Source organism: Euprymna scolopes, chromosome 6, assembly GCF_053919585.1.
Source record: "Euprymna scolopes isolate OS-2025 chromosome 6, ASM5391958v1, whole genome shotgun sequence".
Lineage (NCBI taxonomy): Eukaryota > Metazoa > Mollusca > Cephalopoda > Sepiida > Sepiolidae > Euprymna > Euprymna scolopes.
Window position 1 is genome coordinate 151,686,222 of NC_136487.1, and position 72,089 is coordinate 151,758,310.

General features: G+C 34.0%; 3 protein-coding genes across 3 annotated transcripts; 2 read left to right on the forward strand and 1 right to left on the reverse strand.

The window, feature by feature from the left end:
* The first annotated feature begins 12,401 nt into the window (after window positions 1-12,401).
* LOC145278047 (uncharacterized) lies at window positions 12,402-21,546 on the forward strand. Its single transcript, XM_080130275.1, has 2 exons — window positions 12,402-12,534; window positions 20,568-21,546. The coding sequence occupies exons 1-2, from the start codon at window positions 12,498-12,500 to the stop codon at window positions 21,431-21,433; spliced, it is 903 nt and encodes a 300-aa protein (XP_079986401.1). The 5' UTR covers window positions 12,402-12,497; the 3' UTR covers window positions 21,434-21,546.
* Window positions 21,547-44,326: 22,780 nt separating this feature from the next.
* On the forward strand, window positions 44,327-45,127 carry LOC145278278 (uncharacterized). Its single transcript, XM_080130571.1, has one exon. The coding sequence runs from the start codon at window positions 44,327-44,329 to the stop codon at window positions 45,125-45,127; it is 801 nt and encodes a 266-aa protein (XP_079986697.1).
* A 4,686-nt stretch (window positions 45,128-49,813) lies between these two features.
* Window positions 49,814-58,196, reverse strand: LOC145278048 (caspase-2-like). The gene is made up of 2 exons (XM_080130276.1): window positions 55,849-58,196; window positions 49,814-50,122 (listed from the first exon to the last, which is right to left on the reverse strand). Exon 1 carries the CDS (start codon window positions 57,922-57,924, stop codon window positions 56,527-56,529), a length of 1,398 nt encoding a protein of 465 aa, XP_079986402.1. The 5' UTR covers window positions 57,925-58,196; the 3' UTR covers window positions 49,814-50,122; window positions 55,849-56,526.
* Between the last annotated feature and the right edge of the window lie 13,893 nt (window positions 58,197-72,089).

The window sequence follows — 72,089 nt, forward strand, 5'->3', positions numbered from 1 at the left end:
GAGTACTGTTGTCACATTTGGGCTGGTGCATCTGCTGCTTGTCTCTCACTCCTGGACAGGATTCAAAAGAGAGTCGCCAACCTGATAGGTCCTGAACTGTCATCTAGGCTTCAGCTAGTGTCCCATTGACGAAATGTTGCATCCCTCTGCCTGTTCTACAAATACTTTAATGGTGAATGCTCTGATGAACTGCAAGTACTTGTACTTCCTCAACGTGACTACCCCCGACAAACCTGACAAGCAACTAAGTTCCACCCCTTTACAGTAGAGATCCCTAGGTGTAAGAAAGCCTTTTACTCCAATAGTTTCTTCCCCAGAACTGCAAGTCTTTGGAACTCCCTTCCGGGATTCTGCTTTCCCAACTGTACTGATATGCAGAAGTTCAAGTGTGATGTGAACAAACATCTTTCTACTCATCTCCCTTCGGTTCTGGATATGACTTAAAACTATATCCGATGACGAGGCCCCACCTTACGGGCCTTGGGGAGTGTGGAGCCATCCTTTAATTGCCATTGCTCCCAGGTCCACTCTGACCCGGAGTGGTAGTACCTGTTAGGGTCCCAACTATGGGTTAAATAGAATCTATTGCGGCAATGGGACAGGGGTTGGAGCTTAGTTGACAAAGTGGGAGCAATTAGGTTGGCAACTCTTTTGAACCTTATCCAAAAAGGAGAGACTAGTGGTAGATACACCAGCCCAGATGTGACAACAATACTCCATGCATAGGCGAATGGTGGCCTTGTAGAGGTACAAAATAGGTTTGAGTAGTCTTCTAGCTGTATAGAGGGAACCCACCATCTTTGCAGCACAATGTTCTCACTGTATTTGTTCCAGTTCATATTGAAGCTGTGCAGTGTTATAATCTACGGAAGTGAAACATCACCGCGACTGGGGACCACCTGTGAATTTAATATTCCCTTAACACTTCCTCCTTTGGAGGAAGCCAATTCAACCTGCCTAGGGTAAATGCTGTATAACAAACAAACAACTCTGATGAAAAGCACTTTTTCTGTTTCAGGCAGAATTATCTCCGCTTTTTCCCTTGTTATGTGAGTTCTTATATGAAGATGTGAGAACAGGATAAGGCTGGCAGATGTGAACAGATGGATGATTTGGAATCTGGGTAAATGCAGATGGAGATATATTGCTCACGTACATGATAACTGTGATACGTAATACCGGACTAAGACTGATAGATGTAATTTTTATCATTCTGTGTGTTGCCTCCTTGTAAATAAAATGTCTATATCAATTCAACTGTGAGTATTCACTATTTTCCATAATTTATGACTACACACATCTGCATATATATAAAACGGTTAGTGTTGGGACGATTAATAGGAATCAGAATTGGGAATCAGAAAAATTGGAGCTTTTTGGGGTATCGGAATCTGGAAAATTTAAGCCCATTTTCCGATGCCAAAAACGGATTCCTTTAATTATCCATTTTATTTTATTTTGTTTCACATCTGCCAGCATATGCCTTATCCTGTTCTCACGTCTTCATATAAGAACTCACATAACAAGGGAAAAGCGGAGATAATTCTGCCTGAAACAGAAAAAGTGTTTGATCGTAGTTCTATCATTCTAACACCAATAAAATACTATTTGGTATCTAATACCCCAAAATTGAGGTTAAGAACAGATATTAACGGTTGGACTTATGTTCGACAGTGTTCATTATTTATTTTTTTTTTTTTTCCGCACTTTTTAATGTTCCCTGTGTTTAATAAGTTGCTGCTGTTTATTCGTTTATGGAGGACTTATGTCAATGGATACTTAAATCTAAGGGAGATAACTAGCATAGACATAGCAAAAATAAGCATATTTTGCAAGATATAATTTGGGATGCTGAAATAATCTGTAGAACAATGAAAGAATGTTAAATGAAAAAAAACAAATGATTACACGATTACTGTAGCCGAGTTCCGGAAATTGCCGAAGCAGTTTACGAAAAGGAAACAAGTTAGCGATCAAACTATACCTAGATGAGGTTAGTCCCAGAAATGCATTTTTGTTTATTTAAGCACACAGAACAATACAAATTACATCTATTAGTCTTGGTCCAATATTACTTGAGTTTCTCTTTAACAACTATCAGGGACAGTAGTAATATTTCTCCATCTTTATTTACATGGGTTCAAGGTCATCCTTTTATTAATGCTTGCCAGCATCTGTTTCGTCCCATTCTCATGTCTCCACAAGAGAACTCATATAACAGAATTAAAAGGGAGGAGATAACAGTGCTTGAAACAGAAAAGGAGTTATCTCCCCCTGACTGACTTGGCAGGTTCACTTCGACCTATGCAGCAATTATTGCGCATAGGCAGCAAGCATTTAACCGATTCAACCAACATATATTAACTACAAATCGACAAAAAATTATAGCATCAAGAAATCATTGTAAGAGTGTAATAACAGCAGATATGTGTAGGTATACAAGATGATCAAGAAAATGTATTGTTGCAGAAACTAAGAACTCATAATTTCTGGAAATAGTGTGGCGAATAATGAATAATCACCAATTTCCTGCTAATGATAAGGCTAAACTGCTTGCCCAGTGGTATGCCTTTAGCTCCACCTGTTTTGATTCAGCTCTTTCTGGCTTTTTGTATATTTCGGCGTTGATAAAAGTTGGAATTGTCTTGGTTCAAAAGGTGTACCAGTATCAAAATTTAATTTTTAAAGGAAGCAATTTTATTGCATACAAAATTGCTCCAGTCTAGAAGGATTTCTCCTTTACTGAGTGAGGACAGGAAAGATCCGCGTCCTAAATTCTCACTTTGGTTTTAAAAGTAGGTGTAATCCTGTACCCTCCAAAAGGTTTTGCATCGTATATTAAACAGTAATATTTATTCCTCTCACCAGAAAATAATATAACTATTAAAATGTATAAAATAATTATCCCTCGTTTGTTCATTAAAAAGTTTTGTTAAGTTTTGTAGATTAAAAAAAAAAAAAAAAAAAACACACACACACGCATCCTACATTAAAAAATAAATCTTGCTGTTTACAGTATGCCATGTGCTAAGGTGAGGATCAACTAATGTCGACCGAAAGTTCCTCCTCCAGTTATTCTTTGTCTAGGTCTCCTTTGCGATATACTCTGCTATAACCTGTTGGGCCACAAGTGTCTACATTAGAACACGTGTGCAAACGTTACAGTAAAAAATTCCTCAAACGTTTTCAAATATTTTTCTAATCGAGTATATTTTTTTTAACAAATTGCCTAATCAGTTTTAAATATTAATTGTAAAAATAAACTGGATTGATACAGAAATTAAAAAAAAAAAGAAGAAAAATTCACAATAACATTTTTGAAGTTTATCAGATGAAATGTTCAGGAGAATTAGATTTCTATCTATCTATCTATCTATTATATAAAAGGAACTGTGTGTGTGTGTGTGTGTGTGTGTGTGTGTGTGTGTGTGTGTGTGTGTGTGTGTGAGAGAGAGAGTTCCCTATGGACTCGGAAATGGCTGGTCCGATTTTTTTTTTTAATTTCACATGAAGGTAGGTGATGCACCAGGGAATGGTTTTACATAGGTTTTCTATCAGAATGCGTCTGATAAGTATCGAAACCCGATAATAATATAAATCTGATTAAAGAAGGAAGTCCGATTTTGACTAAACTTAACGCTTTTATACAACCTAATACCACAAGTGCATTTTAGAAGTTTTATCGCCGCACAAGCAGAAAGGCCCAGCCTATAAAATCAACAGTTCGTTCTTTGAAAAGACAGGAGCATGTTCAAAATGAATGCTTCTGTTTAGTGTACAATTGAACCATGATACTTGACTTTTGTATGTTTAAGTGAAGCCATTATTTACAGATAATTTTATAATATTCAACGGTAGATTCTCTACAGTGCAATATAGACTAAATCAGTGCGGGAGACACATGAAGCTTCCTCCCGGTATACTGCATGGGGGGGGGCCGGGGGCACCCCTATGTAGAGCAGGTAATCAATCGATTTGATTAAAAAAATTGGTGATTTCACTGATTTCAATGACAATAAAAGTATGGGTAGGTGGAACATTTGTTGATCATTCAATACCGGACAACGTCGGGTTTCGGCGAGATAGTTCTTTATTTCTTTGTAATTAATTAATTTATTGATTTGAGTTGGCACAAAATTATTGATTAAAAACAAGAAACGCTCAACAAATCCTAAGTAAAAAGGATTTAGCTGTATTTAAAGGGAGGCAACTTTGGTTTACTTACCGTGGATCATAAAAATAACATCGGATTTATTCGCTATTAAAATTTTGTCAACACTTTTCATGTGTCTGTGTTTCTTATGACTAAACATTATTTTTGGTAAATGTTTACTTTAACTACAACAGAACACCGACCAATAAAATTTGTTGTGGGTTTGTATTACTGTACACATAGATTCGAAAAAGTTGTCAAAAAACAAATATATAACAAATAAATGTTATCAAAGGCAAGATAAGTTACTTTTCTACCAAACTGGATATATTTTTCGTGTTTTTATTCAATGTAACATGTTTATTCAGCTCGAAAACCATACAGTGTTTACCGATGTATTGGAACATTCAAGATGGCGTCTTATTCTCTCTTTAACACGATAAAAAATACATGCATATAAAAAAATAAAAAATACATGCATACATAAAAAAATAAAAATACATGCATAAAAAATAAAAAAAAACATTCATATAAAGAAAGAAAAAATACATGCATATAAAAAAATAAAAAAATACATGCATATAAAAAAATTAAAAAATACATGCATATAAAAAAATAAATATACATTCGTATAAAAAATAAAAAATACATTCATAAAAAAAAATACATGCATGTAAAATAATGAATGTATTTTTATTTTTTTATATGCATGTATTTTTTTATTTTTTATATGAATGTATTTTTATTTTTTATATGCATGTATTTTTTATTTTTTATATGAATGTATTTTTATTTTTTATATGCATGTATTTTTATTTTTATATGCATGTATTTTTTATTTTTATATGAATGTATTTTTATTTTTTATATGAATGTATTTTTATTTTTTTATATGAATGTATTTTTTATTTTTTATATGAATGTATTTTTATTTTTTTATATGCATGTATTTTTTATTTTTTTATATGAATGTATTTTATTTTTTTATATGAATGTATTTTTATTTTTTTATATGAATGTATTTTATTTTTTTATATGAATGTATTTGTATTTTTTATATGAATGTATTTTATTTTTTATATGCATGTATTTTTTATTTTTTTATATGCATGTATTTTTTATTTTTTAATATGAATGTATTTTTATTTTTTTATATGCATGTATTTTTATTTTTTTATATGCATGTATTTTTAATTTTTGGTATGCATGTATTTTTTACTTTTTATATGCATGTATTTTTTCTTTTTTTATATGAATGTATTTTTATTTTTATATGCATGTATTTTTATTTTTTTATATGCATGTATTTTTATTTTTTTATATGCATGTATTTTTATTTTTTTATATGCATGTATTTTTTATATGCATGTATTTTTATTTTTTATATGAATGTATTTTTATTTTTTATATGCATGTATTTTTAATTTTTTATATGCATGTATTTTTTAATTTTTTATATGCATGTATTTTTATTTTTTAAATGCATGTATTTTTCATTTTTTATATGAATGTATTTTTATATTTTTATATGCATGTATTTTTAATTTTTTATATGCATGTATTTTTAATTTTTTATATGCATGTATTTTTATTTTTATATGCATGTATTTTTTATTTTTTATATGCATGTATTTTTATTTTTTAAATGCATGTATTTTTTATTTTTTTATATGCATGTATTTTTTATTTTTTATATGCATGTATTTTTTATTTTTTTATATGCATGTATTGTTTATTTTTTTATATGAATGTATATTTATTTTTTTATACGCATGTATTTTTTATTTTTTTATATGCATGTATTTTTATTTTTTATATGTATGTATTTTTATTTTTTATATGCATGTATTTTTATTTTTTTATATGCATGTATTTTTAATTTTTTTATATGCATGTATTTTTAATTTTTTTATATGTAGGTATTTTTATTTTTTATGAATGTATTTTTATTTTTTATATGCATGTATTTTTTATTTTTTATATGAATGTATTTTTATTTTTTATGTGCATGTATTTTTTATTTTTTATATGCATGTATTTTTATTTTTTATATGCATGTATTTTTTATTTTTATATGCATGCATTTTTATTTTTTATATGCATGTATTTTTTATATTTTTATATGCATGTATTTTTATTTTTTATATGCATGTATTTATATTTTTTATATGCATATATTTTTATTTTTTATATGCATGTATTTTTTATTTTTTATATGCATGTATTTTTATTTTTTTATATGAATGTATTTTATTTTTTTATATGCATGTATTTTTATTTTTTTATATGAATGTATTTTATTTTTTATATGAATGTATTTTTATTTTTTTATATGCATGTATTTTTATTTTTTTATATGCACGTATTTTTATTTTTCTATATGAATGTATTTTTATTTTCTTATATGAATGTATTTTTTATTTTTTATATGAATGTATTTTTATTTTTTATGTGCATGTATTTTTTATTTTTTATATGCATGTATTTTCTATTTTTTATATGCATGTATTTTTTATTTTTATATGCATGCATTTTTATTTTTTATATGCATGTATTTTTTATATTTTTATATGCATGTATTTTTATTTTTTATATGCATGTATTTATATTTTTTATATGCATATATTTTTATTTTTTATATGCATATATTTTTAATTTTTTATATGCATGTATTTGTATTTTTTTATATGCATGTATTTTTTATTTTTTTTATGCATGTATTTTTTATTTTTTATATGCATGTATTTTTATTTTTTTATATGAATGTATTTTTAATTTTTTATATGAATGTATTTTTATTTTTTTATATGAATGTATTTTTATTTTTTTATATGAATGTATTTTATTTTTTTATATGCATGTATTTTTATTTTTTTATATGCATGTATTTTTTTATTTTTTTATATGCATGTATTTTTTATTTTTTATATGAATGTATTTTTATTTTTTTATATGCATGTATTTTTATTTTTATATGCATGTATTTTTTATTTTTATATGAATGTATTTTTATTTTTTATATGAATGTATTTTTATTTTTTTATATGAATGTATTTTATTTTTTTATATGCATGTATTTTTATTTTTTTATATGCATGTATTTTTTATTTTTTATATGCATGTATTTTTTATTTTTTATATGAATGTATTTTTATTTGTTTATATGCATGTATTTTTTATTTTTTTATATGAATGTATTTTTATTTTTTTATATGAATGTATTTTTATTTTTTTATATGAATGTATTTTATTTTTTTATATGAATGTATTTGTATTTTTTATATGAATGTATTTTATTTTTTATATGCATGTATTTTTTATTTTTTTATATGCATGTATTTTTTATTTTTTAATATGAATGTATTTTTATTTTTTTATATGCATGTATTTTTATTTTTTTATATGCATGTATTTTTAATTTTTGGTATGCATGTATTTTTTACTTTTTATATGCATGTATTTTTTCTTTTTTTATATGAATGTATTTTTATTTTTATATGCATGTATTTTTATTTTTTTATATGCATGTATTTTTATTTTTTTATATGCATGTATTTTTATTTTTTTATATGCATGTATTTTTTATATGCATGTATTTTTTATATGCATGTAATTTTATTTTTTTATATGCATGTAATTTTATTTTTTATGCATGTATTTGTATTTTTATATATGCATGTATTTTTATTTTTTATATGCATGTATTTTTATTTTTATATGCATGTATTTTGTATTTTTTATATGAATGTATTTTTATTTTGTTATATGCATGTATTTTTTTTATATGCATGTATTTTTAATTTTTTTATATGCATGTATTTTTATTTTTTATATGCATGTATTTTTATTTTTTTATATGCATGTAATTTTATTTTTTATGCATATATTTTTATTTTTATATAGGCATGTATTTTTATTTTTTATATGCATGTATTTTTATTTTTATAAGCATGTATTTTTTATTTTTTATATGAATACATTTTTATTTTTTTATATGCATGTATTTTTTATATGCATGTATTTTTTAATTTTTTTATATGCATGTATTTTTATTTTTTTATATGCATATATTTTTTTTATATGAATATATTTTTTAATTTTAATATGCATGTATTTTTATTTTTTTATATGCATGTATTTTTTTTTATATGCATGTATTTTTTATATGCATGTATTTTTTATATGCATGCATTTTTATTTTTTTATATGCATGTAATTTTATTTTTTATGCATGTATTTTTATTTTTATATATGCATGTATTTTTATTTTTTATATGCATGTATTTTTATTTTTATATGCATGTATTTTTATTTTTTATATGCATGTATTTTTTATTTTTTATATGAATGCATTTTTATTTTCTTATATGCATGTATTTTTTTTATATGCATGTATTTTTAATTTTTTATATGCATGTATTTTTATTTTTATATGCATGTATTTTTATTTTTTTATATGCATGTATGTTTTATTTTTTATGCATGTATTTTTATTTTTATATATGCATGTATTTTTATTTTTTATATGCATGTATTTTTATTTTTATATGCATGTATTTTTATTTTTTATATGCATGTATTTTTATTTTTTATATGCATATATTTTTTTTATATGAATATATTTTTTAATTTTTATATGCATGTATTTTTATTTTTTTATATGCATGTATTTTTATTTTTTTATATGCATGCATTTTTTATATGCATGTATTTTTTATATGCATGCATTTTTATTTTTTATATGCATGTATTTTTTATTTTTTATATGAATTTATTTTTATTTTTTTATATGCATGTATTTTTTTTATATGCATGTATTTTTAATTTTTTATATGCATGTATTTTTTATTTTTTATATGCATGTATTTTTTATTTTTTATATGAATTTATTTTTATTTTTTTATATGCATGTATTTTTTTTATATGCATGTATTTTTAATTTTTTTATATGCATGTATTTTTATTTTTATATGCATGTATTTTTTTTTTATATGCATGTAATTTTATTTTTTATGCATGTATTTTTATTTTTATATATGCATGTATTTTTATTTTTTATATGCATGTATTTTTATTTTTATATGCATGTATTTTTTGTTTTTTCTATGAATATATTTTTATTTTTTTATATGCATGTATTTTTTTATATGCATGTATTTTTTAATTTTTTTATATGCATGTATTTTTATTTTTTTATATGCATATATTTTTTTTTTATATGAATATATTTTTTTATTTTTATATGCATGTATTTTTGTATTTTTTTTATATATGCATGAATTTTTTAATTTTTTTAACACACATTAATTTTCCACATGAAAAGAAAACATTGCCAGCGAGTTCAACTTCCCCTGTACTTAAATTTAAAACATTGTCAATGTGACTATTGTTGCTTTTGCTGTCGTTTGTAGTAGTACTGCTACTAATTTCTTGATAACTGAGTTTTTGTATTATTTACTCACTAGGAGTAGTCACACAAGCCATCATGGTGTTCTCAGGAGTCTTCCCAGATTTCCAGTACTCTCCACCTTTTTCAATAATCTTTGCAGATTAATTTGTATTATTGCAATAGCCGTTTACCATTGATTTTTCGTTGAGAGCGATCATTGGTCTTCACTGGAATTTAGGTGGCAATAAGTCTCTCCAAAGTTCCAGTCCTTTTTGTACTCATCCAGCAGAGGTCTGGCTAGTGCTTAATCTCTCCATTTTTTTACCCTCCTCACTTATTTGGTGTCGCACCAGTTTATGGTAACATACACAAAGGAAAAGGGGTGGGGGCTGAAGGCAGGAGTGCAGGGAGATTAACTAACAATTATACATATTATTATGATTTTTCGAAAGGTATACGGGGCAGCCGTATTCGTTGGTGCGTTGAGTGTGCTGAAAAATCAATAAGGAGCAATATGCTTTTGCTATATGGAAATATTACCTTCTCCCTTGGACCTATTTTCTGCCCACCTGGATTTATAACCCCGAAGGACATTGTACTCCTTCCGATAATGGACTGCCCGGGTTGTATCAACTTCTCTTTTCGTATAATTTTTTCCATATAATTATCCACAACCACTCAAAAAACTATTTCCAATAATTGTGCTGAAAAGCAAAATAAGCGTCCAGTCACAGCTGAACATTTTGCTAATCGTATTTCATTTCCTCTGATGATGTGAGCCATTATTGAAAATCCATGGATTAAGGAAATTAACATAACCCCTTCTATATATTCCTTTTGTCAAACAATAAATTCTTAATTCGGATATACATGTCTATATGTTGTTTTTTCAGAATTTAAAATTTAACCACCAAACCTATATATATAAAATAATAAATAAAAAAAAAGTCTGACTACCTAATTCGTAATAAGCCACCACATGACCGTCATAAAAATATGTATATATATATAATTGAAAACATAATTTTTACAACACAATATGCCTGAGGATGATGGAAGTATTTCTGTCAAAAGCGCTTGCTATAGATCCAACCTAAACAATTTCGAAAAAAACACAAAAAAACTATTCGGAGATTGGAAAAAATAAAAAAGAACATAGTAAAACAGAAGAATTCTGTGCTTTTCAATAACACTTGTCTGAATGATATATATCTATATATATATATATATATATATATATATATATATATATATATATATATATATAATACATTGTTTTTGTTCCTTAAAAAAAGTAAATACAGTGATTTTATGAACTTTAGGGAATGCATGTTTGCAGCCCCGTAAAATAATCAATAGTCAAAGATGTAACATGGAATAAACAAGGAAACCTCTTTTTAAAACAAGAAAAATGTTTATTTCGGCGGTCAAAAGTTATGTAACGTTGTACATGGGACCTACATGTTGTATGGAGTTTACGTTACAAAGAACATATGACAAGTAATAATGCAACTTCTTTTTTTTTTAACAACGACATTTATTTCCTTATTCTCCCACAATGCGTGATTTCTTATTATGGCTGTGACGTCACCCACGTCTCTAACTTGATCTCAAACATACTCTTGAATGTGCTGAATGTGAATGCCTGTCTTTTTGTGCTGAAAGAAAAAAGAATTCTTTAAATTCCGTTTGTACTCTCTGAAAGTGAGTAACTTCCCTTGAGTTTTCTTTCCTTGACCCTAACCCTAACCCTGTACCTCTACAAGGCCACCATTCACCCATGCATGGAGTGTTGTTACCACAACTGGGCTGGTGCATCTACCACTAGCCTAGCCTCTCCCTCTTGAATACGGTACAAAAAAAGAGTTTCCAATCTAATCGGTCCCACTTTGTCAACTAAGCTCCAACCCCTGTCCCATCACCACAATGTTGCATCTCTGTACCTGTTTTACAAATATTTTAATGGAATGTGCTCTGATGAACTCGTTGCACTTGTGCCCCCCCTCGAAGTTCATATTTTCGACAAACCCGCTTAATAACAAAATCTCACCCCTTCACAGTCGAGGTCTCTAAATGCCAGAAGGCTTCCTACTCTAATAGTTTCTTCCTTCAAACAGCTAGACTTTGTAATTCCCTTCCTGCTATCTGCCTCCCTAACTGTACTGATATGCAGAAGTTTAAATGTAATGTAAACAAACATCTGGTTAATTTTTCCTAGGCATGGCCCTAAATAGTAGCCCCTTACGTCCAAGTGGCGATATGCCTTGTTAGGGGTAGGGGTGAACGTTAGTAAAAAAAAAAAAAAAAAAAAAAAAAAGATGGCTCGGCATTTGCAAACGCACGTCCGCACTCTGCTATAGTTAGACTTTGTCTAAGTGAAGAAAAGGATGAGTAGAAAATTCTTTGGATGTCGCAGGTCAGACAACAGCTATATTCAGCAAAGATCGTCGCTATTGGAGCATCCAGTTTGTGTGTGTGTGAGTGTGTGTGTGTGTGTGTGTGTGTGAGAGAGAGAGAGAGAGGGGGGTTGTATTTGATGCTTGCCGGGTCTTTTTCTTTGCTAACCGACCGTGATTCCCAAAAAGGCTAAAATGATTCCTTAAGGGAAAGATAGAATCAATGCGTCCTATCAGTTAATTAGGCAGTGTGTGGGTGTGGCTGTGGCTGGCCGACACTTGACATAAACATTGATCCATGACAAAAAAATAGATCTTAATTTATGTATAACTGCTATAAAACTCCATTTTTGTTGAGGGGGTGGAGAGAGAGGTCTCTAAATTTAACATTAACTTTATAGTTCAGTAGTTTATACTTTTAGAGAATTGAGAATAACGCGGTATACCTTAATTAAATTAAAACAAAAATGACCATTTAAAAACTTGGGGAACATATTTTAAGGGGGACAAAATAACGAATTCTCCGTTTTCCGGAAGTGACGTCATTTGGTAAAAAAAAATGTCTTCTTTCGTCGATAATCCTGATGAAGAATTTTGTACGTAAAATTTTATGGCATATTCCTACTTATATTACACATGAAACATTTATGTTTTTACTCTAATTGAACGTTGTTCAGTTTTGTATATACATTAAATTGTAGAGAAGGCAAATTCGTTGTACAAAAATGATCGCTTTTAAGTTGCTTGTTTTGTTTCGTTTTTTCTTTCAAACCTCGTTCGTTTTCTCTTTAAATGAATAAGAAATGTTTTTGACGAGTGGGGGGGAAAATAGTTGTAAAACTATCGGTGATTTTTGTATGAAAATTTATTTTGACCTTTGTTTGGTTAATAATTTGGCACTCTTGCAGAATTTGACCCGGATCCTCGGGATTTTCCGTCAATTATTGTTACGGCTCGAATCATAGCCAGAAATTGACGGTTTTTTAAATACTTCCAAATCTCCTTCAAAAAGTTTTAATCCTGACTGATTACCTAAAATAAAGAAAAACAAATTTCGGTACTTGTACAGTTTAATCAAGACTTAAAAAATAAAAATTTCGAAAAAAGTTTATCCATTTTGGAATGAAGTTCTCCTAAAAAAAATTTCACTTAATTTCATCAAGTAGTTTTTTGTTGTGTGTGTGTGTTTTTTTTTTTTTTTTTTTTTTTTTTTTTTTTTTTTTTACAGCGAAAAAGGAAGAAAAACTAGTATTAAAAATGGGGAGGGTATGTCGGCGCTTTAAATTGAGTTATCTCCCCTTGGCGTGTTAAAAAATTCAAAGATGGCTGACTTCAATATGCTCTCATAAAAACGTGTTTTTCCGCTCAAAAAAACAAAACAAAACTCAATCAAATTAAGTGAATTTTTTTTTTTTTTTTTTTTTTCGGATATCTTGAATCCGAAACGGATACATACAATATAATCTTTTTTCGATATTTTCATTTTTTAAGTTACTTGATTAAACTGTACAAGTACCCAAATTTCTTATTTTTTAATTTTTTATTTTCGTTTTAAAAAAAATTAAAATGACGGTTTAAATACTTCCAAATCTCCTTCAAAAAAGTTTCGTTATTTTCGTTATTTAACAAGTTTATTTAATTTTTATTTTTGATTAATTACCATCGTTTTAAACAAGTTTATTTAATTTTTTTGTTGTTAACATCGTTATATCGTAACAGTTTACTTTTGTTTTGTGTAATACGTTAATTAATAAGTTTATTTTTTTACTTAACATTGTTATATTTTAAGTTTGTTGATTAACTTCGCTAACTTGTTTCCTTTTCGTAAACTGCTTCAGCAATTTCCGGAACTCGGCTGCAGTAATCGTGTAATCATTTTTTTTTTTTCATTTAACATTCTTTCATTGTTCTACTGTCAAATCACGAATTATCAAAGTTTTAAAACATAAAATAAAAAATATTTAATTAATATTTAATAAAAAATATTAAAAAAATTATTTAAATATTTTTATTTTCTTTTATTACGCACATGAAAATGCGAGACCAAAATCGTGTTTACATTAGCGACGCCTTAAAGCAACGTTTCTATGTAGTGATCATTTTGAAGGCGTAAACACACTTGTGCTTAAAAAAATCTCGTAAAAAATCAACTTAGTGAGATATTCATGAAATTTTTCGATATGTATTTAATTTAAAATTATATTTAAATGTATTATTCTCATTTTATTAATTTTATATATTACTAGCGGGGGGGGGGGTACGCGGCATTGCTCGGGTGTGTGGTAGTAGCAGGGGGGGGGTCAAAACAAAAGCAGGCAACACGGGTGGAAAGAGGTGTTAAAAAAAAAGGTGGTAGCTGGCAGGCAGGCTCGAATCCGTAATGCGAAGGAGGAAAAGAAGGTGAAAAAAAAAACTTAATGTCTTAGCTGATGCATCCATCATGAAACCGGAAGTCACAAGCATTTGAATTAAGGGTAGTCAATCGAGAGGAGACGATGATTTGTAAAAATGTTGTCAAAACGACCCTTCTTGTAGAAAACTGGCCGGCTGAGGGTGAAGGAATTAATATTTTGGGCCAATTTTCAATATTTGTCGTCCAAGAAGAGACTGAGCTTATAAACGATACTGATTTTGTTACGTTCTGACGTGTCTGTCAAAAGTTTTTGTGAGACACACACACCCACACATTTTGCTTTTTATATAATAGACTAGCGAGGGGTACCCGGCGTTGCCCGGGTGTTTGGGGGGTGTTAAAAAAAAAAAAAGTAAGTATGAGGATCGAACTCGAACCGTTGAGGCAAAGTTGTGAAAAAAAAAAGTGCAACGTTAACCATTGCCCCACCGCGACATGCTTACGGAAACACGTTTGGATTTATTTAATTACTTGGATTTAGCAGGTGCTCGTTTTAATGAGTTCAGTTTGACTGCGGGATTTCATTTACTGCTGAACGCTTTTTTCCTCGCCCCCCAAGATGTTATAGGAAAAAGACTAACCCACATGCGGCGAGCGACAAATGTTGAATATTTATCTTCCCGAAATCGAGCAAATTAAATAGACAGGCGAGCTTCGTTGTTAACTGTGAGATATTACGATTTATATATGATATAAAAAGTTTTAAAAAGTTGTGAAGCGACCGACCGCTTCTCTGAAAAAAGCCTTTTGTAGACATACAGAAAAAGCGAACACACATACATACATACATACATACATACATTTTCGCTTTTATATTTATAGAAGATCAGCGTTGCCTGGGTGTGTCGAGATGGTGTAGTAAGGAACCCAGAAAAAAAAAAAAATGGTATTAGCGGAGGGGGGGGGGGTTAACAAAACAACAGTAGGTAGCCCGGATGGAGAGAGGTGTAAAAAAAAAAAAAAAAAAAAAAAAAAATGTTAGTAGGCGGGCAGGCTCGAACCCGTAATGCAAAGGAGGAAAAGAAGGTGTAAAAAGAAACATAACGTCTTACCCGATGTGTCCATGGCAAAACCGGAAGTTGTGAGCGTTAAAATTAAGGCTAATCGGTCCAACGGAGATGATGACTTGCAAAAATGGTGCCGAGAAAAACGACCTCCGTCTTGTAAAAAACTGCCCAGTTGAGAGTGAAGGAATTAATGTTTTTGGACAATTTTTTGATATTTGTCGTCAGACGCTGAGCTTCAAAATGATACCGATCTCATCAGGATTTGGCGTTGTTTTTTTTACATTAACAGCAACTCAACATTCACCCTTAAATTGACGACTTTTAGAGGTTTTTCGGGTATGCTGAAAACGAATATCACATTTAAATTTGGAGCAATTTCTCTGGATATTAAGACTTTTATTATCCAATGTAATCTATTATGTTTTCACTGACAGCCATGTTTTTGCCCAACTGAACAGGTAATAATGCACATGCGTGTTACAAAACACCCCCTCCTCCCTATGTTAAGATAGGATTCATGAAGTAATACATTCGGAAAAAAAAAGTTTTACTATCCAGAAAACTACTTGTCTGCCCCAAATTTGAATGTGGTATTCGTTTTCAATAGATCTGAAAAATCTGTGAAAGTCGTCATTTTAAAGGTGAGTGTTTAGTTGCCGTTAAAGTAAAAAATTGCCATAAAAATACATTAACAAAAATGTCTCACAAGGCCAAAATGCATGGTGAAAAGGTTGGTTATCACTAACAATTTCTAACTATTCTAACTTAGTTTTACTCACCACCATCATTCATCAAAATAGTACAATTGACCTTTTTCATCGATCACCAAAAAAATTTAATGCCATGAAAAATAAGTGTATAATATGCAACACGCAATAAAATGTTTATCTATAAAATAAAAATATTAAGATAATTACACAGATTATGTACTATTTTTAGATAAGATTTTCAAGTTAAATTCTATTTTTACAGTATCTTTTGTTTATTAAATTGTCAGGTGAAATAACCCTCTCCCCTTATAAGAACAAACATCTAAATAATAGCATTATTATTTCAGTACGGTCCGTATTCTGCATAAGTACCAATATGCAAATATTTACAATGAAAAAAAAGTTAATACCCCCCCTCCCCCCCCCCCCAAATCACACATTTAGATTTTTAGATTTTACCATGTTATGTCTTTAGATCAATTAGTATTTAGGGAAACATGCCAGGTGAAATAAACCCCTTCCCCTCCTCATGTTAAGAATGGGTATCTAAATAATGTTATTATTTCACCAAGGTCTGTATTCTGCATAAATGTGCATATTTAAACAACGAAAAAAGTTAGTAAAATCCCCCCCTCCTTCTCCATAATACATTTCGATTTTACCATTTTATTTCTTTAGATCAATTGGTATTTAGAGAAACGTGCCACACAATAAAGAAAATGCAAGATGCTGATTGGATAACCTGACAAATCACCATGGCAACCGAACATTATTTTTTGTTTACTTTATTTGCTGTTAATGTCTCTTCACCAGTTTTAGGATATTACTTTAGGTGTTTTGTAATGAGATGAGCCAAATTCAGAGAAATACTTTCAGTGAAAAATATTTTTGTGTGTTTAGATGTGAGAAAAACAAGAGACATGTTATACGGCAAACAAAATAAAATAATGAGTTTAAAAGGCATTTATTCACAAGAGATATCTTATATATGTTTAAACTGGAAATTTATAGCAATAGTAAAAACATAGAATGTTTGTGAATATCATGCAAAAACAAGGGGGAAATTCATTAGTGGAGCTATATCAAAGAAGTCTGAATTAACCCACCAAGAACAGTGCGTCACAGGGGTCAGGAAACGGCAACCAAAACCTTTCCGCTCGTCCATACAAACTGCATCCCACCAAAACTTATTGATAAGAGTCGATGTTCATTTGATGGTTAAGTCCAAAAATTTAGTACACAAAGTTAAGACGCCGGAAGTGGACTCTGTTTACCTAAATATGGAATGGAAGTCACTAAACATGAAACAAAATACGAAACCACATGGAAATAATTTATTTCAAAAACATATTTTAGTTTTAACACTTCTTGTGGAATTCGAGTGAGTGCCATTGTTATGGGGCGATAACTACAATTTCTTCTTGGCCAAAGAAATAACAAACAAGATTTCTGTTTCCAAACACAAAAACATTTGAAAATCAAAACATTTATTGTATAAAAATGTATCAAAATATAATTGTAAAAACATTTATTGGAGAGTCTGCATAAGGAAATATAATTTTAATAAAACAATTTTTTAATTAAAGCGACATTGGATTTTTATAAAAAAAAAAATAATTTTCGAACCAATGTATCATTTAAATGAAATCGAAAAACGCCATCTGGCGACAGTTTACTGAAACACACCAAAAAGCATGGCGCTCGCACGAATACTGCAGAAGTGCCTATAAAACAATAATAAAAAAAAAAATATACTTCAGTTTCGTAATTCAATTGAAGGTAGCCATCTTGTTTTATGATACAATATTTGACAAAATTATGTGATAAAATTTGTGAAATCCATTTTATATAAGAATTAAAAAAATATATATTAAAAAAAACTTTATTTATAGAAACGTAAAACATTTTTTTAATTATCACCGTATGAATATATTTTAAACATTAAAAAAAAATATTTATAGAAATGTAAAAAATAAAGTTTTATTATCTTTTTATTGTTTTATGATAAAACAAGAAGTTTTCTATCTGGTTTTGTATTTCGTTTCATGTTTACTGACTTCCATTCCATATTTAGCTAAACCAAGTCTACTTCCGGCATCTTAACTTTATGTACTGAATTTTTGGATTTATCCCATTTGATTTTGTATTAGGAGGGCAGTTCAGTGAGGAAGTTTAGAGTATTTCATCAAATAAGTTTGGTTTTGATTAAACAGGCGAGAATAGAACAACTCAAACAGTCAATATATGTGTGTTGTGCTTTGTAACAGAGAGTCGCTGAGAGTGCCGGTTGGTAGATTTTTGCTCAACTGGTTTATTAAAGAAAAATCTGGGTTTTTAAGGGCTCGAAGTGACTCCCTGAAAGACCATCTATAAATATAAAAGCAAAAATGTATGTATGTATGTGTGTTCGCTTTTTCTGTGTGTCTACAAAAAGCTTCTTTCAGAGAAGCGGTCGGTCGGTTCACAACCTTTTAAAACTTTTTATATCACATATAAATCGTAATATCTCACAGTTAACAACGAAGCTCGCCTGTCTATTTAATTTGCTCGATTTCGGGAAGATAAATATTCAATATTTGTCGCTCGCCGCATGTGGGTTAGTCTTTTTCCTATAACATCTTAGGGGCGAGGAAAAAAGCGTTCAGCAGTAAATGAAATCCCGCAGTCAAACTTGACCTCATTAACTCATTAAAACGAGTACCTGCTAAATCCAAGTAATTAAATAAATTCAAGCGTATTTCCGTAAGCATGTCACGGTGGGGCAATGGTTAACGTTGCACTTTTTTTTTTTTTCACAACTTTGCCTCAACTGTTTGGGTTCAATCCTCGTACTTACTTTTTTTTTTTAACCCCCCCCCCCCACACACACCTCCAAACCCCCGAGCAACGCCGGGTAGCCCTCGCTAGTATTGAATAAATCCAGAAAGTTTCCAAAGTATAATTATTTGTTTTTATTCAGGATAGTATATGCGCAGATGATGTGTATACAGACGAGTTTCCTCATGATTTTGAACGCGGAGGTGTAAACAGAAACTGTTACATCCGTATCTTCTTTTTGTTACGCATTTATGTATCTTTATTTTTGAATAAAGTATTAAAGAATTAAGATAAAGATCATCTGGTATAACTGCCATTAAAACAATGAGTTGGATTTGGAATAGAAACCGTCTCTTTTTTTTCTTTGACAAGCAGCAAAATCGCGCCCCTTCATTGTTGAGATTCCCAGATGATGAAAAGCCTTCTACTCCAATAGTTTCTTCCCTTGAACTTCTACGCTTTGGAATTTCTTCCTTGTTCTTTGACTGCACTAACTTGCAGAGTTTGTAATGTAATCTGAATAGACATCTCGCTGCTCAACTCCCCACTGTCCCCTGTTAGACATGATCCCAAATAGTTGCTCCTTATGTTCCAAGTGGCAATATATCTGGTTTGGGATTGAGGCAGTAAAAAAATATATATAGAAATAAATCACTTCTGCACAAGTTTTTTTCACTCCTATGTGCTAAAAAGTTTTTTTTTCACACACACGATTGCTTAAATGATTGAAATATTTCTAACAAAGCATTGTACTATGAAAAATATGAACACGATTTTTTTACGCATAGTGAGTGTTGGTGTGATGTAGAGGGGACGCATGTATGCAAATGCATGCAAAATGACGTCACCGTAAAGATAAAGAAAAAGACTATAAAAAAAGAATGTGTGCAACAGACAGAAGAGAACTTTGAGAGTACACGCATCAGAGAAGCCAATCACATTAGAGACGTGAGTGATGTCACACCCGTAATGAGAATGAGGAAATAAATGTTGTTGTTACAAAAAAAAAAAAAAAGGATTTGTTATTACTTGTCCTATATTTCTTATAACGTACTCTGCTACAACGTGTTGGGTGTACGTGTGTAAACATGTAATGTTACAATGGCTGTAGTTTACAGAACTTCGTCCAGGCTGTTTTAACTCGTGATTTTAATGGCCCATTCACAGCGTCCAGAATCTGATAGCTTGTAAAACTTGTAACAGCATTCAATCAGATTAGGTTGGTTTCAAATAAGTTCACCATGTCCCACATCAAGGCGGTTCACTACATCAATCAACAACTGAGTTTTCAGCATACATCAGTCATTCTGGTTCCACTCTCACATGCCAAAAACATGGGGTCAGGGATTTGGGGTAAATGTTCATTCAGACGATCAAGGTTAAATTATTTAAACCAAATTTAAATAAGTTTTAAGTATTTCTTGATTTAATTAAAGCATTATAATGTTTAACCTTTAATTTTTTTTTTTTTTTTTTTACAGTTGAGCTTTGGTGGAAGTATGCACTGTATGGGGTGCTATTCAAGTGAATTGTATTAAAATATGAATTTAAATTTATTGAGTGTTCCTCATGATTCCCCCCCCCCAAACTTCAGATATTAAATGTCTCAAATGCTTGGATATCTTTTCCGTTTTTTTTTCTTTTTTAATTGAATTGTTTTTTTTGTTTGTTTCTCTTTTTAGATGTGCTAGATTCATACTCGGTGGACGATATGGATGAGAATGATTCAATTATCCGCATCCAATGGAAGGAAGGTGGCATAAAATGTCCCATTTCACAGTGTAACATTTTCTGCACGAGCAGGCAATCGTTTACTTCCCATTGGGAAGAAATCCATCGCCAATGGTACAACTACCAAATGTGTCCGAAATGTGGCCATCAGTTGCGACGGTTTATTGAATTACAAGAACACATGCGCAGACGGCATGGCTTTTTGGAAAAGGATTTTTCTGCTGTCCTCTCTTCGGTAAAAATCATCCGTAAAATGAACCTTAAGTATATTAATCCTGGCCAATATCGACCGCCAATCATTCCAAACAATTCTGACAATCACAGTTCTATGATTAAATTGCTACAGAGTTCGAATTCGAGTTCAAGCAGCAGCAACAATAGCAAATCAACTAGACTAAAAGATTCTGATTCGCAAAAAAAGTCCCAAAGTAGTTCTTTATCGTCCAAAAGGAAATCCAGCTCTTCTTCGTCCACGCATGCGACCGCCGTGATCAAACCAAAGGTACAGAAAAAAGATGAGGATGACAATAACAAAGAACCTGCGTCCAGCTCAAAATTCCCCACCTGGACTGTGCCTGAGATACCCAGCAACAGGCAAGTACTTGTCGACTACGTCAAATGGGCCGATTCGGTTATTTGTCAAGTCGGCAATGCGCGGCTTGAAGCGAAACGCCGCCTCGATGCCCTTGATACGGATAGTGAATTGCAGAAAGAACGGAAACTTAGGAAAAAACTTGAGAAAGAACTTGAAGCTACAAAGGCTGAACTTGAAGCACTGAGACATCTGAATGAATACACCTCATTCGGAGTGTCTTGAATTTACATCAGTACATGAATCCATGTGTGTAATTCTGTAATGTCTGTGAAGAGAAGATTACTGTTCATTTTTCACATAATAAATGTAAGGCTTTGGTGCTTGTTTACATTGGTGATCTGGCTATGTTTTACGACGGACAGAAAAACAAGTATACAACAAATAAATATTATCAAAGGCAAGATAAGTTACTCTTTTATCTAGCTGAATATGGTTTTTGTGTTTTTACTTATTTTAAAGTGTTTATCTACTATGACACTATCGTTCGCCGAGGAGTTACTTGGTTGAGGAAACCAGCTCCCCGATGTTAGACATGCTATCAAACGATAGGCACATGGAAACATCAACGGATGGTTATGCCGTCGACTATAACAAGCTGGCATGGGTCGCTTCTTGAGTCCTCATTGCATGCAGGCAGTGTTTCCATTGTCGGCATTAAATGGCAAGAACTGCATGCTGAAATTTAATGCTTGTACAAAAATAGCGAACAAATGCAGTTTTATAAAAATATAAAATTTATTTTACATTTAACAATGGAGGAGCATATTTAGTTATCAACTCATGCGTGCGGCAAAAAACTGCTATATGTGTCTGTCGTGCACAGCATCCAAGTTCCAACTGTCTTCAAACAATACAATTATCATTCAATTCTCTCTTTCTTCATTGAAAGAGAAAGGGATTGAAAAAGAGAAAGAAAGAGAGAAACAGAAAATGAGTGAAAGAGAGATACTCATACATAATGTGTGAATATTGCTTTGTTTTTGTATACCTCGATGACGAGTTCTTTTGGGTTTGATATTTTGAATTCTAGGATCACAAATCGTTTTGACTTAGTTGAATTTTATAAGCACCTATCATTCTTGGCTCGAGTCATACCAGATTGATATATTCTAACATTTTCAAAATCACAAAGCACTTGCATGACACTTTTTTACTTCCCCACAAGTACAGAACAAGTTAGGTATAAGGGTTATTAATGTAGAAGCCCCCAGTCCTCCCAAAATGGGAGCTATATCACTGTGCCACACTACAATAGTACCTCAGTGCTCGACCATAATTCGTTACAAAGGCTTTTCAAACACCGATATGTTCGACAACCGAAATGATATTTCCCTTTTTAAATTACCTGAAATAGAATTAATTGGTTCCAGGGTTTGAAAGTCTCTTTTTATCTGCAAACTTTGATGATTTTATGTATTTAATAACATAGATTTTATATACTTGATAAGACAGAAAATCATCAACAAACATATTACGATGATTGCAATAATATACTGTATACCTGCAGTAAGAGAATAAAATAGAATTCCAATTGAACTGTTTTTATTTTTTACCTTTCAATGATCAGCTGATGGTGCAAGTGGATGGATGAAGCGGCAAGGAACGATAGGGATGTTACTGCTTGGAAGGGGAATCTGCTTCCATCAAAACAGAAGGCAATTATAATCTGGGGTTGTCTCTTTGGTAATCTTGGATGAAAATGATTCTTGAACAGGGTATTCTTTACGGTTTTTTTCTGGTGCCATCCCGGAGTATGTCATATCAAATCCCTGGTCTTTACTAATTTTCTACTTGACTTACACATGTCCTGGTCCTCTATCATCCCATGCTAAAAGGGGTTGACTAATCAAATTGTAAGGTTTTGTTGCCATGTTGGTGTGCTAAAAATAATTGGGACACTGTCTAGACACTCAAACAGGTTGTCATGACGCCGTTCTAAAAGTAACTCATCGTAAAAGTTCAGACTCATGTTATGACGTCGTTGGGGTGGGAGGTTGTTACACTATGCTTATAAAATATCACACACCAAACCGCTCATCTGATCTGATCTGTATGAATCCGTATGAGGAACAGCCTTGTTTGTTTACATTCAAAGCCGACGGTTTGAACTCCTAAAATTTTGTTTGACTACCAAGGCAAGCAAATCTCCGACTTTTGTTTCGAACATCGAATTGTTTGACCACTTGTACTTCAAAACAAAAAAAAGGTGCCAAGTTGCTAAGTTTGAACGATTACAACATAGCAGAAATGAGGAGGCCATCTTGGGATACTGAATAATCACTTAAAACTAGAAAATGAAACAAAATACTGATAGAAATCCACCCATAAGTGTCACGATGACATTTATTTCTATCAGCATTTTGTTTTAAGTGATTATCAAGACTCCAAAGACAGCATCCTCATTTTTTGGCATCTTGTGACCATTCTAGCTTAGCAACTCTGCACTATTTGTGTTTCAAAGAAGTAGATAAAATGAGTTAAAACACTAAAAACTTATCCAGGTAGGTAGAAGAGTAACATCTTGCCTTTGGTAATATTTATTTGTTATATATTTGTTTCTTTGCCGCTTTTTTTGTTCTGCTGATCATTGTAAAACATATCCTGTAATCTTTTAAACCAATGTACAAAGGTTTTGAGTTTTTTTTTTTCTTCTTTTTTTTTTTTTTTTTTTTTTGAGGCTTTAAGGGAGGGATTGAAGTTTCTAAAGTAAGAAAAAAATCTGGGTGTTTTTATAAAGGTTTTCATACGATGAATGAATTATTACAAAGAATTTAAAAGGCAAACATTCTCACTTGGACCTAAAAAAAAATTGTATCATTTTGTTTTTATTTTTTAAATGTAACTGACTCATATCCTGAGTAATTGAGTTCTTTTTTTTTTTAACTGACTTCAAAATTAAACATCAGAGTAAAATAAAAACCTTTTTCTTGTCTAGAATTCTCCTATATTAAAAAACAAAAATAAAAAAGTTTGTATAGTATATGTTCTTGTAACAAAACAAAAATATCATATTCCAAAAATCTCGTAAATTGATCAGGTAGTTTTATTTTTTTAAAGAAAATAATTTTGAAGCGATTATTGGGAATTTGTAAGGATTACAATATAAATCTTGCAAGTTTTGAATTGTTTTTGAGTTATCTCCCTCGTTTCGATTTTATATTTGTTTTCTAAATGGCAGGTGAGATGTTCACTTTTCGGATACTCATAAAATTTTATTTTATGATTTAAAAATAAAACTACTTGATCAATTTACATGATTTTTGGAATATGATATTTTCGTTTCACCACAGGTACATACATCATACAGATTTTTCTTTATTTTTGTCTTTAAATATAAGGGGGGATACTGGACAACAACCAAAACTTCTTCTCCAGACACCTTTCTCTTGAATGTTTTTTTTTAATTTTTATAAACGTTTGATATATAGAATGAATGTTTATAAGGAATAAACATTTCTGGGAGTTCTTATAAAAAATTAAAAGAATACCTGTCGCAGGATGGATAAAATGAACTACCTCAACAGAGCAGTTTTGTACCACTGTTATGTTCCTCTTACAAAGATTAAAACAAGATATATAAGACTACTAAACCTTATCTTTAGAATCCTTATTCTAATTTTAATCAAAATCCATTACATTTTTTATTTGTGAACATGTCTAAAATTTAAAGCTTAACCTTAAGGGTTCTTAAGAATAAACTGAAATTCAAACAATCTTACGCAAGTAGTATCTCATAACTATTGAGTACTCTATCTCTTTGACAGAATGGTCATTACTGACCAGCCGTGACGCTATTAATGAATCGTTGCTATTGACTCCGGTTTTGCACTATTCTGAGCAATTCAGCCATGCTAATGTCCGCGATGTCCTTAACATTGTCTGACATTCTTGTTTTTGGTCTTTTGCCAGAGGTTGTACCAAAGAGCAGATCTTTTGTTAAGCCGTCTGTTTTGTTCACATGTCCTAAAAATCACAATTTCCTGTCATTGATATTGTCCAGCAGTTTTCAGCATGGTCCAATCTTTTCCAGAACCCATTCATTTGTACATTTATCCACTCAGCTTACATAAAGAAGTCTCCGGTAGCACCACAATTTAAAAGCAGCAATTTTCCTCTTTTCAACTTTCTTCAAGACCCAACATTCTGCTCCATATGTTGCTATTGAGAATACCAAAGCTTGCAGGAGTTGTTTCTTTGTGCGTTGTGAAATGAACTGTCTTTCCAGATATTGGTTAGCACAATCATTGCTGTCTTTGCCATTGTAATACGTTGTCTTACTTTTTTGGTGTCGTCATCTACTTTGTTTGTGAAAATTGCACCCAGATAGTTGAAATCTTGTACATTTTCAACATTTTGATTGTCCACAATTAGGTTTTTATCATTTGGTACTTGTGTTACTTTCAATACCTTTTGTTTTGCTGACGTTGAGGAAGAGTACTGCTGCTTTGCTGGCAACTTTTACCTTTTGGTTAACTTTTATTGTTCCTGTATACATGTTGCTATCAGAACTACATCGTCAACATACCTCAGTTTGTTAATTATTCTTCCACCAATTTTGATTCCTGCTGGGTGATGTTTGAGTGCTTTTTGCATTTTTTGTTTGACATATATATATTAAAAAGGTGGGGGTGACAATACGCATCCTTGCCTAACACCCTGGCCAATTTAAAAAAAAAAAGTGTCAATCTGTGAGTTGTTCTTATTGGTGCTTTCTGGGAGATATATAGGTTTCTGATGAGATCAATTATGTGTATATCTGCCATCACATTTCAGAGGATTTCTTTTACCACTGTGTCAGAAGCTTTTCTATAATCAATGAAATAGAGACGAACATCTGTTTCTACCTCCCTGTTCTTCTTAAGTATCATTCTTTAGGTTGTGTATTTGGTCTCTAGTTCCTTTCCCTGGTCTGAAACCAGCATGTTCCTCTGCTATTTCTGCATTCAACTTGCACTTAACATGGAGTACATGCAATGCAAATCTGAAATATTATGTTTCTGAATTTTTTATATGAGAATTGTTTTGAATTGAAAGCCATATTTAATTTCAGAAAAGTTTCCAATGGGTAACTAATCTGTATAAGTCCTGGAGATGAAAAAGAGTTTTCACTGGGTAGCTGATCTGTATAAGTCTTGAACTTTAAAAGTTTGCAGACAAAGAACAAAGATCTTTCTCGTGTGATAATAAATAATAAAAAATTATGTGCGAGAATTTTAAAGGATCCAATATTTTAATGGAACGACTCTGATTGGTGGTTGTTAGCAGAAACATGACTCCATTTGATTGGTTAGTTCCTATCACCTGTGTTTATAAGTAGAACATTCCAATTTTCCTTAATCATGCCCTTCAATTATATAAATCTTGCAACAGATTGATTTTGGATAACTGTTCTCATCTTCAGCGCTATTCTTGCAGTGTTCCAGCCAACGTAACTTCTGATATTTGTCATGTATATTTTTGTCAAACTTGGGAATCTTCATTTATTTAATCCATGGGAATAACCTGCTCAAGTTCGACAAAAAGGTTCCCCAATTCAACAAGACACACCTGAAGAAGGTTGGATGCTACATTGGCCGAAACGTGAAAAATGGCACTCAAGATTAGAAAAGTAGTTTTAAGAATCCAAATAATACAACTCTGATATATTTGGAGTTTGTGCCAATATTATGCCGCTGAAAAAACTCTAACACACTCCAAATAAAGTGAAATTTGCAAAATATTTATTAATTGATGTATAATACTTATTGTTGGAATTTCACAAAAATTGGAGGTATCTGAAGTTTTACAAAGTACTTCCATCTCCTTTTTATTTTTTTCTATAAAAGTAAATCTATCTAAATATAGCTCAATTTCAGGCCCCTCACACCTAGCAGCTGTGTTCCAAAATTCATAATGACCAGTTAATTAGTTTAGGAGTGAATCAGGTGTTTATTCAGATTGGCACTTATGGCGATAAACAAAAATGAAAAAAACTTTTAGCGTGTACCTACTTGTCACGGAATGAAGATGGTATATTTCAAAAATCAAAAATTTGATCAAGTATTTTTCTTTTACTTTTTTGAAAAAACAAATTTGCCGTTTTTTACTGATAAGTGAAGGTTTGTTTTTAACTTATATAAAATGACCCTTCTAAAATAATGTTTTTATAATTTGAAAATTTTATGTTCTGAAAAATAAATAAAAAAACATGTTTATAAATTATTGTTCAGTTTTCAATCGTACGTTTCTGACATTATCTAAAAACAAAACAAAAAAAGAAATTTGAAATGAAAGTCAGTTGTCTGCCCTTGATTTCTTCATGGACACTGCTTTTTGCCCCGCATTGGCATGGAATAAAATTTTATTTTCTCGAATTAAAAAAAACAAAAAAACTACTTGATCAAATTATGTAATTTTTTTAATATTTCATCTTTGTTCCGTGACTGATATGTACATCGAAAAGACTTTTTTGTATTTTCTTTACTTTTAATTGCCGCCATAAGTGCCAATCTTAATGAGCACAGTGTATCCTGTACATACAAATATTAAACGCATAAAGATACGTAACTTTATAAAGATAAATGTGTGTGTGTGGAACGGACACTTTCTAAAGAGCAGAAAACTGGAAATGTTATAGGCTTTATGAAAAGTAAAAAAAGGTAAGTTTTTTTTATTCACTCCTAACAAGTTGTATTACCACTTGGAATGTTAGGGGCTACTATTTGGAACAAAGTCTAACAAGGGACTATGTAAGGAGATGAGCGAGATGTGTGTTCACAGTACATTTAAATTTCTGCAGATTAGTACAGCCAGGGAAGCAAGAAACAGAAAATTTCAAAATCTAGCAGTCCAAAGAAAAAAGTTATTGGAAAAAAAGGCTTTCCAACATCTGGAGATCTCTACAGTGAAGGAGTGGGATTTTGCTGCTTGTCAGGAGTGTGTACATCGAAGGCGCGCAAGTGCTATCAGTTCATAAAAGCACATTCCATCAAATTATTATAAAACAGACAGGGATGCAATATTGTGTCGATGGAACAGAGGTTCGAGCAGGCAGTGCAGGACCTATTAAATTTGAGGCTTTTTTATTTTAATTTTTTTTTTTTTTTTAGACTTTGTCTTTGTTTTTATGAAACCTACAAAAATTACTTCATGTTGGTTCTAAAGATTTTATGACTGCACGAAGTTAGCAACATCTTTCTGGTGTGAAAGAGGCTGAAAGGAATGAGAAGAGATCATCCTGCGACTTCGATTTTGTACTTGTTAAGAGTGCCCCAAACTGAACCTCCTCAGATATGTGTTGGGTGAAGAACCTATTGGAAGGCGGTTGAGAGACAAATTTCATAGTTTTAATCAGGTGGGGATCATCTACAGAGATCTTTGAAGTCATATACAATGAGGCAACACTTATTGCATTATTAATGTTTTAATTTTTGTTTGAAAGTATAATAGAAAACTGAACCCCTCTCTAAAAATAAAAACATTTTCTTTTGATAAAATGCCTGACTACATTAGTTTTATTTACATATTTTCTTCTTTTTAATTCAAAACAAAAGAAAACTCCAATTCTCTATTCGGGCGCTGAATAATATTTTTAAATTATTTTCTTTTTAATCAGCTACCATATATTTCAGCGTATAAGACGACCTTTAAAGTTAAAAAATCATCTTTAAAATCTAATATTTCATAAGATACCGAGTGTTTCAATCTTTAGCCTAAGCTAGATATTACCACTTATCGTGGCCTCTTGGTCTTGATAAGTGGTGATACCTATGTAAAAAAAAAAAAAAAAATTAAAAGAAAAGAAAAAAAAAACCTAAACAAACATGGTTTCGTGATTTAGCAGTCATTTTATACAACCAATATATAAATTTATTAAAATTTGCTCCAGTTTTGTACCTTGTCTTATCTGGCCGTCGCCTTATACGCTGAAATATAGGGTATGTATTTCCAGCAAATAAAACACATCAGTATAAAAAAAAATAAAAAGAAATTGGTAATAAATAATTTTGAATTCAACTGACTTTGGGTTAGAAAAGAAACCGGGGAAAATAGTTTTTTCACATTTTTTGTTTTTTCTTGACAAGAGGTATGGTTAACAACCTGATAATTATGTTGTTAAAAAAAAAAAAAAAATGAACAAATAGAAAAAAGTATTTGTATGAAAACTATTTGTCTTAAACTCCTTAAAACAAATGTATACTCACATTCCAGAATAAAGCATTTGATTACAATGTTAAAATGAAAATTACTGTTATTTTTTTTTTTTTTTTTTACACAGTGATCACCACTTATCAAGGCCCGGAAGCCACTAAGGGATAAGGGTTATTGCAAGTACATTACGTTAGTGTGGAGATTTAATGAAGTGTTTACTTAAGGGGGCGGTTCATTAGGAATTTGTTAACATTGGACTTGAACACATCCATGTTGTAGTCCGGTGGGAAGCAGGCAGACGGAACAGAGTTCCACAGGCGTGCAGTTCTAAGAAAGAAGCTTTGTTCATGGAATCTGGGTTTTGATTTAGCCACAGATATAGAGTGGGGGACATTTTTCACAGTGGATTCAGCTAGACGGGTGTTTTTCGTGAAAGATTGGCAAGGGGAGACCAGAGATTGGAGTTCAGACGAGCACCTGCTATGGAAATAACGATAAAACAAGGATAGGCTCGCAACGTCTCTTCTGTGGGAGAGAGGTTGCAGGGTAGAGAAAAGGGCATCCCACACTAAGCCACAAAGTCTATTTTGTACTCTGCCAAGGTAGGATAGGCTGTTTTTAGCGGATCCTGCCCAGATATGGCAACAGTATTCCATCCTTGGACGTACTTGGCTTTTATATAGATAGAGAATTGCATCAGTAGTCAGATATCTTCTGGAGCGGTAGAAGGATCTCACCATCTTTCCAGCGACCTTGGCAACAAACTTGATGTACATGTTCCATTTCGGATCAGGAGTAAAGGTCAAACCCAGAAGCTTGTCAAAACACGGGGCCTCACCCAGACGAGAGCCATCCATCACAATTGATGCCAGATGGGGATCAAAGCGTTGATGATGTAAGGATAGGAGTTTGATTTTGGATGCATTAAAGGTAACCAGCCACATCTTCCCCCACTGAACCACGCGCTCGAGATCAGAGGAGAGAGAATCAGAGAGAACTTTGTCATTTACAGCCTTTGATGTGTTGCCGTAGATGGTCGTGTCATCAGCATAGATGTCAACGAATGATTTAAGTATGTGTTTAGGGAGATCATTGATGTAGATCAGGAAGAGAGTTGGGCCCAGGATTGACCCCTGAGGGACTCCAGCATTTATATTGCAGGCCTCCGATTTTTGTCCATCTACCACTACTCTTATGAGCGGAGAGAAATGATTTAATGATTGAGAAAACATTTCCAGTTATACCATAGCTGGAAATCTTGTGAAGTAGACCCTTATGCCATACCTTGTCGAAGGCCTTTGATATGTCAAGAGCAATTGCCCTATAAAGGAAGCCTTTGTCAAGAGATTCACTAATCCTGTGGGATATAACCGTCAGCACATCTGCGGTAGATCTTGCAGAGCGGAAACCATATTGTGTGTCACTAAGAAGGTTATTCCTGCTGAGGTGGTTGACTATTTCTCTATTTAATATGGATTCCAGCAACTTACTCATAACACACAGGAGACTTATTGGTCTGTACTGAGAGGGAGATGACTTATCACCTGAATTCTTAAATACAGGGCAAACTGATGAGGTCTTCCAGGGAGTCGGAAAATACTTCTCCTTAAGGCAGCGCTTAAATAGTTTCGTAAGTATGGGAGCAAGTTCTGGTTGAAGCTTTTTTAACACTATAATTTGGATGGCATCAGGGCCAGTTGCTTTACTGGAATCTAGGTTCTTGATTAGCTTGGCGACCTCATGCACGGATATTTGTATGTTACCTAGCTTGTTCTGTGTTATAAGAGGGAATATGGGGAGTTGATGGCCTTCGTCGCATAGGGTAGAATTAGCTGCAAAGTTCTTTGCAAATAGTTTGGCCTTGTCTGACGCTGACGAGATGACCTCTGGTCTATTGATAATGGTTGGGATAGAACGCACACTTCTGTTCAGGATCCTATTTGTTATTTGCCAAAACTGGTGGGAACCAAGCCGCTGATCAGCTACCTTGGATTTAACAGATTGGACATATAGCTCTCTTGCATTTTTATTACTATTTTACAGTGGTTGCTGGCAGTCCTGAAAGCAGCTTTAGTCTCAGTGCATCTATTACGTTGGTAGCTATGGAAAAAGTGATTTCTGTGCGCAATAGCAGCAGTACATTCTGGGGAGAACCATGGCTGGCTGTTAGGTTTTTGTTGGAATTTTTTAGATGGTATGAATTGGTCTATGTCTACAATTAACCATTCGGTCAGATCTGATACTATAGAGGACACTTCCTTTTTAAACATGGAGTGCAGAGGTAAATCAGATATAAATGTACGGAAGCTATCCCAGTCAGCCATAGAGTATCGGTATACAGTACGGTGGAGGGGTACGTCTGGGGGCTTCTTACATTTCGTTTTTATGTTAACTGATACGACGGAGTGGTCGGAGGATCCTAGAGGAGAATGAACGGAACATGAACATAGCTCACGGGAAGTTGAGAGAAAAAGGTCTAAAAGGCTTGCATATTGACCGGGTGTATCGGGCACACGGGTGGGTTTGTGAACAATCTGAGTGAGGTCATAAGCAATGGCAAAATCATGACAAAACCTCCCCTCATCATCTGTCTTATTTGAATGGGTCAGTCATTCCACGTTATGGACGTTGAAGACACCACAGATGTGGATATTAGCCGAGGGATGTGAAGACAATATGTGGTCTATTTTCTCAGATATGCTCTTAAAGATATGTTATGTTTCATCCAAATGCTTAAGTTTTTGTTTTTCTATAAACCTAAAGTATTACCTTTCTGAATGTTTGAGATGATTGATTCTTCATATTATTCAAATTCTTCGGATTACTGTTCTTATTCTGAATATTATTTTCACAGCGTTTCGGCCGATATAACCTCCAACTTTCTTCAGATGTGCCTTGTTGAACTTGGGAATCTGCATGAAATATCGAACGGAACCCTTTATTTAATTCAGGTGTGGGGGGGGGGGGGGGTAGCATGCTCTGTTTCCATCAGCCATGACTGGATAGAAGTCCTAAGTAATTTGCAATTGTATTTTTGGTCGCTCACACTGAAGGTTGAACATTCGACCTTCATAAAAAGGACACTTTTATTACTAAATTTTTCCAAGTGCTCTGACCATTGAGCCACAAGTCCTTACAATTCTAGTATGAATTTATAGTAACCTTAAACCTATTTTAATTTTTTATGTAAATATTACTATTTATTACTACATATTCAATGCCTCCGTTCAGTCTCGAAAAATAAAGGATACCCCCTGTAGGGACTGCCACGCGTGAAATTGTGAGGCAAGGGTTGTGCAATCCCCAACCACACCTCTCCTGAATCGGCACTGTTTGGGTTCAGTGGCAAGGAAAAGTTCAGGATGACCAGAAACAATGCCGAGATAAGCAGAGAGCACATACAGCACCTAGAAGTCCAAAATGGTCACCCATTTAGTACTGACCAGGTTCAACATTGCTTAACTTTGGTGATCCAGCAGGAACCGGTGTGTCAACATGATTATGCTGTACTACAAATTATTACTATATATAACCATCAAATGGGCTTCATACTTAAATATGATAGCACCAATAAAGGAGACAGCGTTAAATGACTAATTCTCATCTCAAAATATTAGAAACATAATATAAATTCGATACAGATTCAAAATAATACAAAAATGGAAATGCATAAAAAAAAAAACTATGAAAAACTGGCAAGGATGACTAAACACCTCACATTCCTAAGCCAATGCCATGAGTTAAGTTCGTGTTACCAGGCTTAACGTTGAAACTACCAGTCAGCTTTAGGCAAACACAAAAAATCACAGAATGAGAAAGGTATGTGCGCGCCTGAGGCAGAATCCACAACATCCGTTGTAATAAGCATCAATTATAGACCAAAATCTCAAATGACCTCATCCACTTTCTGAAAAGTATATCACGGACTGATGACAAAATCCACATTGAAGAATACGTGTATACAGGGTGACCCCCCCCCCAAAAAAAAACGGGCCCCAACTCTAATTAGGCCCTGTTTCTTAGTGTTTTTGTCCAAATGAAATGAAACTTTGGTCATAACTAGTCTATTATATTCAAAACATCACATCAAAACACTAGCGTCTTTGGCCTTTTTTTCTCCGTTCTACAGCATATGTTCTAGATGGCTTCCATTTAGTTTTTGTTTTTTTGTTTTTTTTGGGGGGTCACCCTATATATATCATAAGAAAGAATTTAAGAACAAAAATCTAAAATCTAAGGACATAAGACCCCATGTCTGCCATTCACTAATAAGATCCATTGTCAACCAAAGTAAACATCAGCTAACTCCCTCTGAGGAATCAGTGCTAAACAAAGGTCTCAACTTTGCCACAACCATCAAGCGGATTCCATACGTAGATATGATAGATCAAAGAGAGAAGGCAGCCTTGAATAATAGACCCAAGGCACAAGATGAATTAAGGTGGGGAGTGAGACAAGCACTTGAGAATTCAAAGCCGAACCTCTCAAAGGAAGAAGTATTGGCTATCAAGTCACTACGCAGCAATGATATCATAATACTACCAGCAGACAAAGGCAATTCTACAGTGTTAATGGATAGAGCAGAATATTCCAAGAAATTGGCAGATTTAATAGGATATGGTCGCTACTGTAAAGTGAAAAAGAATTTAACTATGAAAAATGAAAGGAAGTTGTTATAGATCCTCAGTAAGAACAAGGACCTAATACCAGCTGCAAAATACTACATTATAACAAGCTATCACACCTGTACAGCCTTCCTAAGAGTCGTAAAGATGGCATTTTATTGTCAGCACCCGAGGTTCAGCATGTAGTCCATTCCTGATAAATATAATCACCCTAAACATGCAAATGTCTATTGTACATCAAGAATTCATACATAGAATACTTTGAGGAAATGGCGATAGGATCAACACCACTAAAGTCAATAATGTTGCTATGATATGTGGATGACACATTCATACTCTGACCCCATCAGGAAGATGTTCAAATATTAACCCTTTATGACCTGAGTTATGATGTAGATGCTCAAAAAATATTTGTTAATTTTAGTTCGTTAAAATAGTAATGATAATATGATTGTCTTCAAACTGGAAAAATTATGAAGTTCAATAGTTAAACTACCATTGAGAATTTTTGCATTTCATAAACTTACCCTGATTATTATCCATAGTGCTTGAAAAAGTGTTCATAGCCCTACTGATAGCTATCACTGGTCAGAGGTTTATGTCATGTATACCAAGAGCCAACTTTCACTGGACAGTACTTGAACTTTAACTCCCACCATCTATATAATGTAAAGAAAGAAACTATCCATTGCCTACAATACTGAGGAAAAGCAATATGTAGTAACAGCAATGCATATCAGGAGGAGATGGACAGTTTAAGAGAAACCCTCGGCCGAAACAACTATCCAGAGAGTATATCAGTTCCAAGAAATCTGAAGCAAACACCAAAGGACACCACCCAAAAATACATCACAGTGTGTCTACCATATATGAACGGTTGGAAAAATATTCAAAGAATATGTAATCCATATGACATCAGGACAGTATTCAAGAGCGACTCAACTCTCCAAAAACAGCTTGTGAGAGCCCCGATAGAAAAAATGACTAATAACTGTGTATATGAGGTCCCATGTAAATGTGGAAAACTATACAAAGGTGAGATATGTTGCCCACTAAAGTTGGGTATGGCTGACCATATATGGAAGGAAAAAAGAAACAATCTTTTTTTATGGGATGAAGTAAAAATTATAGACAGAGAAGAACGGTGGAAAGCAAAACGTCTCAAAGAAGCAGAGCATATGTTGGGTTACAATCAACTACTATTATAACGATGTACCAATCTGGCACCATTTATAACGTTACCGATGTGGCAGGTGTTCTTCGATCGTACCGTGTCTCGTTACAAGTTGGCTTGTTGATTGTCCTTACCCACTGTGTTTTCATGGAGGGGCGCTTTTCCTCTCGATCGAATCGTCTTTCTTCCATGTGTAGGGAGTCTCCGGGTACATCAATCATTCCGCTGGTCCTTGCGGCTTGCTGCAAAATCAAAAGTCCTCACCACAAACAAACAGAACTTCGGGTTATAACAGTAACAAACTATTTATTGCTTCCATTACTTCATAACAACTGCTGTCTCATTTGAGGCGACTGACTATAGCAGTGAAATGATGTAAGACCAGACCAGTAAAGTCACAGAGTTCCCATTAACACAGGCTAGTTCCCATCATAACCTCAGGCCCTGAAGGGCTCCCCAAATCGGGAGCGCTGGACAAGCCCAGCCGCTCGGTTTGCTGGCTACGACTCTTCTGCATTTAGAAATCCTTTTTCTAAATCCAACCCCCTTTCCCCCACCTCTCCTTAAGAGAGTGGTTACAAACACCTTTCTTTCTTTCTTTCTCTTAGAGCTTATCTCTACCAAACCTCAACCCCCACCTGCACTGAGATTTTTACTTATTACCAATTAGGCGTGATTAGTCACCCCAGGTCGAACAATGCCTGGCGGTGACCCCTACTCTAGACCCCCATTCTAAGCTGTCAGCCAAGAATCTCTGGATTTCTTCAAACCTATCAACAGGGGTTTTCAAAACAACCCTTCATGTTAACAGATATATAACAACAATGAGATAAAAACAATTAATATTTGCTTTTTCTCTTTCTGACAAAATCCCATAGACATTTCTGTTTAAACAACATCAACACAATCATCATCAACATCATTAGAATTCAGCCGTGCGAATTCCTCTGAATTCGTGTCGACTAGCAAGGTCACTCGGCATCGCCCGGTTCTCATTGGGTCACACTATGGGAACCTTCTATAATATAAATCTCACCTGTCTGTTTAAATATATGTATGTATGTTTGTATTACTGTCTAACACTTTTGACAGAGATGATGGATTTTCACGAGATCGATATCATTTTCAAGCTCAACATCTCGAATGGCAAATATCGAAAAATTGGCCAAAAACATTAATTCCTTCGCCCTCAACTGGGCAGTTTTCTACAAGGAGGAGTCGATTTTTTGCAAGCCATTTTTGCAAGTCATTGTGTCGGTTGGATCGACTTTGCCTAATTTTAACATTCCAAACTTCCGGTCGCGTCATGGAGTAGCGGTAAGATGTCAGGTTTTCTTTCACTTTCTTTTCCACTTTTGCATCATGGGTTCGAGCCTGCCTGCCTACTACCACTTTTTACTACCAGTTTTTACTATTACAAACAACTGCAACAATGGTTGTCTTCAAGGATTATGGAATTCTTCTTTGCCCTAACTGCATTAATCAATGAATGAAATACATGATTGAAACTCATGTTTGAATGTTTGTATTGTTTTTTTGATAAAAAAAAATTTTTTTTCAAAGACCCTGGACTTGATTTTATGTGATGTGAAAAAATTCACACCCATCGTAGGCAATGTGTGTAAAAATACCATCGTAGCCCAAGGGTTAGAACATCTATCTGTACATGGCTGATGGAACAAGATCAAACTACCCCTGTGAATTAAAATAAAGGGTTTGATTCGAAATTCCATGCAGATTCCAAAGTTTGACAGAAAGATTTTTGAGTGTGACAAAATACACCTGAAGAAACGAAAATAACATTGAAGATGAGAACAGATTTCAGAAAACAACTACATGCTTTGATAATTGGTGAGGGTCAATTGTCATGATAATCCTGAATATTTGTTTCACCTTCGAATGCTACATTTCTGAATTTTTGAGATAAGGGTTGATTATTCATATTATTTGGATTCTTCAAACTACTGTTCTCATTTCGAACAGAACCTTTTATTTAATCCACGGAATTCCATCAGCCATAACTGGGTAGAAGTCTTAAATAATTTACAATTTATTCTTAGTGTTATATGAGGACATTTTTTCCTCTTAAAATATGAAGAAATTACAATTTCTTACACAAAATAACATAATTAACCAAACATAATAATTAATAAATATAATATATAATGAAAATATTCATTAATATAATTAAATATTATAATAAAATAATAATACTTGAAATATTATATAATAAAATGAAATATAAAATATAATACAAAAACAAATATTAATAATATATAAATTAAAATATGTAAGATAACGTAAATAATATTACTTTAATATTAGAAAATGAAAATATCCTTTAAGCATTTCTAGAGACTTTTAAAATATAATGAAAAAAGTATTCTTTCATTGGTTCCAGTAGTTCCAAAAAAAAACTAAGTGTTCTATATTCTTGATTCTGAAACATTCTCCAGCAATTACTATAAATAAAAGTATATTTTAGTGACATGCAATATGGTTTCCGTCCTGTTAGATATACAGCAGATGTGCTAACGTTTATATCTTATGAGATATATGGATTAGTGAATCTCTCAAGGCTTCCTTTCTAGGGCAATTGCTCTTGACATATCAAAGGCCTTCGATAGGGTATTTTTTTTTTTTTTTTAATTACATTTTCACCCCAAACAAGGCACATTGCCACTTTAATGTAGGGGGCTACTATCAGGGGAAACATCTACTGGGGTACTATGTAGGGATTAGGGCAGCGAGATGTTGGTTCACGTTGCACTTGAACTTATGCATGTCAGTACAGTTAGGGAAGCAGTGACCTGGAATGGAATTCCAAAGTCTAGCAGTTCTGGGGAAGAAACTACTGGAGTAGAAAGATCTTTTACATCTAGGGATCTCTACAGTGTGGGGGTGGGATTTTGTAGCTTGTCGGGTCTGTTGAGGGTGTTCACGTCGTGGGGGCACAAGTGCTTGCAGTTCTTCAGAGCATTCACCATTATAATACTTGTAGAACAGGCAGAGGGATGCAACGTTTCGACGATGGGACAGAGGCTGAAGTTTTGATGCCAGTTTAGGGCCTATCAGATTTGCGACTTTCTTTTGAACCCTGTCAAGGAGCGAGGGAGTAGTAGCCGATGCACCGGCCCAAATGTGACAGCAATACTCCATACATGGGCGAATAGTGGCCTTATAGAGGTACAGGATACTTTCGGGTGTTAGAAGTTTTCTAGCACGGTAGAGAGAGCCCACCTTCCTCGCAGCGGCCCTGGCAATGCCCTCGATGTAATTGTTCCAGCTCATGTTTCCTGTGAACGTTAGGCCAAGGAGCTTGAAAGACGTACTCTCAGCTAAAGAGTTGTTGGCCATTGCTATAGGTGGTAGAGAAGGTTTCTTGTAATTATTGAATGAAACCAGTTTTGTCTTGGTGGCATTGAACGTTACCATCCATTTTTGTCCCCATTCCACTACTGATTTGAGGTCATCCTCTAGTGTTTCTGCCATTACTTTAGATATATGTTCATTTGTTTTCCTGTCGTGCCTGCCATAGAGTGTGGTGTCATCAGCATATATACCCATCTCAGAGGCAATTTTGTCGGGGAGGTCATTTATGAATATCAGGAACAGCAGAGGACCAAGGATAGATCCCTGGGGCACTCCCGCATTTATATTATATTGTTTAGACGTACGACCGTCGAGGACAACCTGGATTTTTCTCTTATCTAAGAAGGATTTAATTATGTTAAGTATTCTACCAGTGATACCGTAAGATCTAATCTTCCTGAGGAGACCCTCATGCCATACCCTGTCAAAAGCCTTAGATATATCTAGAGCTACCGCTCTGCCCTCTCCCGCTTTGTCCAGTGAATGGTATATGCGGTATAACTGGAAATGTTTTCTCAATTATTAAATCATTTCTCTCTGATAGACTCATATGAGTAGTGTTTGATGGGCAGAAATCAAAGGCCCACAGTATTAATGTTGGAGTCCCTCAGGGGTCCATCCTGGGTCCAACTCTCTTCCTGATCTACATCAATGATCTCCCTAAACACATACTTAAATCATTCGTTGACATCTATGCTGATGACACGACCATCTATGGCAACGCATCAAAGGCTGTAAATGACAAGGTTCTCTCTGATTCTCTCTCCTCTGATCTTGAGCGTGTGGTACAGTGGGGGAAGAGGTGGCCATGGGAGAAGAAGTGCATCTAAAACCAAGCTCCTATCTTTACATCATTAACGCTCTGATCCCCATCTAGCATCAATTGAAATGAATGGCTCTTGTCTTGGGGAGGCTCCATGTTTTGACAAGCTTCTGGGTTTGACCTTTACCCCTGATCTGAAATGGAACACATACATCAAGTCTGTTGCCCAGGTCGCTGGGAAAATGGTGGGATCGTTCTACCGCTCCAGAAGATATCTTACTACTGATGCAATTCTCTATCTGTATAAAAGCCAAGTACGTCTAAGGATAGAATACTGCTGCCACATCTGGGCTGGATTCGCTAAAAACAGCCTATCCTGCCTTGACAGAGTACAAAATGGACGTCATGACTTAGTGGGGGATGCCCTTTTCTCTTCCCTGTAACCTCTCTCCCACAGAAGAGATGTTGCAAGCCTGTCTTTGTTTTATCATTATTTCAATGGCAAGTGCTTGTCCGAGCTCCAATCTCTGGTCCCCCTTCACCAACCTTTCACAAAAAACATCCGTCTAGCTGAAACCACTGTCAGTAATTTTCCCCACTCTTTATCTGTGCCTAAATCAAAACGTAGATTCCATGGACAAAGCTTCTTTCTTCGAAGTGCACGCCTGTGGAACTCTCTTCTGTTTCTCTGTTTCTCACCTGACTACAACTTGGATGTCTTTAAGTCCAATATAAATAAATTCCTGATGAATCACCCTCTTAAGTAAGACACTTTATCAAATCTCCAATACTAACGATTATTACGATACTATTCCATTGATTACTCTACACACAATAACCCTTATCCCCAAGTGGCTTCCGGGCCTTGATAAGTCGTGACCTCCATGTAAAAAAAAAATTTAAAAAATATGCGTTTGTAAAACCAATTATTGATTTGTACACCAAATGAAAGGGATGCAAACTTGGGGCGACCTTGTTGCTGAAATCAATCAACTCCTGCCACTAACGAGAACCGAAATAATCCTTGGTCATAAATAAACATACTGAACGTCAAGCTAAATAAAACCACTCTTCAAACAAACCACAACGGACAACATCTTGGTAAATACAGATTTTCCTGAATTTTGATAATGACCAAAGTAAATATATCTGTGAATGTTATTTAAATATTTTTAACTTATAGTAATTGCTAAAACAAAAACCTTTATTTATTTCCCTTAGATCATAATAGTTTACTGTAAAATATATTTTGTTACTTTTACTTTTATTTTCAATAAATTTTATTTTCTTTTTAACTCCATTCTCTGTTTTCTTTTCACTCTTTTTTTTTTTTTTTTTTTGACATCACGAGAACGTAACATTAGTAAGAAAAAAAATTATATAAACACAAAATTAAAAAATTTAACGGTTTAAATGCCGGACAAGTGTAGAATCTCCATTTCAATAAATAAACATATTTATTTATTAAAATCAAATTCGTTATTTCGATTCATAACAGAATCTTCATCAGGAAAATGCAGGTTTTTTTTTATTATGTGCCATGGCAATGATAAATTTTGCATTTTCTTTGGAGGTACTGACCATGAAAACAATGTTAACTGTTGTTTCAATTGGAGTAAAAACAAAAAACAAAAAAACAACTAAATTCTTGAACAGATTTAAGAAGTGAAATCCCTCCCCCCCCAAAAAAAAATCCGCAGTTGCTGAAGTATCTTTCTACAAAGAATAGTTTTATTTGTTTTAGCAAATGTTTTGTGTTTTAGTTTTCAAGAAAACAAATGACATTTTGTGATTTTATTAAAGTACGTATATTTACAATAAAAAATGAAAGAATTGAATCATCAAAATAGTTACAGTTTTTGCTTTTTTTTTTTTTTTTTTTAATGAAAATCGACCAAGTCAAGGCATGGAGGAAGCCATGTCATATAAGGAGCTAAAAATAAATACCACTTCAAGGTCAAAAACTTGCTAACAATAAGTGTTAGATGAAATAGATTCTGACCCAGAAAGCAGCAATTCTTTCCTCTTTGTCAGAAACATCGCTCATCGAATGTGAGGACTAAAGGATAAAATAAGGAAAGCAAGAGTTACGAGGCTGCCGAAGTTAAACCCGAGATCCACTTTCTATTTTCATTAAATTATAATGTGGGTTCGAGTTGGTGAGAAACTCCTGAGTTTCAAACCAGAAATAAATGTCCAATTATATTTTCTTCTTAGATCTTCATAATTTTCCATCTCATCCTCATTTTTTTTTTTCACCGGAAAAACCGATGCGTTTCTTTAATTGATGCATTTTAGAAATATTATGTTGTTATTACAGTTTTTGATTTTGAAATGCAGTTTAATTTTTTTAAAAAGTAGTAAAAAAAAAAAAAAATGTCAAAAAAAGTTGCCACAGCTTCTTTTTTTTTAAATGTTTGGATTTGTTTTACTGTACACATAGATTCGAAAAAGTTGTCACAAAACAAATAAATGTCATCAAAGGCAAGATAAGTTATTTTTCTACCTAACTGGATATGTTTTTAGTGTTTATATTTAATGTAACATGTTTATTCAGCTTGAAAAACACAGTGTTTACCGATGTATTGAAAAATTTTAAATGGCAGTCGACTCTCTCTTTGAGGCGGTAAGTTTGGGAAAATGAGTTATGAATAAAAAACCAGACAAAATACTGTTAGAAACTCACTCAATATATGTTACCGTGACATAGGCTGACATATATTCGGCGGGTTTTTAACAGTATTTTGACTGTTTTTTTTTATTTATAACTCCTTTTCCCAAGCTTACCGTCTCCGAGAAAGAGTCGGCCGCCATTTTGAATTTTCCAATACATCAGTAAACACTGTATGTTTTTCGAGCTGAATAAACATGTTACATTAAATATAAACACTAAAAACATATCCAGTTGGGTAGAAAAGTAACTTATCTTGCTTTTGATAACTTATTTGTTCTATATTTGTTTTGTGACAACTTTTTTGAATCTATGTGTACAGTAAAACAAACCCAAATGTTTCATCTAATGAAAATATCAATGGTTCGTTGGTTTTTGTGTTGTAAATTATTATATGAAAACAAAACGATTCTCTTAATAGTCACGTAAAAACTACATTTTGTATTATTAATGTTATCATCTTTGTTACATAAAAAAAAAAATTGTCACAGCTTTCTTTTTTAATGTTTTGATTAAAAAAGAAAAATTAAAATATCACTGCAACACTGCATCGAGCGTCCTAAATTATGAGATAAAAAAACTGAATGAATCTTTTAGTAAACAAGAGTTGTCTCCCATGCACAATGACAAATGGTAAAACAGCGCCTAATTCCGGTTATTTCCGAATGTAGAATTTAATTCCAAAAAATCAAATTACAAAATTGTTTTTAAATCTTTCATTGAAAAAGTTGTAATTTTTAATTGTTTTGATATCGCTTTAAAATACACATGATGTTATAATAAATTACTGTAACTCTGCGTTAAATACAGAAGTAATCAACGATCTCAACAAAAATAACCTTCTTAGTGACACTCAATATGGTTTCCGTTCTGCTAGATCTACAGCAGATGTGCTTACAGTTATATAGCATAGGATTAGCAAATCTCTCGACGGTGGCAATCTTTCTAGGGCAATTGCTCTTGACATATCTAAAGCCTTTGATAGGGTATGGCATAAAGGTTTACTTCATAAGATTGCTAGCTATGGTATAGCTGGAAAAGTCTTCTCAATTATTAAATCATTTCTTTCTGATAGGTTCATAAGAGTAGTAGTTGAGGGGCAAAAATCAGAAGCTCACAGTATTAATGCCGGTGTCCCTCAGGGGTCCATCCTGAGCCCAACTCTTTTCCTGATCTACATTAATGATCTTCCAAATCACATCCTTACATCATTTGTAGACATTTATGCTGACGACACTACCATTTATGGTAGCACATCTAAGACAGTAAACGACTAAGTTCTCTCCAATTTTCTCTCCTCTGATCTTGAGCACGTAGTACAATGGGGAAAGGAGTGGCTAGTTACTTTTAATGCATCTAAAACCAAGCTTATCTCTTTACATCATCAACATTCTGATCCACATCTGGCATCAATTGAAATGAATGGCTCTCGTCTTCAGGAGGCCTCAAGTTTTGACAAGCTTCTGGGCTTGACCATTACTCCTGATCTTAAATGGAACACGTACATCAAATCTGTTGCCAAGGCCGCTGGAAAAATGGTGGGATCTTTCTAGCGATCCGGTAAATATCTCACTGCTGATTCTATTCTCTATCTATATAAGAGCCAGGTACGTCCAAGGATGGAATACTGTTGCCACATCTGGGCAGGAGCTGCTAGAAAGGACTTGTCCTGCCTTGATAGAGTTCAAAATAGACTTCGTAGACTCGTAGGAGATGTCCTTTTCTCCTCCTTGCAACCTCTATCTCACAGAAGAGATGTTGTGAGTTTGTCTCTGATGTATCGCTATTTTCATGGAAAGTGTTCGACTGAGCTTCAATCTATGGTCCCCCCTCGCCAAACTTTCACAAGAAACACTCGTCTAGCTGTAAACACTATCAATAATTCCCTCCACTCTTTATCTGTGCCTAAACCTAAACGTAGATTCCATGAACAAAGCTTCTTTCTTAGAACTGCACGCCTGTGGAATTGTCTTCCGTTTTCCTGCTTTCCGGCTGACTACAATATGGTTGTGTTCAAGTCTAACGTAAATAAGTTCTTGATGAGCCATTCCATATAAGTTATCAAATTTACCAAATTTTCATTACTAATGATTACTATATTGTCCAATTTCTACTGTACACTCTTTAACCCTTATCCTTGAGTGGCCTCTTGGCCTTGATAATGTGGTGATGCCTATGTAAAAAAAAAAAAACTCTTCAGGAAATGAATCATAGTTATTCCCCTTGGCCGGAACTAAGGATTCCGCCATATTGATTTTGCCAAACACGTGTATATATTTTAAGCTGATAAAACCTTTACGAAAGGCATTCTTATTCATTCTTCTTTTATCATTTAAATTTTATCAGCTTAAAATCAAAAAAAAAAAAAAAAAAAAAAAAAATGGACAAATTACTGCGGCCAGACAGATTTAACACAGAACCAACTGCTCCGAATTCGGAAAAAATATACAAACATTGGAAGTTAACATTCGAATACTATCTACGCACGTTAAATAACGGCCAAATCGAAAACAATGCGCAAAATCTTTTCGCTTTGATCAATTCTGTCTCGGCGACAATTTTCGAAATTATAAGCGACGCCACGGATTACAACGGCGCCATAGAAACGCTAGACGCTATTTATATGAAACCAACAAACATTGTATTTAACAGACATCAACTCCTGACAAGTAAACAGAAACCGACACAAACCATCGACGAGTTCATGCAACAATTGGAAGGATTCGCTAAATCTTGCGAATTTCAAGCGGTAAGTGCCGAGGAAAACAAAAAACAATATATACGGGACGCGTTCATTAGCGGCATCTCGTCTTCGTCTATCCGTCAGCGCCTACTTGAAAAACCTTTCTCGACGCTACAAGAGACATTTACAGTGGCTAGGTCCCTAGAACAAGCGGAGAAGCATACGGCCAGCTTCGATTACCACCCGAGCGTAACAGCTACCGTAGTTCAACCAGAAGAAACTCCCTTAGCCGCTGTAAAAGGAAATACATTACAAAAAGGAATTTGTTTCTTCTGTGGGAACACACGGCATGCACGGGCGATGTGTCCTGCGCGTAATGCCGAGTGTAGAAAATGTAAAAAAAATGGCCATTGGGCTAAGGTATGTAGATCATCCTCCTCTCCTGCTGCTGTGTTGTACGACCCGGACTTCCCTCCCCACCCAATCTCTCCTGACTAGGAACGGGTGCCAAAGACATCACCTACACCAAATGTGAAATAAATGGGCAGGTAGTGAATGCTATGATAGACTCCGGCAGCGTGGGGACGTTCATTAGCAAAAATACAGCAAGAAAACTGAAACTTTTTGTTATCCCCAAACTGAAAACCGTAGCATTGGCGGACCCGAATCATCATGCTAAAATCATCGGCGAAACTGTTGTTGACATCTCTCTAAACGGTAAAAACCACCACGCCATGACGGTGGAAGTAATTAAGGACCTGTTCACGGATATGATTGTCGGAAAAGACCTTCTAAAACAATATAAAACTGTGACGTTGAAATTCGACGGTCCCAGGGAAGAACTTGTTATTGGAGCGATGGGTAAGAGTAACAGTTTTCCATGTATCAAAATTTCTCCTCCTCCCCTCTTCTCTCATCTTTCTACTCGGACGACCCCTATTGCCACCAAATCTCATCGTCACTCATTCACTGACAACATTTTTATTAAAGAGGAAACTGCCAGAATGCTGAGGGAAGGCATAATAGAGCCCTCTATATCTCCTTGGCGAGCCCAAGTTTTAGTGACCTCTAACGAGAATCAAAAAAAAAGAATGGTGGTTGACTACAGCGACACCATAAATAGATTTACAGAACTAGATGCCTATCCCATGCCTAACATTACTAAAATGATTGATGACATAACTCGATACAACGTTTTTACAACATTTGACCTGAAGTCTGTTTACCATCAAATCCCAATTAGTCACGCCGATCGGAAATACACAGCATTCGAAGTAAATGGAAAACTTTACCAATTTACTCGTATCCCTTTTGGAGTCACTAACGGAGTGAGTGCCTTTCAAAGATGCATCGATGGCATTGTAGAAAGAGAAAAATTAACAGATACTTTTGTGTATGTAGACAATGTCACGATATGCGGAAAGGATCAACAAGAACATGATTACAACCTTCAAAGGTTTTATAATGTAGAAAAAAAATGCAACATCACACTCAACCAAAGTAAGAGCATCATTTCTACTACTTCTATCACACTTCTTGGGTACACAATCCAGAACAACCAAATTACTCCTGATTACCTGAGGCTAAAACCACTCCTTGAAATGCCACCGCCTCTAAATTTACAGACGCAAAAACGAATAATTGGTATGTTCTCTTACTATAGTAAATTCATTCGAAATTTTTCTGATAAGATACTGCCGCTGAACCATAACAGGGAGTTTCCACTACCCCCGTCTATTCTAAATTCTTTTCAGACGCTGAAGACCGACTTAAGTAATGCCACCCTTATAACGGTTGACCCGGACAAAGAATTTGTAGTGGAAACTGATGCCAGTAAATACTGCATTGCTGCTACGCTGAACCAACAGGGTAGACCCGTTGCATTCTTTTCTCGGACACTAAGCCCGAACGAGATTAGACATCACGCGGTCGAAAAAGAAGTTGCTGCGATTGTCGAAGCTCTTCGAAAGTGGCGACACTTCTTACTCGGGAGACATTTCAAAGTTATTACAGATCAAAAGAGCGTCAGTTTTATGTTCGATAATAAGAGAAAATCAAAAATTAAAAATGATAAGATATGTCGTTGGCGGATCGAACTATCACAATTCAAATTCAGCATTACTTACCGCCCAGGAACGGAAAATACAGCTGCTGATACGTTTTCTCGCATCTCTGCATTAACGCACACTTTGCAAGACCTCCGCGACTTGCATGCTACACTATGCCATCCTGGAGTCACGCGACTCAGCCACTTCATCCGGACAAGAAACCTTCCTTTCTCTTTAGAACAAATTAAAAATATACCAGACTCGTGCTTCTCCTGTCAGTATCTGAAACCTAAATTTGCCAGTAGTAACAAAGGAACACTCATACAGGCTATACTACCTTTCCAGCGACTAAACATCGACTTTAAAGGCCTTTTACCTACTTCTGTACGTGGTAACAAATACTTACTCACCATAATTGATGAATATACTCGCTTTCCCTTTGCCTTCCCCTGTAAGGATATGACTAGTAAAACCGTGATCCATTGCCTAAACCAACTATTTGCTATTTTTGGCATGCCCGATATGATACACACTGACCGGGCTGCCGACTTCCTTGCAGGAGAAATCAAAGATTACTTACGTGGCAAAGGTATCGCCACCTCTAAAACAAGTAGGTATCACCCTGAGGGTAACAGGCAAGTTGAGAAGCTCAATGGAACTTTATGGAAGGCCATCCAAACGACCTTACACTCTAGCAACATGAAACTGCCTCATTGGGAAGATATACTACCAAACGTTCTCCATTCAATCAGGTTGTTACTATGCACTGCCACCAATACGACTCCTCATGAGAGAATGTTTAAATATAGTCGTAGATCTTCCTCCGGAACTTCTGTTCCCACTTGGGCGAAACCAGGCTCAGTATATGTCAGAAACCATACTAAGTCTAGTAAGCTCGACCCTCCAGTAACCCCTGCTACCTTATTAGACATCAACCCCTACTATGCTCATGTACGACTATCCTCTGGTGCGGAAACTACTGTCAATGTGCGAGACCTGGCCCCTAACTCCTCAAACCAAGAAGACGAACATGATGAAAACAATACTGCAAGCCCTGAAGCCCGTAAAGAACCGCCACCTGATGAAAACAATATCGACGTGGAGGAGAAGAATCCCTTACCTGATCCTGAACATATCCATACTAGCCACGATGTGGATGCTGAGAACAAAAATCCCTGTGAGTCAGTGCGGAGATCGTCCAGAATGCGGCGATTTCCAAGTAAATATAAGGACTTTTTAACCTAGTACTGAACAGACTAAATTTAACTTCTGTAATTCCATACTTAATTATTGTTGAAGGGGAAAACGTTATAATAAATTACTGTAACTCTTCAGGAAATGAATCATAGTTATTCCCCTTGGCCGGAACTAAGGATTCCGCCATATTGATTTTGCCAAACACGTGTATATATTTTAAGCTGATAAAACCTTTCCGAAAGGCATTCTTATTCATTCTTCTTTTATCATTTCACATGACAAAAACTAAACATTTATCTTCCCTGAATCATGAGTTGTTTTTCCTTTAAATATGGAATTTTTTTTTTTTTTTTTTTTTTGTGGATTTAATTTCTACTTTGGTAATTATTAAAAAAAATATTAGTTTTGTGTGTTTGAAGTGAATATTCAATAACCATTGTTGTAGAACTTTGCTGATATTTTGTTAAAAAAAAAAAGCTGTTGACACAACGCCAAGTACACTCAGAACTCATCCTCTTACCACCATTGCAAAGAACTTTCCTTCCTTCCCACAATATCTAATATGCAATATTCTACAATATCTAATATGAGATATCCTACAATATCTAAAATGAGATATCCTACAATATCTAAAATGAGATATCCTACAATATCTAAAATGAGATATCCTACAATATCTAAAATGAGATGTCCTACAATATCTAATATGAGATGTCCTACAATATCTAATATGAGATGTCCTGCAATATCTTACATGAGATGTCCTGCAATATCTAACATGAGATGTCATACAATATCTAATATGAGATATCCTACAATATCTAAAATGAGATATCCTACAATATCTAAAATGAGATATCCTACAATATCTAAAATGAGATATCCTACAATATCTAAAATGAGATATCCTACAATATCTAAAATGAGATGTCCTACAATATCTAATATGAGATGTCCTACAATATCTAATATGAGATGTCCTGCAATATCTTACATGAGATGTCCTGCAATATCTAACATGAGATGTCATACAATATCTAATATGAGATATCCTACAATATCTAATATGAGATGTCATACAATATCTAATATGAGATATCCTACAATATCTAATATGAGATATCATACAATATCTGAGATATCATACAATATCTAATATGAGATATCCTACAATATCTAATATGAGATGTCCTACAATATCTAATGAGATGTCCTACAATATCTAATATGAGATGTCCTGCAATATCTAATATGAGATATCATGCAATATCTAACATGAGATATCATACAATATCTAACATGAGATGTCATACAATATCTAATATGAGATATCATACAATATCTCATATGAGATATCATACAATATCTAATATGAAATATCATACAATATCTAATATGAGATATCATACAATATCTAATATGAGATATCTACAATATCTAATATGAGATATTGTGCAATATCTAATATGAGATATCCTGCAATATCTAATATGAGATATCCTGCAATATTCGCCCATGTATGGAGTATTGCTGTCACATTTGGGCTGGTGCATCTGCTACTAGTCTCTCGCTCCTAGACAAGGTTCAAAAGAGAGTCGTCAATCTGATAGGCTCTGAACTAGCATCTAAGCTTCAACCTCTGTCCCATCGACGAAATGTTGCATCCCTCTGCCTGTTCTACAAGTATTTTAATGGTGAATGCTCTGACGAACTGCAGACACTTGTGCCCCCACGATGTAGACACCCTCGACAAACCCAACAGGCAGTTAAATCCCACCTCCACACAGTAGAGATCCCTAGATGTAGAAGATCTTTCTACTCCAGTAGTTTCTTCCCCAGAACCGCTAGACTTTGGAATTCCATCCCAGGTCCCTGCTTCCCCAACTGTACTGACATGCAGAAGTTCAAGTGTAACGTGAACCGACATCTTGCTGCCCAAATCCCAACATAGTGCCCAAGTAGTTGCTGCCCCTGATAGAAGCCCCCCTACACCACAGTGGCAATGTGTCTTGTTTGGGGTGAAAATGTAATAAAAAAAAAATTTAAATATGAGATATCCTATAGTATCTAATGCATGATATTCAGCATTCGGAGAAAGTTCAAAGATTGGCTACTCGAGCTGTGCAGGGTCTATGAGATCTGCCCTATAAAAGCTGATTCAAGAACTTAACCTTTTCTCCCTTGAGCGTGATAATTGCACGATGATCTCATTTTGGCCTACAATCACCTCAAGGGTCATTATTCACTCCTGTAGCAGAACAAAAAAAACAACAATTAATAACAATAATAAACAACAAACAAACAACAATAAATAAACAATTAGCAATAACAAACAATAGCAACAATAAATACAACAACAAACAAGCAGCAACAAAAACTGTCAAACTGATTGTCGAATTGTTGCAGTAGTAGTCCATTGTCAATAGCTCAAATGGTAGGGAATGCAGCTGAAGTACTAAATGTTTTGTTTTTATTCTAGCTGATGGCACCCAAGTCATTTTTTTCTAATCTTTTGAAATCAATGCTGTATATTAGGTACAATATAATATTCAATAGAGAATTGACTCTATATTACTTTTTTTTATTGGACTATTGTTCTCATTTTGAGGGTTATTTGTGCAACGTTTCGGTCTGTGTAGCCTTCGATTTTCGTCAGTCATGTTGGTCGTTATTTTGGAAAAGAAAAGAGAAAAGTTACTGGCTCTATAGATGGTTTTGTATTCTTGGAGTTGTTTTTTTTGTTTTTTGGCTGTAGTTTGGTATGTGTGAAAAAATTTGATTGACAAAGGGGAGGCAACTCTAATAAAGTTTTACAAAAAAAAACAACTCCAAGAATAAGAAACCATCTATAGAGCCAGTAACTTTTCTTTCTTTTCCAAGATAACAACCAACAAGCCTGAAGAAGGTCGAAGGCTACATCATCTTCAGTGTTGTTTGTGCAATGTTTCAGATGATGAATTAAAACATTTTATCTCTGATTTTTTTGGAATTTAATCATGAATAAATCTATTTTCAGAAACCCAAAATGAGAAATCGAAACTACACACACACACAAAAAAAAAAAAAAAATAAATAAATAAATAATAATAATAATAATAATAGATTATAAATTGTCCCGGGTATGACAATAAACTACAACCATTTTTTTCTTGTCTTCCTAACCAAATTAAAAAACTAAAAATATCTAACAGAATTAGTAATTGTCTGTATTTTTGAGATGAGGTGTTTTCATTGATTGAGATTGTCAGACTGACTTCCTCATCTTGGTTGTTATCGTCACAACGTTTCGGCCGTTTTGCCCTCCGGCCTTCTTCAGGTGTTTTGTATCGAACTGGGGAACCGTTTGTTAGGAGTCTCGAACCCAACCCTTTATTATTATTATTACGGGGGTACCGTGTTCGGACTCCAGCTAGGCTCTGGGACATAGTTGCTGATTCTCTGTTTTGAATGTTACTTTTTACTGTCTTCATTCAGGATTGAACTCAGCACCTTTGGGTAACTGTAAACTTTGATACAACGTCTAGGACCACTCAGCCATATGTCACTAGGACTACTAACAAACGGTTCCCCAGTTCGATACAAAACACCTGATGAAGGCCGGGGGGCAAAACGGCTGAAACGTTGTGACGATAACAACCAAGATGAGGAAGTCAGTCTGACAATCTCAATCAATGAAAACACCTCATCTCAAAAATACAGACAATTACGAGTGTATATATATATATATATATATATATATATATATATCCAGGGTGTCCACAAAGTCTGGCTACATTATGCAGCCACACTTTGTGGGCACCGTGTAGATTATGCAGCCAGACTTTGTGGACACCCTGTATATATATATATATATGGGTTTAATAAAATATGTTGGGAAACATTTTAGTAAGCGTTAAAAACATTTATTATTCAGAAAGGAAACACAAAGAGAGGTGAAAGTCCTTAATCCGCAGAGTTTCGAAGAAATACTTTCCTTCTCACCAGAAGAGAGGAGTTAGCAAAATGCGTAAACAAATTTTGTTTGTAAAGCATTTAAAGAAACTAGGTATGAACTAGATCATACTAGCGTGAAAGTGAAGTAGACAACAATGAAACAAATGGAGTCGGGTAAAAATGAAAAATGGTTTCACGTGAAAGTGTGTTCCCATGGTTGATGAGTGCAAAATCCAGTGAATCCATATATATATATATATATATATATATATATATATATATATATATATATAAACTTACCCATTGGATTGGAAATTTTTAATTCGACCGTTTTGGATTTTACCATTCTTGGATTTTTCCCTTCACCGGACTATCCATTCATGTGAAATCTTTTTATCATTTTTCTTTTACCTCCTATTTCCCTTACCTCACCATTTTTTTAACCAAATAAGATCTGTGACTTACTTGTAGTTTCATTAAATACTTTTACATGCAAAATCTGATCCCGCATTTTGCTAATTCCTGCCCTCTGATGAGAAGGAGAGTATTTCTTTGAAACTCTGCGGATTAAGGACTATCCACTTATCTTGTGCTTCCTTTTTAAAATTAAATATGTTTTTAACTCTTTTCCAAGATGTCTTTTAACATGTTTTATTAATCATTTGTTCATATATATATATATATACATATATATATATATATTTGTAGTCATCCACATACAGTACTGTTTCGTTGTATCACAATTCATCACTGCGGCTAATTTCCACTCGTTAAAACTAGGCAAACTTGATTGAAAATTCAGCGCAAAATGACACAAAAATTTTACGTGGTTAGTTAAAAAAAATGCACTAAGATTCAGCAATTATTATTTTTTTTTAATAAGAACAAACACATTTTAATGCAAAATGTCTTGTCTGACATTTTTAGCTTGCATTAAGGTCAACATGGACATAATTCAACACGCAATCATTACAAAAATACTGGCTAGAAATCGTTAACCGATCAAATTTGAGATCAATGTCAAGTTTCTTTCCAACTTCCCCAAAAACTTTAAAATGATGACCTTTTAAGGTTTTCGGTGACGCTGCAAACGAATACCACACTTAAATTTGGGGCAAATAAGTAGTTTTCATGATATGAAGAAATTACTTGTGGGAGATCACTTTTCTTTATGAATTTAACGTAAAATAAGTTTCAACACCAGTCGTCATTTTATAGTTTTTGGAGAAGTTGTTAAGAAACTTGACATTGACCAAATTTGATTTGATTAAAAGGAAAAAATAATTTTTTTTTTAAATAAACAGGCAGGTAAATGATAAAGGGGTTTGTATTACTGTACACATAGATTCGAAAAAGTTGTCAAAAAACAAATATATAACAAATAAATGCTATCAAAGGCAAGATAAGTTACTTTTCTACCAAACTGGATATATTTTTCGTGTTTTTATTCAATGTAACATGTTTATTCTGCTCGAAAAGCATACAGTGTTTACCGATGTAATGGAAAATTCAAAATGGCGCCCGACTCTCTCTTTAACACGTTAAGTTCGGGAAAAGGTGTTATAAATAATAAACTAGACAAAATACTGTTAGAAATTCGCTCAATATATGTTACCGTGACATAGGTTGACATATATTCGGTGTTTTTTAATAGTATTTTGTCTAATTTATTATTTATAACACCTTTTTCCAAACTTACCGTGTTAAAGAGAGAGTCGGGCGCCATTTCGAATTTTCCATTACATCGGTAAACAATGTATGTTTGTCGAGCTGAATAAACATGTTACATTGAATAAAAACACGAAAAATATATCCAGTTTGGTAGAAAAGTAACTTATCTTGCCTTTGATAACATTTATTTGTTATATATTTGTTTTTTGACAACTTTTTCGAATCTATGTGTAGTAATACAAACCCATTTTTTTTATAAATCTCTGTTTGGCGTACTCATGACTTATCTTTTTTAAAGAATAAAATTGAATAAAGTATATTTTTACAAGAATGTTCAGACATTTACCTAGCAAATAAGCATAAAATATATAGGAAAAACCGCGTTTATTATTTTTTAAAAAATCCAAATTATACATCGGGTATAAAGTTGACTTCCTTTTTTTTGGTGTTATTATACAAACACCGTGACAGCGTTAGGGTTAGGGTTAGGGTTAGGGTTTAGGGTTAGGGTTAGGGTTAATTCGCTGTCACGGTGTTTGTATAGTTTTACCTTTTTTTTTTCCTTAAACGAAAGTGACTTGGTTTGATAAAATTGTGTTTGGCGTACTCACGAATTATTTTTTCTAAAAAAAAAAATTAAATAAAGTTTATTTTTACAAGAATGTTCAGACATTTACCTAGCAAATAATCATAAAATGTATAGGAAAAACCGCGTTTATTATTTAAAAAAAAAAATCCAAACTATACATACATCGGTAGCAGTATCAGAATTTTTGTAGGAATTTTTGACACCCCTAACACGAAACTGCGAATACAATATAAAAATCTCGTAATTTCTCTGTTAAAAGTGGGTTATTTATTTTCTTTATGGATTATACTTCCAAAATAAACTATTACAGTTGTTTTAAAAGTAATAAAAATATTTTTATTTTTTTTTTAAAACAGTAATGAATTTTCCGAACTCAATATTTTTCAATTTTTAAACTCAATATTTTTAAATTTTTAAATTTTAAAAATCTATCAAAATTTTTCTATTGATTCTATTTTTACGATATTTTCAGGGTCAATGTGAAATTTTATGTTCTTTCCAATAAACCGAATATAATATTTTAGACAAACGTTTTTTTTAAATTCACGCCCCCCCCATTTTCACGCCCCCCCCATTTTCACGCCCCCCCCATTTTGAAATGTCTATTAAAAAGTAAATAATTAATTTATGTTTAATAGGTTTATATATCACAAATTGAAGAGAAAAGGTCAATAAATAATATATTCAAATTTAAAACAAAAAAAAAAATCAGTTTTTTAGAAATTTACCTGTAAAGTCCGAAGTTTAAAACCTTATTTTATAAGAACACATTTTTTCTTTTTGTCTTTTTTTTTTTTTTTTTAATGAAACCTTGGTCCTTGCTCCTTTAATTGAAAAAAAAATTAGGGCTTGAATTACATTTTTCGAGGAGTTATAAGCTTAGAAAGATAGGGGGTCGAATAATTTACGCCTCTCATTTTGAAATGTCTATTAAAAAGTAAATAATTAATTTATGTTTAATAGGTTTATATATCACAAATTGAAGAGAAAAGGTCAATAAATAATATATTCAAATTTAAAACAAAAAAAAAACAGTTTTTTAGAAATTTACCTGTAAAGTCCGAAGTTTAAAACCTTTTTAAAAAAAAAAACACATTGTTTTGTTTTGTTTTTTTTTTAAAATAAAACCTTGGTCCTTACTCCTTTAATTGAAAAAAAAAATTAGGGCTTGAATTACATTTTTCGAGGAGTTATAAGCTTGGAAAGATGGGGTGGAATTATTCACTATTTTCACGAAATTTCTGACACTGCTAATACATCGGGTATGAAGTTGCTTTTTTTTTTTTTTTTTCTTAAACGAAACTGACTTCATACGGGGTGTATATTTTTGATTGTTTTTTTTTAAAATAATAAACGCGGTTTTTCATATATATTTTTATGCTTATTTGCTAGGTAAATGTCTGAACATTCTTGTAAAAATAAACTTTATTCAATTTTATTGTTTAGAAAAAAATAATTCATGAGTACGCCAAACAGAGATTTATCAAAAAAATTAGTTTTGTTTTAAAATCGGAATTATTGACTTCAACTCCGTTGTTGGATATTAAAAATAATAAACGCGGTTTTCAATATATAATTTCATGTTTATTCGCGAGATAAAAGTGTAAAAACAAGTTGTTTTTATGACGGAATGAAATTTGGCCCGTGGCGTACTTTTTGGCGAGCTGGCGTCCTGGCGTCCCGGAAAAGAATCACCGTGACGGTACCTATTTAGAATTACACGTGATTTAATAAAAACAAAAAACGGTCAATATGTCATCGAGGACCAAATGAAGACTCACCATAAAAGAGTTGATTTCTAGCGATATTTGGGTTTGGTATAAACGAATATCATAGTTAAATTTGTCGCCGGCAAGTAGTTCGTATGATATTAAGACCTTCGGGTAATATCGCTACAGAGTGGTACCAGAAAAATAAGGCATTAAAAATGTTGCTTGTCGTTAACATTATTACATGAGGAGTCATTTTGTTTAAAAAATTAAGTACGTGTGTACTTCTGCCACAGCGCTATTTTTAAATAGTTTTGTTTTTGTTTTTTTCAGGATAAATTCAAGCTTCACTGTATCTTTTTTATTTTATTTTTTTAATTAAATTGTTAGGTGGAAGCACAGAATAGTTACAAAACACCTTCCCCTCCCCATGTTAAGAATGGTTTTCAAAATAATAACGTTATTATTTCAGCACGGTGGCAAAAGTGCACGAGTACCGAAATTTATTTTTTTTTTTTTATTGTTTCATGATAGCACAAGAAGTGTTAAAACTAAAATAATTTTTTGAAATAAATTATTTCATGTGGTTTCGTATTTCGTTTCATGCTTAGTGACTTCCGTTCCGTTACATATTTTAGCTAAACCGAGTCCATTTCCGGCGTCTTAACTTTATGTACTGAATTTTTGGACTTAACCATTTATTTATTTATTATTTCGAATGTTAACGGTTTCGTATTTTGACCTTTGAATTTATGTTGTACTTAAAGAAATATCTTTTTTTTCAAGGTTGCAATGAGGGTTGACAATCCATGATTTCGTGAAGGATTCTGTTATTTCGACTGTCCTTTTTGCTATATTAATATTGAACTGTTGCACTCGTTCGAAAACCTCCTGCATCGAATAACAAGGTTGATCCATGTGTTGGCAAACGTGGAAGAGAGAGGTCACCAGTCCGGGCTGAGTGTTGGTTTCTTCAAGGCCGATTGCGACCAAAGAATCCTTGGGCATTTCGACCCCCGACATCAATCTCGATAAGGTTGCGTCGTCGTTGTCAGGAACTTGGATAAGAAACAGCTTCGGTTTACCAGCTAGAAGTGGGCAGTTTTTGTTGTTAAACCAAGAAAGGGTTTTAGACAAGTGTAGATCCTCAGCGGAAAACCCCAGCAGGGCAATCGCGCAGCAGTCAAGTTTGGAGTGTAAGGGCAGTTGTGCGAATTGGAGGATAGTTGTGCTCAGTTTATCGGGGTGGAATGTTGCATCGGTCAGCTCTATGACACAAGAATAGAAACCAAATTTCCAGAAAAGGCTCTGAAGTTCGGCGTCACGTTCTAAAGTAACGGAGGTATTTTCCGTCGTATGCGACGAAGCTTCGGGTTCCTTGTCATTATGCCGGGTAACAGGGAGAGAGTCACTTTTTAGTCCCGACCGTTTTGCCGTTGTTAATATGCAAAGGAGACCTCGGGGGTTAGAATCCATTTGATAGACAGTGTTATTTTCACTTTCCTGTTTTTGTTGAGAATAAAAAGAAGAACGGGAAAAGGTTTCTTTTGATTCGTTTTGAAAAGTGGAAGGGAAGGAACAGTTTTTCGAATAGTTAGCCGATTTTAAAGAAGAAAACTCTGATCTGTTTGATGCCTGTTCGTCCATTGCTTCGTCGTCACATTCATGGTGAAATGATGATTGTTCCTCCTGGATCGCCGGTACATAACTGTTTTCGATCGGCTCCTGGCGTTGTCTTAATTGTAAAACCGAGTTTGCCTGAGGAACAACGCAATTATTTTCGCTATTTGTTATTGATGACGACGATAAAATTGTTTCAATCGTATTTTTTAACGTTTCTTTCAACTGATAATCACCGAAACCAATTAAGCTACACGCTTCTTCGTACAGCTTATCGGCAATATGTTGTTGCTTCGATTTATGAAGAGAAGCCAAAAATGTGGAAAAAGCAAAATCGGGTCGACGTGGAAGGCAGTCCAACATTTCTCTCACCCTTCGTCGCCGATTCGGGTTGCTGTCAATGTTTTCGATCAGATTTACGGGCAAAGTTTCTGATTCGATAAGGAAATCTCTCAAGCTGTCATAATCAATATTATCCACCAAATAAACACGCGAGTTCGTGAGGGTCTTTCGAAAGTAATCATTCATGGTGGGTCGTTTGGCAGTCCTGACTTTCCCCTTTTCTCGGAAATCTTGCAACAAGTGAAACTTACTAAAGTTAAACTATATGTTAAACACTGGACATGTAATTAATATCAAAAGATCGTAATCAGTTAAAATCCAATTGGGAACATTTAACAAAAGTTGACTATTTAAAATATATGTGATCGATATTACTCTAAAATTTCAAAAAGTTTACGTAAACATTGAAAACTTATTTCCGCATTTCTGTTGTTGGTGTATTATTGATTAAAGGGGAATAACTCAAAAAGTACAGTTCTATTTTTAGACTCCAGGATTTCCCAGTTAAATGTTAACGTTGATTGGTTAATAGTTTTAGATTTCAATTGACATAATTATTAATAAATAAATAAATAAATAAATAAAAAGTACATTTTATATAAATCACAATAAAGGTTTGTGTTCTCTCTCTCTCTCTCTCTCTCTCTCTCTCTCTCTCTCTCTCTCTCTCTCTCTCTCTCTGAGAGAGAAAGACATATATCTATATATACTCTTCAGAATAAAATTATCTAACAATCAACTGGTATGGAAACCTATGATTATAAGTTTTACAAAATATTATTGGCAGTAATAATCTATAAGCACTATCCCACCTAAATAAAAATAGCTCGATATACAAGATAGAGCAAATAAAATATATACATTATATATATATATATATATATATATATATATATATATATAGAGAGAGAGAGAGAGAGAATACACACCTTTATTGTGAGTTATCTAAAATGTGCTCTTTATGTTCATATTAATTAAATATTATATATATATATATATATATATATTTTTTTTTATAAAGTAATAGGGTTCGTGTGTTCCTGTCTGTGTGTACAGCTCTCCATCATCAACGAAATATAAAGGAGGTAAGAGGGTAGATCTCTCCTGGTAGAGAAACATTAGAACCCATTTTAGGATGTTTCTGTTATAGGAGACATAAGAATCTATGCCTAATTTCTTTATATACTAGTCTACAAACCACCCCCATATCGAATGACTTATGCTCATTTGCATATCACATTATATTAAATCTCTTTAACTAATTACCTCGACCTTATTACATATTGGAAATATTTTAATCATTTCAACTGTACTATTTACAAAATCTATTTAACATTTAATTATTTAATATATTTTCATTTAATTTTATATTCGATTTATTTCACTTTACGTATATTATCAAAACAATTCATTGGCGAGGAAAGCTTTATGTTTTGGGATTGTATTGAAAATGTAATGGAAATTTCAATTTCGTTCCGTTTTAATCTTTTATATTTTACTTGCCAATATAATTGAAAGAATACAATTCAACTATCGTAATTTTATATAAATAAACAAAAACAAATATTTTAAAATAAAACTTTATTAAAAAAGAAATAATTTTATTTTTAAATGAAAAAAATCAATTTAGTAAAATAATTGTATTAAACACCCCCAGCCTTGTAAGCAAACCTGTAAACCTATAAAAGTTAACATTTCGAATGTAAACAGTGATTTTTCGATTTTGTTAGCGCTTGCCGTAATTAAAGACAATTAAAACGGAACTAACTTTATTTCCATTCTATTTTTTAAACAACCCCCAAAACATAACGCTCTCTTCCAGTTATAGCCAATGTTTTTTTAATTAAATAAAACAGGTCAAAATAAACAGATAAGCGCATTTTCTTTTACATTTTTCTTACAACCATTGTCATTTAACCAACTGCAGGATACCGTTACTTTTGTGGGGTTGTTTTGAAAATGGCACGGAGATTATAATTTCGTTCCAATTTAATCTTTCTGGTCGAGCCTATTTCGAAAGCCTGTCTTATCATAGATTTGAACTACAAATAATTTATTACATTTTGATTATTACTATCTTAAGACTTAAAGCTTATATTTATTTCATTTTTCTATTTATATATTGAATTAGTTATTTCCAGTCTTATTTAAACTTAGCGCTTTCTTTAAACCGGATGAACCTTTTATAAAAATATGAGTTTAACGTAAAGAACACGAACAAGGTTTTATTCAACTGAATTTCTTCCAGTTTACTAACAAAATATATAAATTTAAAAGAGATATAATTAATAAAATAAAAAGGTTATGTAATTTAAAAGAAATACACGTACTCACAAAAGCAGAACTTTTTTTACACATTTTTTTCTATAAAACCATAACAATGAGACTAACAATTACCTAGATCTTAGTAATTATTTGTTTTAATAGAACTGTTTTAATTGTACTGTTTACTTAGTTAACCTAAGTTGGTATTACATTTATTTTACATTTACTTTTTTTTTTTAATTATTACTTTTAGATTGTGACGTTTACACCCGGAAGTAATGAGTCACACGTAGGTCGCTTTTATTCATTCCTTTTGGTCAAGATCAAAGTGTAGTATCTGTTCTTCAGATGCTGCACTTCATTTTCTTGTTCTCTTTCGGTGGAGGAGAAATCCTTCACGACTGAGACAATTTTTATTTTTGTACCTTTTCTCCACGTTAAAAAACGACCCTTGTGTCTAACTCTGTCCCGTGGGGAGGCATAGTAAATAGGTACAATATAATTGTTTATAATTGTACTATTCAGAAATATTATTTATAGTTCGTCCATTTCAGTTAGTATACATTTCCTTTACGCTTAATTAATTTACAATCATTAATATCGTTAAACAATTCCGTTTAAAACCGAAATTATGCCACCCAAACGAAGTAGAAACGAAAGTGAGGAAGAAAGAATGGAAAGATTGGAAGCTAATAGACTAAGAGTTGCTGCAATTCGCTCCAATGAAAACAATTCAGATAGAGAAAGACGTCTAGAACTTAACAGGATACGTCAAAGAGAAAGGAGAGCAAGACTGTCAGATTTGGAAAGAGAAACCCAACGTGAAGCTGACAGAACTAGACATGCTGTAAGGCGGTTAAATTCATCACAAGATGAAATTCAAGAAAGGCAAAGATATGCACTGGAAAGAGAAGCAATATTACGATCGAATGAATTATATGAGGTAAGTAGACGTACACAAGGTCAGTTGAGAGTGGCTGAACGACATCAGAATGAATCGGAAACCCAACGAAGCTTTCGCCTATACCAAGGGCAACAACGAGAGGCTGCATGGAGAGAGAGTATGACTTTGCCCCAGCAATTGACAGAAAACGAGGCAGCTAGACAACGAATGACTGCTTTGAGACACCATGAAATAGAACACTGCAATAGAAAAGGATTGCTCTACAACAAAAATGACTCTCTCACTACAGCTGATATAGGAAAAATGGACAAAGTATGTCAACATTGCTCAGCTGTAAAATTTAAAGGAGAAACCCCTGGTTGTTGTTGTCCTTCTGGCAAAGTTGTGCTTGATAGCTTTCCACCACTGCCTCAGTTGCTTCAAGATTTGCTCTCCGGCAATGGTCCCATCTCTAAAGATTTTCTGCAAAATCTACGCTGTTATAACAATTGTTTTGCAATGACATCATTTGGTCACAAAATTGCGGCAGTACATGGGTGGAATCCTTCTTTTAGAATTCGAGGCCAGGTTTGCCACCAGATTGGGAGTCTTTTACCACCTGAAGATGAAACAGCAAAGTTTATTCAAGTCTACTTCTTGGATAGTCTGGAAGAGGAACTACATAATCGGGGACGTGACAGTAGACTCAATAGAGACATTCTCCAAAGTCTGACTGAATTTTTACATGAGAACAGCAGCTTTATTTGTCAGCTGAAAACAACAAAGGAGAGGATTGAAGAAGAACACTTGGTAGAACATAAAGTTGTCATAAGGGAAGACCGAAGGCCGCAAGAAGAGCATCCACGGTGATTCAATGCTCCAACAACAACGTATGAGATTGGAATATTAATGGAGAATGAACCAACAGCTAACCGGGATATTGTCTTGCGTTTTAGAAATGATACATTAAAATGGATCTCCGAACTACATCCCCTCTACGATACTTTAATGTACCCGTTAATGTACCCCTATGCTTCTCCATCTTACAACATCTAAATGAAGGCATCCAATGGGCGAAAAGTTACCCAACAGCAATTTTATTCGTACCATTTAATGACTCGGCCTGGAAACTATTTTCTCTGGTACCGAAGGCTATTTCAACAATGGCTGGTGGATGTGTACTGCAAGATTGAAACAGAACGTTTACAGTTCCTGAGGCGTGAGCAACAGACCCTGAGAGCTGACAATTATAGCAACTTGAGAGATTCAATTCTTAGGGAGGATGGGAATCCAGAACAGTTTGGTCAACGAGTTGTACTTCCGGCAACTTATACAGGAGGCCCTCGATACATGTTTGAGCGTCAAAGTGATGCCATGGCATATGTTCGGCGAATGGGCCGAGCCGACCTCTTCATCACGTTCACAACAAATCCAAAGTGGACAGAAATTACAGAAAATTGTCTTCAAGGGCAAGACCCTCAGGATCGTCCAGATATTGTTGCCAGGGTTTTCAGGCAGAAGCTAAAAAAATTACTTGAATTTATTAAAAAGGGAGGATTTGGCAGGCTGAGGGCTTTCCTGTACAGTATTGAATATCAAAAAAGAGGACTGCCGCATGCACACATCCTCACCTGGCAGGCCCCAGAGGACAAACTTCTACCAGAAAAAATGGATCTCTGCAGATATGCAGAGATCCCTGACAAAGAGGAAGATCCTGATCTTCATGCTAAAGTGATGGCACATATGGTGCATGGACCTTGTGGACCATTTAATCCAAATTGTCCATGTATGATTGACAACAAATGTTCCAAAAAATACCCAAAAGAATTTCTTCAGTGTACCGAGCAAGGCCAAGACTCTTACCCCAAGTACAGGCGAAGAAAACCAGAAGATGGAGGCCAGACTGGTACAATAAGGATGAAGAGAAATGGTCGGTATGTTAATCAAGAAATAACAAACCAGTGGATTGTTCCGTACAACAAGGTCCTCCTTCAGCAGTTCAACGCTCACATTAACGTAGAAATTTGCAGCTCGATCCAAAGCATCAAATATGTCCTCAAATACGTGAATAAAGGATGTGATCAAGCAGTGTTTGAACTACAAAGAACTGATGGAGCAGCTAACCAACAAGGCCAAGTACAAAGTCACATTGTGGATGAGATCCAGCAGTTCCAGAATGCAAGGTATGTCGGCAGTTCAGAGGCGGCCTGGAGGATATTGGAACATCCCATCTATGAACATTTCCCCCCAATTGTACAACTTTCTGTTCATCTTGAAAATGGGCAGCGTGTCATGTTCTCAGCTGATACTGCTCTGGAACGAGCCCAAGGTCCACCGCCTGCCACAACTTTGACAGCATTTTTTCAACTCTGCCATGAGGATGACTTTGCAAGGGGTCTCAAATACGCAGAAGTCCCTGAGTTTTACACTTGGAACAAATCGACAAAGAAATGGATGAGAAGAATGCGTGGGGTACAAGTTGAAGGTACTGAAAATGATGATGTATGGAAGGCACCATGCATTGGGAGAATCTACACGATTAGTCCAAAAGCAGGGGAGTGTTATTTCTTATGCCTGTTGCTCAATGAGGTTGCTGGTCCAACTTCATTTCAAAATTTGCGAGCATACAATGGTCAGGTGTTTGAAACATACAGAGCAGCGTGCCTTGCTCGAGGCCTTCTAGAAAATGACCATCACTTGCATCAAGCAGTAGGAGAGGCAAGTGCCACTCAATCACCTTCAAATTTGCGAAGCCTATTTGTGATAATTTTAACAGCCTGTGAGCCAAGAAATCCTCTTGAGATCTGGATGGCTTTTCGTGATGTAATATCTGAAGACATTCTTCACAGATACAGGCAAGAAGTTAACAATCCAGAAGCAGATTTTAATGAGGACATCTACAATAAAACTCGTTGTCTAATTGAAGAAAAAGTTCTCCTTATGTGCGGTCAACCATTGGCAAGCTATGGATTACCTGCACCAACGCAAGGGAGAGATGAAAGACTCGCGAGAGAGTATCAACGTGAAGTTACTTATAATCTTGAAGAACTTTCCCTACAAGCAGAAAATATGCAAGAAAAACTGACCGATTCTCAAAGAGAAGTTTACAATTCATTCATGGCAATGTTGGAAGCACAAGGTGAAATGAACAAAAACATGATGTTTCTTGATGCTCCAGGTGGTACGGGCAAGACTTTTGTAATCAATTTGATCCTTGCAAAGATTAGATCCATGAGAAAGATTGTGCTTGCAACAGCATTCAGTGGCATTGCTGCTACTCTACTACAAGGTGGCCGCACTCTTCACAGCACTTTTAAAGTACCCTTGGATACTCATCGAATGGATCAGCCAGTTTGCAAAATTACTGGTAACTCAGCCTTGGCAAATGTAATTAGAGACACCTCTGCAATCATTGTAGACGAAGCCCCAATGACGCACAAGAGTGCTTATGAAGCAATTGACCGAACACTGCAAGACATCACAGGAAACAAGAATCCCATGGGTGGCATTCCAACCTTATTTTGCGGTGATTTCCGTCAAATCCTCCCAGTGGTTAAAAATGGCACAAGGGCTAACATTGTCAATGCAAGTTTGAAACAATCCTATCTCTGGAGGCACGTTATAGTGAAGAGACTGACTACTAATATGAGAGCCTATATCTCTGATAACACAGCTGCAGCAGACTTCTCAAAATTGCTTCTCCAAATCGGTAATGGTCAGTTTCCTATCACTTCTTCACCTGACACAATTAAGATTCCAACTGCGCTTGGTAAATGTGTCGGTAATCAGAAGCAACTGAAAGACAAAGTGTACCCAGACCTGCAAAACAATGGAAAATCACCGGATTGGCTTGCTGAGAGGGCTATTATTTCGCCATTAAACAGCAATGTGAATCATTTGAACAATTCAATAATGGATGAATTTCCAGGAGACACAAAGCAATACAAGTCAGTTGATTCGGCTACTAATGAATATGAAGCTGTTCACTACCCTGTGGAGTTTTTAAACTCTTTGGAGATATCTGGAATGCCTCCACACATTTTAAATCTCAAAATTGGATCGCCAATCATGATTCTTCGATCCTTGGAACCGCCAAAAACAACAAACGGAACCAGATGTGTTATCACCAGATTGCACACCAATGTACTTGAGGCCACCATTTCCTGTGGTCCCTACAAAGGCGAAACCGTTCTACTGCCAAGGATCCCCTTAGTTCCATCGGACTCAGAACTTCCATTTAAATTCCGGAGACTCCAATTTCCTGTGAAGGTGTGTTTTGCAATGAGCATAAACAAAAGTCAAGGTCAGACATTTAACACCATTGGCGTAGACTTGACATCAGACTGCTTCAGTCACGGTATGTTCTACGTCTCCATCAGCCGGACAGGAAGTTCAGAAAAACTCTACATTCTGGCTCCAAATCAAAGCAGCAGAAATGTAGTTTACCCTGAGGCTCTTCAGTGAAAAGTTCGAGAAATGGATATGAGGAAAAACTGACATGATCTGATTGTGGTAAGTTTTTAGTATTGAATGTGCAAGATAAAATTTAAGCAAGAGTTGAAAATTACTTCAATGAAAAACTTACTATGTAACATCAAGTAACCTTCCTTTTTGATGAAAATGTTTTGTGAAGTTCCTGATTGAATTTCAGTCACTACAAGAGGTAGTTAAAATGTTAATCACCTTATGCAATCGTTGCTCTTACAACATCAACTTACTGGAAAGGTGCCCACAGATTTTGGTACCCGAGTGCGCAACAAAGCTCCGTGCGAAGCACGGGTATCTTTGCTAGTATATATATAAGTAAATTCTTAGTACAGCAAAATGGAAGGAGAAATTTCAGAGGAAACATAATTTAATTTAAATACCAAAAAAACAAAAAAAAAACGGGCAGGTGAAATTATCAAAACTTCCTTAAGGCCTTATCGTCTGACCCTCTAAGAGGAAACGTCAGAATGATTAGGTTTCAGTTGGAAAACCAGTGAGAAAAAAAAATAAATAAAAATCTCACTGTTCAGGTGGTTTTAAATCAATAAATATCTCCAACTGATGTTTCAAAATCTTTTGTCTACACAGATTTTGAAACATCAGTTAGAGATATTTATTGATTTAAAACCACCTGAACAGTGAGATTTTTTTTTTTTTTTTTTTTTTTCTCACTGGTCTTCCAACTGAAACCAAATTCCCTTCTTTCCTCATTCGTTTCTTAGTTTTTAATTTATCATTCTGACGTTTCCTCTTAGAGGGTCAGATAATAAGGCCTTAAGGAAATTTTAATAATTTCACCTGCCCGTTTTTTTGTTTTTTTAGTATTTAAATTAAATATATATATATATATATATATATATATATATATATATATATATATATATATATATATATATATATGTTTTATTTTTTATTACCATTTTATCTGTTTGGTTACATATGTTTCGGATGTTGGACCGTGTTTACGATCAAACAGCCTCGTCAGACCTTACAGAAATGGTTGGTTAGTATTAGGAAGAATTGTTTTTAGGAGGAATACGGGGAAAAAGAGGGAGGTTTTGGGGTAGAAGATAATAGAGGGGGAAGACGGGTAATGACAATATTTCAGTTTTGAAGTTTAAAGTATATTAGGTTGTATTGTGTGTGGGGGTAGCATAGTTTAATTTACTTAACTTAACTAAATTAAACCATGTACTCATTTATTTATTTATTATTATTATTTATTTATCCTAACTTTACTTTATTTACTAGGCATAGATGTATGCATGCCGGTATGCGTATGTATATGCAGATGTGGATATGCATATATTTGTATAATTGTGTATATATATGTGCCTATATGGGTCTACATATTCATATTTTATAAATATATATTTTTAGGTAATTATGTATATGTGTGCATGAGCCCGTGCGTATGTGTGTACTTGTATGTATATGTCTGTGTATGTGTATGTATGCATCTACTTCTTACTGGAGATCTGCATATCCACGTATATGTACTCGGATGGGTGTGTATGTTTATGTATGTGTGAGCATGTACTTATATTTGTATACATATGTGAGTATATATATGTGTACGAGAGTTGCGTGTATGTGTGTATATGTCTGCATGTAGACCCATGTACATCTGCATAGGCATTGTTTTTATATGTATGTGCCTATGTGTCTACACATTGGTCTGTAATATGTATGTATATATATTATGCGCTCTTACGCGTCCGTCAATGTCTGTATTAACTCTTAACTTTAAAAACAACCCACTATGAAATGAACAACAACCATGTAACTCTGTAACTGCCAAAAATGACAGCCGTACTAATCTTCTTCCCTTTCCCTCCCTTTCCTCCCATCTATCTCTCTCCCTCTCACCTAATTAATATACCTTATCGAACAGGAAAAAAAAGTAGTCAAAATTTAAAAACCCAAAAATGTAAACTCTTTCCCCCCCTCCTCTCATTACCCCCTCTCTTTTTTCTTTTCTCTTTACCATCCTCTCTCCCCTCCCCCTCCCTATATCCACATATCTCCACCCAAGCCTACCTGAATCTGCTACCCCCCGCACACAATACAACCTAATATACTTTAAACTTCAAAACTGAAATATTGTCATTACCCGCCTTCCCCCTCTATTATCTCGTACTCCAAAACCCCCCTCTTCCCCCCCCCGTATTCCTCCTAAAAACAATTCTTCCTAATACTAACCAACCATTTCTGTAAGGTCTGATGAGGCTGTTAGATCGTAAACACGGTCCAACATCCGAAACATATGTAACCAAACAGATAAAACGGTAATAAAAAAATAAAACACATATTTGCTCTGCAATAGTATTGAGCACTCTCTTCAGGTTTTTCTTATTACCAGTTTTACCAAATATATATGTCTCTCTCAGAAAAAGAGAGAGAGACACACACACGTATGTGTGCACAGAGAGAGAGAGAGAGAGAGAGAGAGAGGGAGATGAAGTTTACTCTTCGGTGTCCGAAATAAAAATTCTTGCTTTTGCGCATATGGCTCGACGCATGCACGCGTCTGAATTATTAAAAACAAATCAAATTATTTTAAAGCCAATCAGATGCATTTTTCTGATTTTATCAAATTTGCCATTTAGATCCCACCTGAATGCATAAAAAGCCAGACTTTTCATTCAATAAAAAGTTTAAGTCAAAGTACACAACCGATCTAAAATATAGTTTACGTCTGCTTCCCCTGCTCCTCTGTTGGGTGATGGGAAAGCAATATATTTATTCACAAACGCATGCATGTATGAACACACACACACACACACACACACACACACACACACACACACACACACACACACACACAGAACTCATTAACTGCTCACATTGTCATCCACTTATCAAAAATAAAAATGTTAGGAAATGGATCGAGAAATAGAGAGAAGTGTGTAAATTATATTGTAGACACGTTTACCGGAAGTGAGGGTCAGCTGATCGGATTTGTGTGTGAGTCACGTGATCAGGTTAGATGGAATCGAGGAAATTGCGTTTGGACATAGAAGGCAATAGATGGTTCAACAGTCGTTCCCTCTCCTTCACTGGGGGGGGAGGGGACGCTGACATGTGTGGAAATAAGACCTAGAAGTAAACCACGCAGGCCAGAGATTCACTTTCCATCCTTCTGCGATCGACATCTGGAAGGTGAATAAAAACTTGAAACAAAAATGTAGTAGGCAAAACAAACAAAAAAAAATACAACTAAAAACAGACGGAACAAAAACTCGCTTCTCGCAGACACGTGTGTCGTAACAAGCACAATCTACTCGCCAGAATCACCTATACACAATCTGCAGAACGCTCCTTCTCCTTTCCAGTGTCCTGACTTTATAGCGTCCGGGAACGACGTATTTGCATAATCGCGCGAGAGAAGACGTGATTCAATGATAATTACATTGGGTAAACGCTAATAAAAGCCCATGGACGCCATCTTGGAACTCTCTCTTCCGCTCAGCCTAAAACAGACGTATCCGAGGTAAGCTCTCTATTTCTCATTTTGGTTACTGCTAATTCTGCTACAAAACTATAAAACCAATTCATCGTCTTGGAGTGATTGAATCTTCGTCCAAAACAGGTTACCAGTCTCCCCTCCAAGACACGAGATGAATTCCAGGTGGACCAACATCAGCGACGCATGAAGTGTATGTCCAAAATACATGTAACACACATACACACAACTGCATATGAACATTTAAATATGAATAGACAGAACATTTAGACGATCACACAACGTCCCACTTATTAGATAACAATACAACACAAATATATAAAACTTTTCTCACTGAACTTTCTTTCTATGAAACAAAAACAAATGAACATTAACTCTTATTGATCAAATTTAATAATTTGAATAATTGAGTGGGGAAGATTTGAATAAGATTTTTCAGACTCCTGGATAAATTCCAGTCCTTAAATTATATATCTATAATATAAAGCTGAATGTGTGTGTGTGTGTGTGTGTGTGTGTGTGTGTGTGTGTGTGTGTGTGTGTGGTTACGAATTGGCTCCTATATGGTTGACTATTATAAAAAACTGATTACATATAATGATAGAAGATGTATTGAGACACAGGAATAGGTATGTTTGATCTGGCAGAACGGTGGTTCATTAAAATTGTGGGATCTGCGTTCGCGCATGGTCCACAAAGTATGGAAATAAAAAATTTAAAAATTAAAATAAAACGTTTACAAGTGTTTTTGATATAGATGTACATAAGAATACTTTGATAAGTATGTTTTAACTTAAATAGGGTTGGTATAATAAAAGTGTGAGGTCTGTGTTCGCGCTTGGCCTTCATAGAATGGAAATAGGCACAAACTTTAATGAAGACTTTTCATATCTATCTGCGTAAGTATACGTTGATAATTATGTTTCAGTTTGAAGAAATATGGTATAATAAAATTATGGGGTGTTCGTTCGTGCCTGACATCCATAGAATGGAAATATGTCACAAAGTTTACAAGGTTTTTTAATATATATCCACAGAATATTGTGATAAGTGTTTCAGTGTGAACAGGTATGGTATATTAAATTATGGGGTTTATCTATTTTAGTTTTACTTTCATCATATTTTGCTTTGGTTTTGATACCCCCAAATTCGAAGCTGTCTCTTTACAACCCTTCCTTTTCATAACCTATCATACTTTCATAAATCAGAGCCCATTTTCTGTAGGCTGTTTTTGAACCCAGTCAACGACGGGTACTTTTGTTAGCATATATATATATATATATATATATATATATATATATATATATATATATATATATATATATATATTGTAATAAATAAGAAGAAGAACAGAGCTGTAAAATAGAAATTTACAAAAAGTTTTTATTATTCAGCAGAATACTCCAAAACTCTTAATCCATGGAGTTTCAAAGAATGCTATTTCTTCTCATCAGAGGAAAAAATGTTAGCAAAATAATTAGAAAGTCATGTTAAAAATTTTAACATTTCTATGTATTTGCTGGTTACTGCATAGGATAAAACTTAAAGTTTTATGATTTGTTTATTTTGGCAGCAAGTCATTATTCAAGCATGTCTGATTGAACACGACAGAGTTCTTTCGTCAGAATTCTTGAAAACTGGTACCACAGAAGCAGTTTCCAAGCAGTCAGGAAAGCAAGATTCCTTAAGGCATTTGTTGTAAAATTTGAGGAGAACTGGAGCAACCTCGGCAGAGAATTTTTTTAATAGTGCAGCCAGGGTGAAATCAGGTCCACATGCTTTCGTGGTGTCTAGGTTTTTATGATATCATGCACCTAAGAAGGGGTGATTTTCAGTGCGGCATCTGTCTGAAAAAGCAAAGTCAGAGAGGGAGTAGTTTGCTGGATCCAATGTGCAGTTTGAGGCAAACTTACTGGAAAGCATGTTTGCCTTCTCAGTTGCCATGCAAACAACCTTGTGACCATTTGATAGTGAGGGGATTATTGATTGCCTATTATTTACTACACTGTTGTAGATTTTCCAAAAATCAAGGGTTCCTAATTTCTGTGCTTCGATGCTTTTTCTGGTGGTTTCAGTATATTCTCTCTTGGCTGTCGCTATTTCTCTCTTACAATTATTTCTAGCTTCTATAAACTTCTGTCTGCTTAAACTGGATGTATGTTGGTTAAATCTGCTGTACGCATGCTGCCTTCGAGCAATGGCTGCTGCACAAGTAGAAGTAAATTATTAGAGAGAGTGGGGCTTGCTATAGAATTTCCGCATGGGAACATGTGCTTCAATTGCCGTTTTGAACCATTCAATAGTCTCATTTGCGCACTGTTCAGCGGAAAGAGAAAATATATTTCCCCATGGGGTATCTCTGATGAGTTCTCTGATGGCTTCGCAGTCAGCCTTTTTTATAATACCTCATTGTTTTGAGCAATGGTTCTTCAGTTTTAGGTCAAGAATTTATGGCAATTTCTACCATTATCACAGCGTGATCAGCATTCCTGAGTGGGCTGTGGACATTCGTTACACAATCATCAGGAACTATGCTCAGAAAAAGATCTAGAAGTGAGGTATTCTGATCTTGCTGGTCTGGGAAACGTGTTGGAAATGTAACCGTCTGTGATAGGGGATGAGATATAGAGAAGCTATGTGTTGTGCTACCAGCTGCGTCTGTGTAAGTAGAGAATCCAAGCCAACTACTTTGGTGGACACTGAAGTCACCAAATACATGTTCTTGTGCACTAGTATCGAGGGAGAGTTCTGCATTTATGCTATCAAAAACTTTGTTTATTAGGGCACAGTCCTGGGTCGAGGGAGAGCGGTAGAGAAAATATAAGTAGCTAATATGTTGCATGCTAAGTCTAAAGCACATAAAGGCCTGGTCGTCTTCTAGTTTTTTTTCTCTAGTCAAGGGGAGGGTGTTTCGAATATAGACTCCAAATCCATGCATATGTCTGTCTGAGTCCTTACGGCAGAGTAGGAGATAACCAGGCATGTTAAAGCGGTTAGAGGAAATGGAGGAATGTAGGTTAATTTCACTTAGTGTTAAGATATCTGGAGTGTTTACTAAAAGAAAAGCTTCAACATTATCTAAATTAGTTCAAAGGCCATGGATATTCATAAATGCAAGCCTCAAGGGAGGAGGCAAGTTGGTTTTGTTTGAGTTTGTGCCTGGTTTAATTGTAATTTTTGCTTGAACTGTCATTTTATTTTATTTAAAGTTGCAGTTAGGGTGAGAGATGCTGGACAAGTGGTTGTGCA

Coding starts and splice junctions, on each gene's coding strand:
- LOC145278047 (XM_080130275.1), top strand. CDS start 12,498: ATGTCTTCTTTCGTCGATAATCCTGATGAAGAATTTT. Junction 12,535..20,567: donor TAATCCTGATGAAGAATTTT/GTACGTAAAATT, acceptor TTCTCTTTTTAG/ATGTGCTAGATTCATACTCG.
- LOC145278278 (XM_080130571.1), top strand. CDS start 44,327: ATGGACAAATTACTGCGGCCAGACAGATTTAACACAGAACCAACTGCT.
- LOC145278048 (XM_080130276.1), bottom strand. CDS start 57,924: ATGAATGATTACTTTCGAAAGACCCTCACGAACTCGCGTGTTTATTTG.